The 72,089-nt window shown below is 33.9% G+C and overlaps 4 protein-coding genes across 4 annotated transcripts; 2 read left to right on the forward strand and 2 right to left on the reverse strand.

Annotated features, from left to right (window-relative positions):
* Positions 1 to 6,625: 6,625 nt before the first annotated feature.
* LOC127125798 (serine/threonine-protein kinase PCRK1) lies at positions 6,626 to 8,913 on the reverse strand. Its single transcript, XM_051054620.1, has 4 exons — positions 8,283 to 8,913; positions 7,894 to 8,154; positions 7,633 to 7,755; positions 6,626 to 7,473 (listed from the first exon to the last, which is right to left on the reverse strand). Exons 1-4 carry the CDS (start codon positions 8,664 to 8,666, stop codon positions 6,958 to 6,960), a joined length of 1,284 nt encoding a protein of 427 aa, XP_050910577.1. The 5' UTR covers positions 8,667 to 8,913; the 3' UTR covers positions 6,626 to 6,957.
* A 4,599-nt stretch (positions 8,914 to 13,512) lies between these two features.
* LOC127125799 (putative white-brown complex homolog protein 30) lies at positions 13,513 to 19,928 on the forward strand. The gene is made up of 14 exons (XM_051054621.1): positions 13,513 to 13,970; positions 14,067 to 14,140; positions 14,276 to 14,548; positions 14,789 to 14,852; positions 14,951 to 15,097; positions 15,180 to 15,214; positions 15,481 to 15,554; positions 15,758 to 16,629; positions 16,894 to 17,190; positions 17,271 to 17,759; positions 18,051 to 18,199; positions 18,361 to 18,650; positions 18,747 to 18,880; positions 19,050 to 19,928. Exons 1-14 carry the CDS (start codon positions 13,717 to 13,719, stop codon positions 19,204 to 19,206), a joined length of 3,309 nt encoding a protein of 1,102 aa, XP_050910578.1. The 5' UTR covers positions 13,513 to 13,716; the 3' UTR covers positions 19,207 to 19,928.
* A 4,941-nt stretch (positions 19,929 to 24,869) lies between these two features.
* On the reverse strand, positions 24,870 to 25,594 carry LOC127128992 (uncharacterized). The gene is made up of 2 exons (XM_051058331.1): positions 25,302 to 25,594; positions 24,870 to 25,214 (listed from the first exon to the last, which is right to left on the reverse strand). The coding sequence occupies exons 1-2, from the start codon at positions 25,578 to 25,580 to the stop codon at positions 24,885 to 24,887; spliced, it is 609 nt and encodes a 202-aa protein (XP_050914288.1). The 5' UTR covers positions 25,581 to 25,594; the 3' UTR covers positions 24,870 to 24,884.
* Positions 25,595 to 52,322: 26,728 nt separating this feature from the next.
* LOC127125800 (uncharacterized) lies at positions 52,323 to 55,062 on the forward strand. Its single transcript, XM_051054622.1, has 7 exons — positions 52,323 to 52,716; positions 52,808 to 52,904; positions 52,989 to 53,104; positions 53,993 to 54,040; positions 54,406 to 54,431; positions 54,599 to 54,734; positions 54,826 to 55,062. The coding sequence occupies exons 1-7, from the start codon at positions 52,386 to 52,388 to the stop codon at positions 54,936 to 54,938; spliced, it is 867 nt and encodes a 288-aa protein (XP_050910579.1). The 5' UTR covers positions 52,323 to 52,385; the 3' UTR covers positions 54,939 to 55,062.
* Positions 55,063 to 72,089: the final 17,027 nt, after the last annotated feature.

The raw sequence follows: 72,089 nt of genomic DNA on the forward strand, positions 1-72,089 counted from the left end.
ATGCAAGTCAATTCTGAGATGAGGTGTCTGTCATGCAATACAGTGTGAGTTGATGTGTCAAGCATGCTAGCTAGTCATAAGTTGATGTGTCTGTCATGCAAGACAGTGTGAGTTGATGTGTCAAGCATGCTAGCTAGTCAAGACAGAAGTGAGTCTTCAGCATGCAACATCTAACCCCTAACAACATTCTCAGCCCAATTACTCACAACCACCTATCCGTCAAACTTTTCGTTCCACAAATACACAAACATACAACCAAAACATGCCATTCACCCAACCCCAATACCAAGAACATCCCCCATACCACCACCAACAAATGGACCATCAACCTCAGACCGAACATCGCTTCACACCCACACCATCACCCTACCAAAGTCGCCTTAGCCAAAACACTAACCGCCCCTCCTCCTACCGTAGCCAAGAACCCCAAACATCACAATACCAAAACATCCCACAACCATATCTCTTCCAAACACCCCAACAACCTTTCCAACCGTTCCTAGACCCATCATTCACACCCATGTCTCCCTTCAACCGTCCCGGTCGCCCATCCATGAGTCAACCACACCCCAACTTCTCTGGCATGGGTCATGAGCTCAGCTACGCCGGTACACCATCATTGAATACTGAAGACTATGCTGAGTTGGCTGAATACCTCAACGGATCTTCTCATGTAGGAGGTAATGACGCTCCTGGACCATCAGATGAACAAACACCGGTGCAAAATCGTCAACATGGGTTAGGGCCAAGAGTTAGGGTAGCTAGGGGATGTGGGACCGGAGGTCGGTTAGGTGATCCCGGTCGTCACCATTAGGATTCTTTGTGTAAAATCCAAATTTTATTAATATCAATTCGTATTATATCAAATTTATCTTTGTGTAAACTCCAAACATTAGGTTTCTTTGTCTAAACTCCATTTTGGCAAAATTCACATACACATGTTTTGACTGAAACTCCATTGAGATGTCTACTTAAATTGTTATGTTGGACAAAATTTCATAATTCTAAAATAAACACATATGATAATACAAAACATTATAGGTCAGATAACAATTGAAATGTCAAAGAGTCCAAGTTCAGGTGCCCATACCTTTCTCATAAAAAATGCAAATGATGCAAAAATTTTGTCCAAATTCATTATCTTGAAAACATCTAAAACTTTTATGTTGAAGGTTTTGTCATTTGAGGCTTTTATCATTCAAACAGAAGGGCTTGAATTTGGTCCCTTTTGGCAAAATTCACATACACATGTTTTAACAGAAACCCTAATTTTGGGTCAAGTTCGCAAGGACCTAACTCACTCATTTTTAATTATTTTGAGATGGGACCAAGTGCATTGGAAAATTTAAGATGTCTACTTCACTTGTTATGTTGGACAAAAATTCATAACTCTAACACAAACACATGCAATAATACAAAACATTATAGGTCAGATAACAGTTAAAATGTCAAAGAGTTTAAGTTCAGGTGCCCATACCTTTCTCATAAAAATTGCAAATGATGCAAAACTTTAGTCCAAATTAATTATCTTGAAAAGATCTACAACTTTTATGTTGAAGGTTTTGTCATTTGAGGATTTTATCATTCAAACAGAAGGGCTTGAAGTTGGTCCCTTTTGGCAAAATTCACATACTCATGTTTTGACATAAACCCTAATTTTAGGTCAAGTTCGCAAAGACCTAACTCACTCATTTTTAATCATTTTGAAGTGGGACCAAGTGAATTGGAAAATTTAAGATGTCTACTTCAAATGTTATGTTGGACAAAAATTCATATTCCTAAAAGAAACACATGCAATACTACAAAACATTATAGGTCAGATAACAGTTGAAAAACTCAGAAGTCCAACTTCAACTGCCCATAACTTTCTCATAAAAAATCCAAATGATGCAAAATGTATATCCAAATTCATTGTCTTGAAAAGATCTACAACTTTCATGTTGGAGGTTGTTTCATTTGAGGCTTTTTTAAGGGAGGCGTCAATTGGATTGGCGCCCCCTCTTAAAAATTACACATAGGCGCCAATTGGATTGGCTAGGGCAGGTGCCCTAGCCAATCCAATTGGCGCCTCCTCCTAAAAGTGGGGTATTTTAGGAATTTTCCTGAAAAGTGAGGTATTTTGGGATTTTTTTTGAAAAAGTGGGTTATCTCGGTAAAATAACCGACAATGTTTGCATGATAAGTAAACATGTGATTTTATTATACAGAGACAATGTTTGAGTTTGAGAGAGAATAATATACTACTCCCTCCGTCTCATAAAAAATGACAAATTTGAACAATTCACGTTTCTTAAGAAAATAATTAGATGGGTTGGTTTTGATGATAAAACTAATATCATTTACTAGAATACCCCTATTAATTATAGTTAAAAGAGTGGTTTAATAAAGTGAAGGCTAATAAATAGGGGTATGATAATAAAAATAAATAATAAATGCTACATTGATATTCTAAAAGGATAATTATTTTGAGAAAGAGAAAAAATATAAATGAGACACTTTATTTGCCTCAAAATAATACACTAATTAAGGAATATGAAAAGCTAGAATTACAATAATTATGAGATTGATAATGAAAATTGTGCAACTTAAAGTAAAGAAAGTAAAGGTGTAACGGTCCAATAAAAATATGATTAGTAGATAAACAAAATTGAGAATCTTTTAATGGATCCCGTATACTTCTTACGTATTACGAAAAAATATATAAATGTCTCCGGAGTCTGGAGATTCATCTTCGGACGTATCAAAAGGTCAACAACTTTAAAATATTTCAGAGATGAATCTAGAATATTTTAAAGATTAAATCGCGTCAGACCATACTCCTTCCTCATTTCTCATTTTTCTTAAAACCATTCTTCAAACTCTCTCAAATTTTTCTATGCACCAAAATTATCTCTAACATCAGAAACAACATCTAAAACATCAATTTCTTGTAAGTTTTTTGAATTTTCGATATATTTTTGAATTTTTATATAAATGAGTATAAAATCAATGATTAGAGTTAGAAATGAGTAGAAATATTATTTAAGATAGTTTAGACATAGTGTATTAGATGTTTGTTGATTGAAAATAATGATCAAAAGAAAGTTTTTTTTAAGATTACATGGGATACATTAACACCATTGACACAACTTCTGAGTTGCAGGAAATTCTGGAGATGCATCTCCAAAAAATTTTAGCGTTTTAGTTTCCCAGATTTCGGAGATGCATCTCTAGAATTTCTTATAGTATTCTTTTTATTTTTATTTTCTTTCTCGTGTGTTGTTTGTCTGCACTAATGGTCTAGTTTACTTTAACTTACATGTATAATGGTTGATAGACTGGATAGATTGAGGCACAAGAGGGTTGCTCAACACATATAAGTGCAGCGGGAGAAGAGTTAGCAGGTTCTAGTGGCTCCTGGTTCCTATGTTCAGGCAGAACCATCTACTTATGAGGCATGTGTTTCTCCTCATGCCACTCCATCTTCTTCTTCCTATAGAAGACATGGTTCAGCATCTGGCGTATCACTCTCTACATCCTCCCGCAGGCGTCAGGTTTCACCAGAGCCACCTCCTACTATAGATGTTGCTGATCCATTCCCACTTCCTACTACTGATATGTTGATCCATGGCCACTAGACTTTGAAACATAACCCATACTTGTAGGTACCCACCCGAACACGCTCCGAAGTTAACGGGGAAAACCCGCTTTGACTGGGTTTGGGGTTTCCCCGATTAAAAAATATGGGGACATGTCGGGTAATGGGGACACTAATATCCACCCCGGACCCGCCCTATTTATTTCATTATGTACATTATTACTTAGTTTTTATAATTTGAAATATTAGATATGTGACCAATGTTTTGATATTTTGATTTGTATTAATTATTTAAAATATTTGAAATGTATGCATGAATTTTTTTTAGGTTGTTTTATTTTATTATTTATAATGTAATTTGATTTTAGAAAAAATAAATATTTTTATTAAAAAAATTGATTTTACTAAATGGATGGTGGCGGGGAGGGGATACCCGAACCCGTTTGGAATGAGTTTGAGTTTTAATTCTCCATCCTTATTTGTGTTTAGGGCAGGGAACGAAGATTTTTTGGGGATTTGGGTTTGGGTTTGGGGGAGGTAAAAACCGTCCCCGCCCCGCCCCATTGCCATGCCTAAGTGACACCTCTTAGGGCTGAGGCTGTTGTGGATGTTGAGCCAAAGGCATTTGGAGGAAGCCCAATTGATTTGTAATTTCTGCTTATATATTCCGACCATACTGGCAGACATATCTGGGATGGAGAGGTAACATTAGTTGGATTCATTATTTGTTTTTACGTTAATTTTAATTGACAAATTTCTAACATTGATTTTATTTTCAGGAGCATGATCCGCATAAGTTTATTAACCATGAGCGGAAGATTGTTGGCTTGCCTTAGCCGAATGAGGATTGGTTTCGGGCAGTTTTGTCCTTATATGGCAAGAAGAACTTATGTAAGACCGATTATACTATAGTCACCCATGTGATGCTTAATGCATTCGTGGAGAGATGGCACTCGAAGACCTCATCATTTCATCTCCTGCTTGGTGAGATGTCTATCACACTCGATAATGTCTCATGTTTGATATATCTTCCGATCAGGGGGAGACTCCTACATCATGAAAGGGTTACCAAAGACGAGGCACTCGAGATGATGGTAGACCATATAAGGGCTGACCTAGGGGAGACGAAGAACGAGTTGGATAGGACGAGGGGTGCTCATGCTAGGTATGAATACCCGAATTAGATATATACAATTGAGTTACATAGAGCACATCAGGCCACATGTGATAACGAGCAGGCGGGGTTCCACAAAGCGCATGTTATGAGAGCATACCTGCTATATTTGGTTGACACTTCCATTTTTGTGGCAAAAGTAACACTTATACAGATGTCGTCTACCTACGGTACTTCCTGGATTTCAAGCGGATCCATGAGTACAACTAGGGGGCCACTTATTTGGTCTACCTATACTCGAAGTTGAGAGAGTGTTGTATGTGGAAGATAAAGTAGGTCACATACCGCGTGACATTATTGACGGTAATAATTATTGGTCTTTTAATGTTTCTATTCCATTTTCGTCTTCATGCAAAGCCATTATTGATGATTTGTGTGATCCAAACTTTTCATTTCCGCATTGGATCCTCCAACACTTCCCGCGCATCTCCGATTGAGCGAGTGTTGAGACTTACACTGAGGATATGTCGCATGCTACTTCTTTTTCCTTACTCAGAGGGAACCAGGCGACTGAGCCTTTCAGAGTGTATCTTGACTGTTTGGTTGCTAAGGACATGCACTTTAATAATTATGTTGATCACCGTCAGACACGACCATTTGACGAGATAGTGTTATATTGTGGATGGTTGGCCTGCAAATTACGTCCCACTGATCCTCATCTGCCCCGACGCGTCATGCGGTACTTTGGTTACACTCAGACCATTCCCAGACACGCTGTTGTCCATGCCCATCCTACTTTGACATGTAGACATATATATGACATGTTTGTGATTTTGAGAGTCATCTGGTACCATAGGAGGCATGAAGTATCATAACCGTGAACGATCAGAACTACGTCGAAAGGCAAACAGACATTGACAGAGGTATCTTTCGAATACAACTCATCCTATAAAAGACTAATAAATGTTACATAAAGAGCTTAAAACATTTTTTTTAGAAGAAAATGGTACATAAAGTTACCTCATCCTACACTCAACAAAACAATGGACTAAGAAAGAAGAAACAAGACAATGCTTGTTATGGCTAGAAGCGTGTTAAAACAAAATCAGATGCCGAATAAGTACTTGTTATGGCTAGAAGCTTGTTAAAACAAAATCAGGTGCATAAGTTTTGGGGAGAGACTATAACCACAACATCCTATATCCTAAACAAATATTTCTTATGAAAATTCTAGGAACAAGATTGGTGTGGAAGAAAGCCTAATGTGAATCATTTAAGGAGAAAGTTAGAAGATAAAAGTGAGAACATGGTACTATAGATGTTGTACAATCTAAGAACTAATAAAGTGGTCATAAGCAGAGATGTGGTAATAAAAGAGTCAAAATTATAGAACTAGGAGAGTACACAAAAAGGTAGCAAAGAAAAAAAAATCAAGTTGTTGCAAATCGTGATCAAAACGAGTACTCAAATGATCTTATAGAAGAAGTAGAGACAACAAATATTGATATGGATAGTCAGAAATCAAAGATCAAGATAATTGCATGTCGACTTGTTGACTGTGAGTTACTTCCTTACAGTACACTCAATGACGAAAGTCTTCTCAATTGTAAATAGGTTGCAATGTTACCTTTTTTTAAATGAGAATACATACATTTCACCATTCTTACTACATCATAACTGATATCATTAACATTCTTATTCTTTTAATTTCTATGAAAAAACAATTTTTACACTAACAAAAAAAAAGGATCACAAAATACTCCAAAGATTGAAATGTTTGCCAACATGTTGACGTGCATGAAAGTATTTTAGCCGATTATCGACTAATGTTAATGTCTATTAACAATGATTTTCAGTACTTGATGTCAATCGCATCAAGGAATAAATTTTAATCTTAAATTATAAATTCCTTAACTACTAAGACTCGTGTTAAATGAGTTGAATGAGACACACTTTTACATACATGATTATTTGATAATAATACAACATAGTCACAAAAACACAAATCAAGGTATCAAAATTAAAATACAACAGCACAAGGATCATGCAAATTCTGGACAAGATTTGCTTCCTAGGGATTTAAACTTGAATTTCTATGCAAGAATCATCCATGCATTTTGTGTATTTGATACTAAACTCTGCAAAATTTCTAAGGACTTTCTATGTAACAGGTAAAATTACAAGATACATGTATATAGTAACAATTTATAACTATACCTAAACTAACAATCATTTCACTTCAGGCTCAATAATCATTTTGCCTTTTTCATGTTCTTAAAAGCTTTGGTCTCCATATCTTAAAAAACCAATTACTTTCTCTAGACTTCTGATCCATGCTCCGCTTCTTCGTGTTGTTCATTTCAATGTCTTGAGAAACCTCTACTCTCGAAACATTCTTCAAGGGTAGTTTTGAATTAGAGTCGGATGACGATGATTCTACTATTTCATTCACCATTCCCAAAACCTCGCTCATCTTCGGGCGATTCTTCGGGTTTTTAACTAAGCATCGGTTAGCTATCGTAGCAAGTCTTTGGGCTGATTTGATTACTTGTTTCTTATCAAGTCTTGGATCCAATATCAGTTGAAATTTCTTTGTATTTGATAGGTATGGCTTTATCCATTCCAACAACTTCTGTTCACCTTTGGGGCGATTTCGATCTAAAGGGCGTCTGCCAGTAATGAGCTCATAAAGGAAAACACCATAGCTCCATACGTCATTCTTCGATGTGAGACGTCCAGTTTGGATATATTCAGGAGCTGCGTACCCCATTGTTCCTACAACCTGACGAACATAAAACATCCATTTCAACATAAGTCGTGCATCCAAGTCACTACATTCCACATCGAAGAATGTTAGCAACACAATCTCTAACAAACTCTCTGCATATGTTAACGACATCTCAGTAGAAAAACTACACATTAATAAAAAAAAAAGCTATACCGCTGTTGAGACATGAGTTAGTCCATCCGATGGTCCCAGTCTCGCTAACCCAAAGTCTGATAGCTTTGCATTCCACTGATCATCCAAAAGGATATTTGAGGATTTGAAATCTCTGAAAATTATCTAAACAATGCGTACACAGTTAGCATGACATTCATCAACAACACATATATGAATATTGTATAAAGTCGGGTCAAAGTATCCAAGTTCCGCTCATCGGGTATCCTACTTTTTAGGAAAAGTTACTATAGACCTAAATACCTGAAAATCCATTTCTTCATGCAGGTATGTTAATCCACGAGCCGCGTCTTGTGCTATTTTTAATCTCCTACTCCATGGGAGAGGAGTCTCCGCTCGGTGAGACAAATGGTGTTCCACGCTTTTGTTTGGCATGTATTCATATATCAGAAGCCGTTGGATTCCTCTTTCGTCATCATCGGCACAGTATCCCACTAGCTTCACAAGATTTTGATGCTCAACAATGCCCAGAACATTCACTTCCGTCACCCATTCCCTATGCCCCTGAAAACCAAATCCAATTCCAAAGCAATAAGATAAACAAACACAAACACAAACACAAGGATTGATCACGGAATTAGGCCAATCGTGCCCACGTCCTAGCAACAGAAAAACATTATCAAACACCTTACCTGCACTCCTCTTTTACTAAGTTGTTTAACAGCAACCTCAATTCTTCGAGAAGGGTCATCTACACTTCTGATTACACCCTGATAGACACAACCGAACCCGCCCTCCCCAAGCATAACCGATCGACTGAAACTCTTTGTGGCCGATTTCAGTTCAGATACAGTAAAAACTCTAAGATCACTCGGCCTTTGCGACAAATTAGAAGGCGCGTTCCTCCTAAGCGATTCCACGCTGCCACTATCCGAAACATCAAGAGAATTCAATTCAGAACCACATCTTCTATCTTCAACATCAACATAGGCGGAACTGTCCGACCGGCCCGACACCGATTGTAAGCCTTTGGGTTCATCTTTCTTATTACCAGACTGGAATGAAAAACACTTCATAATAGCAGACCAAACTGCATAGATCGGTTCGGTGATCTTAATTGAAAGTTCCTAGAATGAAAGGAAGAAGAAAACGCAATGGAAAGGGTGTTTTTGGAATGGATTTGGGTTTAGGATTAAACCCGTGAAATACGGAAACATGACATGTATTAAGGTTAAGGTCAACAGAAATAGTGAATAAGTGTTGGTGTATTTTTCAACATTATAATTTAGTTTGAATGTGGAAAGGGTATTAGTGTCCAGGACTATTTTTTGTCTTGTTTGTTATAGTATATTGAAAAGTAACCAAAGAAAGAAAGAAACGTCGTTGGGAAATAAATAGAGGGCCATTCTTTACGTTACGCTGCACCGACTGCTAACCACGTTAACCTCAGAGATTGCCATTTTGCTAAAAAGCTTGGGTCGTGAGAGAGAGTTGCCACCCCTACTTGTATCTATCACCTTATATGAACAATTTTATGGGTACACCAAGGCTATTTTTCCTAAGTATAGGGAGTGTATTATACAATAAAAGGTTTTCTAATCCATAAAGATCTTATGATCAATCAATAATATGGCTCTCATCGATCATCAACCTTTTATTATTCCTAAGTAAAATTACTTACGGAGCAATGTTTTCTTCCTTGAAAAATAATTAATTAAAAAGGAATCGTCGCTCTCGTGTATTCGGAATCGGACTTTATTCTCTAATTTATATCGTTCGTGCTCGCATGTTCAGTGCGTTTTGCGTTAAAGTAGTGAAAATCTTTTTTTAAAAAATAGATTCTATTACTTAGTTAAAAAGTAGTTTTGGTTGGGAAATTTAACTTTAAAGGGTTCCTGACTTTCGCTCGGATAACCAGATTCTAAACTTACAAACGCGTTCGAGAATAGTTTTAAAATCACTTTCTAAAAATATTAAATTCTCCTAATTAATTAACAAAGTGCTCTCGCGGTGTTTATTAATAAAAAATCTTAAGTCCAGACGTCTTTCGATTTTACCTGAAGTATTTATGGTTCTACTCTCGTAGTAACCGCTCAATTTCATTTCCAAAAAATTGAGATAAAAATCAAAACAACTCCGATAGTAATCCTAAAGAAATAACAGAGTGAGTATCGTCGAATCGACGGTCCTCACATTCCAGCACTATTAGATTAAATGGACATGGTCATAATAAACAATAAAGTGATGAATTAAAAGTTAGAATTAAACATATCAAGCGATTTAATTCAAATTTCGAACGTGCAATGAAATAAATTAAATTTCGAAATTGAAGTAAGGCAAGAAAATAACAATTAAGGTGAGACAAGAAAATTGCAAGCATGCAAGGTAAATAAACAAAAGAAATAAATAATACTGATAATAATAAGAACATGCTCCATACATGGTCTTGAATTTGGTACAAGAATAAATTCAAGGAAAACTTGAACAAGAAAGTAATATCGGCAAGATTAATGCTATAAAATGAAGTACTCCAAACTCAATAACAACAACAATGCTATAATCCTCCAATGCGAAGGATTAAAGCTCTTAAAAATATAAATATATGGCTTAAGTTCTCCTAAGCTTGGATGATTTCAAAAGTGAGTTTCAACAACTATTTATAGTTCTACAAAGCCCTGGAAAACCAAGTCAAAGCTGTTAAATTCATGTGAGAGAAAAAAGGGTAATGGTGAGGAATGCTTCAACTGGTTTGACCGTTTCGCTTTTATAGGGGATGGCGACCGCCATACCCCCTGGCGAACACCACCTTCACAAAACGCAGAGACTTAGTATTTGTGATCGTTGGGTCATGGGACACGTCAACCGCATCATGGCTACCTCCATGGTGAACGCCATGTTGGACACTGTGAGTTCAAAACACGCATTTTTCTTCGTTTTTCATCTGATTTGCCTCGTTTCTTCGTGTATGGCTCTCACATGGTTAAGTACCTGAAATCCAGACAAAATACCAACTTGATACTAGAAATGAAAGCAAAACGACAATAAAATATGTGCTAATAGAGCCAAATATGCGGTGTATTTCAGTGTTATCAAACTCTCCCACATTTGAACCATCGCTTGTCCTCAAGAAAAATAGCTAGGATATTCCAATGAAATGCATTGGCTCAATAACAAAGACATAAAGGGTAGCAAGGGGTAGAAACTACTCATATGTGGTTGATGATGATCAGTTCGGCTGGGAACGACTTGATAGGTACTACTTCAACACCAAGGGGTTTGCAACAACACAAACCATCTCATGGACACAAGCCTCTCTCCTATGCAAACTAGTCCCAATCATACTATTGAATAAAAGTTTAATTGCCTACTTGTTTCTAATCCTCTTTCATTCATGACAGTCACATTAAGACTATTTATCTCTCACACAACATGGTAGGTGGTCTGTTAGTGATTATGATCTCAAACATCTTCATATTTTCCTTTTTTCTTTTCTTTTGCAAAGATGTATATATTTTCTCTTCTATCTTTTTTTTGTTGAAGAAATCAACCACATTTCTTTGGATTAAGTGATCGGATGAGGGTCACCTTACTTAGTAAAGTGTGGTTTTTTCCTTTTTATTCAATTTTTATGCCTAAGGGATCATTAACTTATTATTCATCGACCTACCTACTTAGTGACTACAGATGGTGCATGACTGGATAAAGAAACTACTATGAGGATTTTTAACAAGTATGGACTTAAGACTAGAATTCAATGGGGATTTAAACTAATATGCATAATTTGGATGCTTGACGTGTTGGGGCAATACCGATTTTGTCGGATTTTCCCAAGTCTCCTCATCCTAATCTCTTCTTCCCTCACAACCTATATACTTTCAAATCTACTCGAGTCTCCCAAACCTTTTCTAAATTTTTGGTATGACTCAAGAAATGGAAGAATTAATAAACAACGGAAAACCACACATAAAGACTCGATAACACATGCAATGACACAACAAACAAACTAAACTAGTGAATGAAATCCTAAGCAATCATACTAAAACAGTCAATTTAGCTAAAAAACGATTAAAAAATGAAAAACAGTAAAGTTCCTCTCCCATACTTAAACCGAACATTATCCCCAATGTTTTGATAAAAGGTGAAAAAGAAACGGTAGAACTTGGACGATCTTCTACTGATGACCTCCATTGTCCTCTCATGTCTGGTCCTGATGTCGTGGATGACGACTCCTGCTTCGGTGGCGTGAACTCTGGGATATTAGGAGCTGTTGAACTCGTGCCGACAGCGAGGCGTTGGGATTTTGTTGTGAATTGTTTGACTTCTGGGGGTGTTCGGGTGCATTTTGGGGGGTGTTGGCAATTTCTTGAAGGTTTGATATGCTAGATTATCAAAATTGAAAGATTAAACTTGCATAAGGGTTAGAAATGATAATTATATCAAACAGGTAAGTGGAAAATTCAAAATTTAACTGGAAAATTAACTAAAAATAACAATGAATAGAGATGAAAATAATCCTGAAAAATTAATGTTAATAACGGAAATATGAAATGAATCTAATGGACGGTGAAGTAATTCAAATGATGACAAATTAAATCTAATTGCGACAAAAAATGAATCTAAAGACGGTGACATATAAATCCTCCCCCCTACATAAGTTAAGCAGTGGCCCCAATGTTTTCAATGTATCAGGTGTGAAGGAGACTGGTGGAGAGTCTATTAAATAGACCTACGCGAGCGATCCTGAGTCTGATGTGAATAGGACATCTGAGCTTCTGCGACCTGGCGTCGAAGTCTATGAATCTTTTGGTATAGGTAATCTGTTTCTTCGGCGTGAGTGGCATTAGCCACTTCCATCTACAAAGTAAGGCCAATAAATTCTTCGCGAAGATCAAATGACACATCATGTCATTGTTATTTAAGTTATGATATCATTTACTCTCCTTCGTCTCACAAAACTTATGACATTTACGTACAAAAGTTATCCCAAAATAATTGAAAACTGTAATTAATTAATTAATCTATAATCTATTAATGTCGTGCACAACTTTCAAATATTTACTCTCATTACAATTATAATAATAAAACTGTAATTAATTAATCTATAATCTTTTAATGTCGTGCATAACTTTCAAATATTTACTCTCCATTATAATTATAATAAAATAAGGTTACTTTTGTTTTAGTTTTAAAAAACCAATTTTTTATATTTTCAAAAATAATTTTTATTAAAATGTTTTTTAAAATATTATAAATTTTTTAAATTCATTTTCTCGAAATCGAAAAAATTAATTTTGACATTTTATAACGTTAATATATATTATTGAATATCAAAATATAATTGAAATGACAACTTTTTAAAAAAGTTGTATTTTAAAAATGATTTTTATAAAAAACTATTTAAAATAGTTTCAAAATTAAATGATTTTTTTTTTAAATTTTAACATCTAAAAAAAATCAATAAAATATCAAAATTAATATTTTAAGAATAACTGTTCAAACTAAATTTATATTTATAAAAAAAAATTGTAATTTTTTTTTAACAAAAATATTAATACTATTAAAAAATCATTTAAAGAAAATGAAACAAACAAGACCTAAATATACTACTAATTAATATAAATAATTGAATAAATCATTTTTTCTTCCTTTGTTTATCATATTTTCTTAATACGTGAAATGGTCAAATGCGACAAGATATATGTGATAAACATAAGATTTTTTTAAAAAAAGTTAATTGCTGAAATTTATTTTTTAAAAATAAATACAGAAATGTTGCGGGTTGAGTTTGTGTTCCTACATTTAATGTCCCTGTGTGTATATCTAAATATCTAAATGAAGTTTATCGTTAGTAATTTATATTTAAATGCATGAAAAAAAAGTTGGTATTTTACTTTTTTATTTATTTATACCAAAAATGCATAAACTTCACATTATGTTGAAATGAAAACATTGGTTTATATGATGTAGATATCAGGTGAAGCAATAATCCTTCAATCAAGCCTTCCATTTCTCTCCTCCATTTCTTCACACCCTTTTCACTTTGACCAAAACACACCAATCAAACTTCAATTCCTGCATTCCTACAATCCCTTGTTTCTAATCTCTTCATCACCATGTTCACAATTCATGCCACATTATGCATTGCTTCATGAACAAGCAACATCTTCACGAAATGTTGTAATGGAAATTAATCACATTTTATTCTTGTCCACTTTTATCTTCACAAATTTGCTGCTACTACCACAGGTTCTATCTCTAGATAACGGTAATTCTCTTGCACCTTCGTTTTTCACAAAGGAAATCTACAAACAGCTTGAAGGTCTCACTATCACTTTAACCAGAGATATCAAACAAGATTTAGGTTTCTGCATAAAGGATGTGTATGTATTATTATTATTATATCTTCATAATTTAACTAATTATTTTTGTCAGATTAATTTGTCTTAGTTGTTGTTAATTAATTCACCATCTTTCAGGAATAAAGATTGGGAAGAAGCCTTTAATTTTAAGGGGAAATTGGATTTTGTGGAGGCTTGTGCTAAGCAAAAAGGTTTGTATAATGTAATACATTAACTGTTCGGTCAATTGTGTCTACGTCTCTGAGACTTCGACAGACTTAGGGTTACAATCGTGAAACCGCTTCTCACGGATTGTGCGACCTGATTTAATTTGATTTAATTGACAGGTGATTTTACTGATAGAATTTGTACCACTGCTGAAATAAGGAACTACTTTCAGAGTTTTTTCATAGAAGGAGGCACGTCTGCGAGTTACGTAAAACCGAACATAAATTGCAACTTGACTTCATGGGTTTCTGGTTGTGAGCCTGGTTGGAGTTGTAGTGCTGATCAGAGAATTGATCTCAAAAATGATACAAACGATGTTCCTTCTAGAACCAATGACTGTCAACCATGTTGTGAAGGGTTTTTCTGTCCTCAAGGATTAACTTGCATGATAAGTAAGTATATATCTTATCATCAGAGCCGTCTCAAGTTCTTGGTGGCCTGGTGTAGGTTAGTCGTAGTTTAACCATGGCAAAACAAATAAAGGCTCTATTTAATCACAACTTAACCGTGACAATATTTTATAAGGTCAGATTTAACCACGATTATGGACTCTGTGCGAAAGATAGCCCCGCTTATTGTTTTATCTTAGTATAAAGTTTTTAACTTTTTTTTATTTTCTTCTCTCAATGAAGCATGTCCACTTGGTTCTTATTGTCCACTTGCAAAACTGAATGAAACAACTGGAGTATGCGATCCGTAAGTTCTAATGTTGTTCTAGATTTTTTTTCTCGATCATTGTTTATGCTTATTTGGGTAATAACTACTTTGATGTATGGAAATTTGGATATTTGCAGATATAGTTATCAAATTCCTGCTGGAGAAACAAACCATACTTGCGGTAGTGCTGATATTTGGTCTGGTGTTGTGAACAATAGTAACATCTTTTGTTCTCCGGGATCATATTGTCCGTCTCCCACACACAAAGTTTCTTGCGATGAAGGGTATTTCTTGCAACTTACAAGAATCTATAATTGACTTATGAGAATCCATGTTACTGATATATATCATGTTCTCCCGTTTCAGATATTACTGCAGGATGGGTTCAACTCATCAAAATCGTAAGTTTTAATCAAAGATTAATTTTGATACGTTTTACACTTTCAACAAATCAGAAACCATTAATTTGTATGACTCCTAAAGTATACATGATTAAAATCAAATATTTTTAATGATAAACGGTTATGATTGATTGACAGTGTAAAAACTCTTTACACTATATGTGCAGATCGATTAAATCCAACCAGTATCATACTATATTGATTTATGATCCCGTGTGCTTAAATTTATTTGTGAAGACCTTATTTTGTATTGTTCATTTGTGAAGGATGCTCCAAGTTGAGTAGCTGCAATCCAAATACATCAACCCAAAACATGCACGCTTACGGTGCTTTGATTATTGTAAGTAGATTCCAATCTAGAATTCGATGAAAGCATCTTTGATTTGAGTCTCTTCTTAAATTATTTTTTTGCTGCATTGGTTAAGCAACATTCAAAAATATTCAAAACTTCACTTCACTTTTTATGCTCTATTGAGGTTTTTATTCATAAAATGAAGTGTCATAGCATTCCTTCATCATATTCGGTATTATTCCCCCCTGTAGGTTGGTATGAGTACTACTCTGATCTTCATTTATAACTGTTCTGATCAAGTTCTAGCTACTAGAGAAAGAAGGAAGGCCAAATCAAGAGAAGCTGCGGCAAAACACGTAAGAGAAACGGTACAAGCTCGCGAGAGATGGAAACAAGCAAGAGAGTTCGCTAAGAAAAGTTCGGCGGGACTTCAAAAGCAGTTGTCTCGAACCTTTTCGCGCAAGAAATCCAGTAAGCAAGGAGATGTATTTCAACCAACGCCTCCAGATTCATCAAGCAAACCAGGACAAGCATCGAAAGCCAAAAACAAGGAACCTGGCGATCTTACTAAAATGATGCATTCCATTGAGGATGATGGACCTGAAGGATTTGATTTTCAAATTGGTGATAAGAACATTAAAAAGCAAATGCGGAAGGGAAAAAATTTACACACTCATAGCCAAATTTTAAGGTATGCTTATGGTCAGATTGAGAAGGAGAAAGCTCAGCAAGAACAAAACAAGAACATGACATTCTCGGGACTAATTTCAATGGCCTCTGAAGGTGAGGAAGTAAAATCAAGACCTTCAATTGAGGTAGCTTTCAATGATCTAACCCTCACTTTGAAAGGTAAAAACAAGCACATACTCAGGTGTGTGAGTGGTAAATTCATGCCTGGTCGAGTTTCAGCTGTTATGGGACCCTCGGGAGCTGGAAAAACAACATTTCTTTCAGCTTTGGCTGGAAAAGCAAGAGGGTGCAATCAGTCGGGATCAATTCTAGTTAATGGAAAAAATGAATCCATTCACTCTTATAAGAGAATTACTGGTTTTGTGCCACAAGATGATATTGTGCATGGAAACTTGACAGTAGAGGAAAATCTTCGTTTCAGCGCAAGATGCAGGTATTTGATTTTCCTCGCAAAAGCTACTCTTTCAACTGTCCGCGCAGATCCATTAAATGCAATAAATTTATGACATACTATGTGTCTTTTGATCATTTTTATGATCATACTATTTTTACTTATGATCCCATGTCCTTAAAATTTAGTAATTATCCATTATCAATCATATATAATGCGTTTCATTGTGTTTTCATATGTTATTTTAAGTTTCTATCCTCATCTAACTGTTTACCATATTTAAACTTCGGTTTCTTAACACTGTAGGCTCCCTGCAGAAATGGCGAAACCAGATAAGGTTCTGATAGTTGAAAGAGTGATCGAGTCTTTAGGGCTACAGCCAGTAAGAGATTCTCTAGTTGGGACAATAGAGAAGAGAGGCATATCCGGAGGACAAAGAAAACGTGTAAATGTTGGACTAGAGATGGTGATGGAGCCTTCATTATTAATCTTAGACGAGCCTACAACTGGTTTGGACAGCGCATCTTCGAGTTTACTTCTTAAAGCGCTTCGCCGTGAAGCTCTTGAAGGTGTAAATATTTGTATGGTACTTCACCAACCAAGGTAACATGCTTTTTCCTAAGTTTTTCACCAAACATTTGCATGATATTTATATATTATAGTTTGATTTTATTATGTTGCAGCTATACTTTGTTCAGAATGTTTGATGATATAGTATTTCTAGCCAAAGGTGGTCTTACAGCATATCATGGTCCTGTGAAACAAGTGGAAGAATACTTTGCTGGCATTGGAATCCCGGTACCGGATCGTGTCAATCCTCCAGACCATTTCATTGATATTCTTGAAGGTTTAGAGAAACCAACTTCAGGTGTAACTGTTGAAACACTTCCTGTGAGATGGATGCTTCATAATGGATATCCAGTACCACCTGATATGCTTCATTTGGCTGATCAAATTGCCGCTCCTTCATCTGCTGCCTCAGATGCAACTAGCACGTCGAAGGGTGCCGAGGAACCTTCTGATCAGTCCTTTTTTGTAGAGTTTTGGGAGGATTTGAATAGCAATATTAGGAACCAACGAGATCGAATAGAAGCAATCTTCTCAAGAACAAAGGATTTGTCAGGCCGAGAAACTCCTAGTGTAGCCCAACAATATAGATACTTCGTTGGCCGGTACAAATTCACTATTCGAGCATATGAAAATATCTTATAGTATAGAGTTATCATGTTAGAGCTAAGTGATCTTTGTTTGTATAGTAGTACTAGTTTCTTATCATAGATTATCTTTTAAGACCAGTTTCACATTGATAGAAAGGAAGTTCATTTGCTTTGCAGTCGGACACGTAGACACAATTGACAGAACTTCGTTACCAAACATCATGTGTTCACCGAGTGTTCGTTGTTTTGTTGCAAATTACTTAATTTGAATTAGTTGTTTATCCTTGATTAAGTTTAACTTTTCAGGATTGGCAAGCAGCAGTTGAGAGAAGCAAAATTACAAGCAATCGACTATCTCCTTTTATTGGTCGCCGGCGCTATCTTAGGAACTCTTACCAAAGTAAATGACGAAACATTCGGGTCCCTTGGTTATACATATACAGTCATTTCTGTTTGTAAGTTTCATACCTCACTATTTCATTTGAATATCATCACTACGCCGATTCTAGAAATGAAACCTCACTTATAGCTTATAAGAAAACAATTTGACTTTATTTTATCTTTTGTTATATAAATGGATTATGCATAAGTACTTATGTATTGCATATATGTGCAGCTCTACTTTGCAAGATTGCAGCTCTTAGATCATTTACTATGGATAAGTTACAATACTGGAGGGAAAGTGCAGCTGGGATCAGTAGTCTAGCCCATTTTCTCGCAAAAGATATGATCGATCTTTTCAGTACAATCACAAAACCTGTAGTTTATCTCTCCATGTTCTTTTTTTTAAGTAATCCAAGGTCAACTTTTGGAAGTAATTACATAGTTTTGGTTTGTTTGGTGTACTGTGTCACCGGCATGGCTTATGCATTAGCCATCTTCTTTCAACCCAGTCCTGCTCAGCTGGTAATTATCATATCAACAAACTCGCTGCTACATCGTACATACACATTTTCTTACAAGCTGTTGCTGATAATTACTGCATCGGTTTTTCCTTTGTAGTGGTCAGTGCTTGTTCCCGTTGTTATGACTCTCATTGCAAACCAAACTAGAGATACTGCATTTATGAAGATCCTAGTACAGTTCTGCTATCCAAAATGGGCTTTGGAGGCTTTTATCGTTGCAAATGCTGAAAGGTCTGCTTACATCTAAAATCATATCTGCAAACGCGCGCACACACTCACGCAGACATACAATTACGTAATCAGTTTAACATGAGTAAAACTATACATTGCTCATGTTTGGAAACTAATTGAAGTTTCAATGTTTCCCACATAAAATTTTGAATCTGCTGTTTTTTCTTAGGTACACGGGGGTATGGCTGATAACTCGTTGTAGTTCACTGATGAGCAGTAGTTATAATGTCAACTCGTGGAACGTTTGTCTACTTGTCCTCATTTTGTATGGAATAATTGCGCGAGTTGTAGCCTTCATTTGTTTGGTAATTTCCCAAAAGAGGTGATTTGGGATGTGATATTTCGCATTTCGCATTTCAGAGCCTCTACAACCAAAGGTCTGTCGCGTTTGGTTGTACAAGACAGGCATCTAATAGGACATAGGTTCGATGTTTCGAAGGTGATATCAGTGTATAAATCATAGTTTTCAAAATGTGAATGAGATGCTAGATTTAGTCCATTAAGTAGGAATAGCCTTACCATTTTAGGTTCTTATGTAAAGTTGTTGTACTTTATCTTACTTTGGTGTATGAAAATTTTACTTAGTAAAAGATAGTGTGTAGAGCATTCTAAGCACATTAAACATTTGCTTCCTGTTATTAGATTTTGTAGAAATTCTTACACGAACTTGTATAGGATGTTCAGGCTTTGAAATAGGACAAGTTTTCATTTTCTACACTTTAGTTATATCATTATGAAGAATCGCTATGGAGATGATAAACTCAACAAAGTGTGCCTACAAAGAACCTTAAGAAGGTAGCAACCCAATTTTAATTACATTACTGAAGCAATTGAAGAATCGAAAGATTTGAGATTCATGAATATTGAAGAGCTTCAGAGTTCTTTAAAGACACATGAACAAAGACTAACAAAAAGGAGCACTGGAAGAACCGCATAACAAAGGCAAAGAAGTCAAGAATAAACAAACAGTCAACAAATGAAAAGACCATTACAACAATGATCATGATCTACTAGAAAACCAAAATTCGTGACAGTAAGAAGAAATACAACATGAAGAATACACAGTGTTGAGTGAACAAAAACTCCATGGAAGAAGCTAGAAGTTTAGAGAGAAAGAAGATACAGTGTATTATTGTGCAACTTAATCATTGCAAACTGATTACAAGATTATATATGTTTACCATGATGCTACACCATATATAACATACACAAGCATGCAGTAGAATATTCATAACAGAATTTTAAAATTCTGTTATGACAGTTACAACTAATTTCAACTATTAACTTCAGTGACTTGTGTAATAAGTAGCCTCGTGATCCTCATCCATATCATATGCAATGCATGCTCTTAGCTTTTGAAGACTTCAATCACTTGTTATTTTGTCATTTAACACCCTCTCACAAGCTTGGCCATGATAAATGTCTATCATTTCAAGCTTGAATACAAATTTCTTGAATTTTGGTGGAGCCAAGACTTTGATAAAAAACCAGCAAGTTGTTATTGAGTAGAAATTGGTAGTAGTTTAAGAACATTCTTTTGGACCTTTTCTCTCACAAAGTGGCAATCTATCTCTAAGTATTTTGTCCTCTCACGGAAAATCGGATTTGAAGCAATGCCGATTGCACTTAGTGAATCACAATACAAGACACGTTGTTTGCTACATGTGATGCTTAAATATTTCAAAATATACAAAAGCCATTGTAATTCACATGTTGCGGTTGACAAAACTCGATACTCAGCATCTGAGGATGACCTTGAGATAGTATGATGTTTATTTGCTCTCTATGACACAAGTGAATTGCCTAGGAAGAAGAGAAAGTCAATGGTTGATCTTCTTGAATCACAACAACCTGCCTAGTCTGCATCCACATAACCTAGAATTTGTGTCTCAGAACTTCTAGGAAACATGAGGCCTTTACCAGGATTTTATTTCAAATATCAGATTACTCTACAAGCAGCCTTGAAATGAGTGATGGTTGGTGAATTTAAGAACTAACTCAATTGCTGTGTGGCTAGGGGAATATCGGGTCTAATGGTGTTGAGGTATAGCAACTTGCCAATTGACTTTCTATAAGCTGAAACATCTTCAAATGGCTGACTGCTATCTTGATGAAGTTTTGTGGAAAGATCAAGGGGAGTGTTAACTGGTTTTGATCCAAGGAGCTCATATGATTCAAGAAGATCCAAGCAATATTTCCTTTGAGAAATACATATGTCTGCTTTAGAGTGAACCACTTCTAATCCTAGACAGTGCTTGAGGGTGACAAGGTCATTGATCTTGAAATTTTTGTCTAAGATGCCTTTGATTCTAGTAAATTCTTTAAGTGAAGTTCCAGCTATATATTATCAACATACACTAAGAGAGCACTGAAATTACCACTTTGTTTGAGAGTGAACAAAGAGTAATTGGATATGGATTGATGATATCTTTCTTGGATGAGAAGCTGAGTCAATTTTGCATACCATTTTCTACTTCTTTGTTTCAAACCATACAAACTCTTTTTGCAATTTGCAAACCTGGTTGGGTTTGGCTAAGACTCCATCAGGAAAGGACATGTAAACATCTTCTTGTAGATCTCCATGCAAAAAACATTGTTGACATCCATTTGATGGATGTTCCAATTCTCTATAGAAGCAAGAGCAATTAGAATTATAATTGTTGTCAATTTTGCCACAAGTGAGAAATAAAAAAAAATCCAGGTCTTCTATTTGATTGTAACCCTTTGCCATCAATCCAACTTTGTATCTCTCAATTGAACCATCAACTTTGTGTTTCACCTTATACACCCACTTTCTACCAATAGGTTTCACATATGATGGTTTCACTACAACAAACAAGACCTTAGACAGCGTTTTTTTAGCCTTAGACAGCGCTTTAAGGCGCTGTCTAAACCTCCGCTGTTAAAGGTTTAGACAGCGCTTTTTTAAATCTTAAAAGCGCTGTCTAAGCCCCCCCCCCCCCCCCCCCCCCCCCCTTAGACAGCGCTTTGGCCAAAAGCGCTTTATAAGACCCTCTTATTTTAAATTTTTTAGGTATACCTTAGACAGCACTTTGGCCAAAAGCGCTTTCTAAGACCCTCCTATTTTAATTTTTTTAGGTATACCTTAGACAGCGCTTTTCAAAAAGCGCTATCTAAGCCCCCCCCCCCCCCCCCCCCCTAGACAGCGCTTTTGCCTAAAGCGCTTTCTAATCCCCCCCTTAGACAGCGCTTTTTACAAAAGCGCTGTCTAAGGTATACGAAAATTTTTGAAATTTTTGTTTTAAACCACATTTTTTCCAGGTTTATAAACCAGAATTTCTACCTGTTTTCAACCAGATTTTGACAGACAATTATCACATTTTATATATGCCATTTTGGCCTTTTTTCTACCAATTTTTGGCTAACAAATATATATATATACCAATTCAAACCAATTTTGCCTTAAATGTATCAAAATATATACAAATTTATGTACACATTTACAAGTCATAACATATACTACAAATGTACACATTAATTACACAAATTTATGAACAAACATTGAGCTCTATCATGAGTTGACACCACTCCTCTTTGATTTCGTCCACTTGATCCTTTGTATAAAATGCACACTTGAATTCATCAAAGTACTACATAATAATATAACATATTTTGAATTAATTCCAACTATTTAATTATATGAGATATGTGTAAATATAAAAATAACTCATAAGTTAGAAATACATACATCGGTGGAAATCTTTAATCGGCCCAAAGCAAGAGTATCTCGCATAAACCTCAACATGAAATACCCGCAATTTATTTGATTACGTTGTTGAGGACACTACATATGAAAAAAAAATATGGATTATAAATCCTAAGTTTTATCAAGTGTCATCACTAATATAATAAAAAATGTGGTAATTAAAAATATACCGCCACTTTAATCCATGTAATGGAGTTGGCGCCCCTCCTTGAGGTTTGGATATCTCGTTGGGCCCGAAAAGCTTGTAGGACGCTAATAAAATAAAAATGAAGCAATTAGAACAATTCACATAAACTAAGAAAAATTTTGAACATTCTCACTTACGTGTCAATTAGGACCTTCATATCCGGGTATGTTGTCCAATCATTTCCTAACGAGTCAAGATAATACACAATTTCTCGGATAGGATTGATTGCGAGCAACAACCAATGTCCACTGTAATGATTAGGCAAATATTAGATAGTAACTTGGAAAATAATTATAATAGATGAATTTAGAATGAAATGCTAACCCGGTATTAAACGGTATAAAAAACAACTTCTCCGCATCTTTATTGTCCATGAGGATCCGAAGAACGTACTCCGTCACGGTATCCGGTCTACTTAAGATTAAACCTAAGTTGACGGTCGCGGGTGCTAAGAATCCGAATGACACGTCCAAACCATTGAGGCGCATCAATTTGTCATACAAAAACCTAATATAAAAACATCATTAACACCTCTTTTGAAACATAAAGTAAACCGGATTAACATAAAGTAAACATCATTAACATAAGTTGTTTAATTAATAAAACAAAGTAGACCGGATTTACCTAATATATGTATTGACAACGGTGACGCCGATTTCTTCATGACTAAAAACTTGCATGAAGTCTTCATTACCAATCATTTGGTCGTAATCAAAGCCGAAAATCCCTACCTCCATATGTACAGTCCGAACACCTCCGGTCGGTATATCGGTCATCTCTAGAAATGTCCTGAGGCACGACCTATACTTGGTGGTAGGTTTTTTCCTAGCTACGGTCTTCTTAGCACCAGAACTTTTTACCCATGCGGAGGCGTTGCTAACCTCCTTTTTTTTTTGTGCGGAGGCATTGCTAACCTCATTTTCTTGAAGCTACATGTCATATAAATAGTTAGATCAAATTAAGAATGTAACAACTTCCATGAATATATGTCATATAATTGTATATTACCTCTTTTCTTGAAACCGTGGACTCGGTATGCCGTGGAATCGCATTATCTTTTGATTTGGATTTTGTGGGAGTCTATTTAACATAACCAAGGAAAATATGTAAGTAAAATTTTAAGCATAAATTTTAAACTTTGAATATACACATTAAAGTTAACATAAGTTTTAAGCATACCTCATATCCTACGCATATGAGGTTTGTCGGCCATGCAACAAACGAACCTACTGCTTCGTGCACCGTTGTTGCATCCGAATCATCGCTAGGATATGGTAATGCTGCATTCGGCTCAACTGCAATATCAACTGATACCTTCAAACATCCAGCAGGGAGCTCTCTAGTGTGGAGTAATACTCCGCTAACGTTATGCACTTTTCCCTTGCCAACCATCCGATAGTATGGTGACGACAAATACAGCTGACAATGGGAAATGCCCTAAAACCAATAATAACAAGAAATCGTTAATGTGTATATATGTCAAATACATAATTTAAGCAAATAGTTCAATTTAAGACAATTATATGTAATTACCTCTGGAATGTTCGGCTGAAAGGTACAGTTGATACTGTCTTTGTCCGAAGCATCTCTGTATACTGTTGAGGCGCTAGCCTCTCTTTCTCTCCTCAATGCATCAAGCTCAGCTTGCATGGCTTCCAATCTTGCATGAAGCTCCCGATTACTAGGAGCCTTTCCTTTTTTAATACTCAGGGAGGTCGGAGTGACTCCAAATCCCTTACCCCTCACCCGACCAGAATACTCAGGGACATCTAATGCCCGACTAAGTATGCCCTTAGTATCATCGGGAGATAAAGACTGAGATAGCTCCTTCTGAAAAATCAGATGAATACCGTATACTTGTCAAATATTTGTGTATAAAAATGTTATTCAATTAATGAAAAAATGTTATACTTACACATTTCTGGTATACGTGTAAAACTTCTTCTTGAGGAACTCCAGATTTGCCCACACGGGCTTCCTTCCACAAAACATGTGCAGGAAGAGATGTTTCTGAACTTTCCTCCTTCTGCAGCTACACATTAAGTCATACAATTTGATCAGATAAAACTAATATATGATGAACAAATTTGTTATCGCAATTTATAAATACTTACCATGGATTGTTCTAAGCATCCATATCCGACACGTCCTTTTCGGTACGGATATGCGGGACTTGATGCTCTTTCCCGATTTGTAGCACTTATTCTTTGAAAAACCGGGTCTTGTCTTTTGGATTTGAAAGCTTCCCATTCTTCAGCCGATATCAAACTTTCATATTTTTTAGGAAGCTCCGCATCCACAAAATTACCATCCGCATCCTTAAGGAACTTGGATGATAAAAATGTCTGAAACCCTCTTAGAAGCTTTCCGGCCAATTTCATACAAAAACCTCTTCTTTCTTCTTCGATGTTAAAACATCGCTAAGAAAAACATACAGATTGATAGTTAGTATCGGTAATTGAAAAAACATAATTGATACTGTATAATTAAGGGCCAAATGATTGTACCTTTATCTCACTCCAAATTTTTTCTTTGGACTCATTCAGCTCTTTGTTTCTCCAATCATCACATGTAATGGGAATTTCATTCCTTACTAGTGCACCGATAAAACTAGTTAAGGTATGCCCATTAGGTTCTATAAGCTGTCCCTGGTTGCTCCAATAGACATCTAGTATGATGCCTCGAGATCTTCCTTGGACCACCCTTCTCATTACTGTGATGCCTCTTCGAATTTCTTCTTCCGCGGATACTTTTTTACTAACTTCCTCATGTTGGTCATCAGCCATGTCTAACCTGTAATAAACCAAGGAAACCATCAAATATCAAATATAACTTATAATCAAAGCAATTGAAAACAAAAAAATAAAGAAATCATGCATTATCAGATATAACTTATAATCAAAGCAATTGAAAACAAAAATATAACGAAATCATGCATTATCAGATATAACTTATAATCAAAGCAATTGGAAACAAAAAAATAAAGAAATCATGCATTATCAGATATTTCAAACATTTCAGGACAATCATGAAGATCTTCTTCCAATGCTTCTACAATCTCTTCAACTCGATCACAATCGTATGTTTCCGTGTCTTTGTCGTATGAAGCATAGGTCGTATTACTTTTTCCACTCGATTCAACATTCTCGTTAATTTTCTCACCATGAAATATCCAACACTGATAACTTTGATCAATTCCATGCCTCAGCAAATGCGATTTCAATCCATGTGCGTCAACCTTACCAATATAACAACAACGCAAGCAAGGACAATGCATTCGTCTGGGGTTTTCAGCGTGTTGAACAGCATACTTAACGAATTCCAAAACCCCACTCTCGTACTCTTTGGTCATTCGATCGGCACAGATCCATGTTTTATCCATGGTTTTCCTACTTATTAAAGTAAACAATTAATCCAGACGAAAATACATAACTAAGGTAGTATCTTTGAATATCCTAACAATTATAAAGTTCAATTCATTTTAAACTTCAAAAACCTATACATAACCAATGTTAATATAAACTTCAATAACGTATCTGATACGCCAATATACCAACTTTAATTACCTCATCACTTTCATTTTTTATATTACAAGAATCAAACTTTTTCTATTACAATATACCTATAACTATACCTATAACACGTTAATTTTTCTATAACTAACTTTAATTTTCTATTACAACATTATTACTTATCAAACATAACAACTTTAATTACCTCATCACTTTCATTTTTTCTATTACAAGAATCAAACTTTTTCTTCCATTACTTTTCTCTTATCAACATTATTCTATTATCAACATTTTTCTATTATCAACATTATTACTTATCAAACATAACAACAACAATGTACCTTATGAACTCAGTTTTTACAAACTCAGTTTTCTAATCAAACATAACAACAACAATGTACCTTATTGTTTTCCTTACAAACATCAACATTTTTCTATTGTCAACTTCTAAACTCAGTTTTTATGAATCAAAACAACTTCAACAAGAATAATACACTAAACTCAGTCAACAAGATTATGCACATTCTCAACATTAGTAAACTACCGCAAGATTATAAACATTCTCAACATTCTCAACAAGATTATACAGTAGAAACGAAGAAATGAAGAAATATTGAAGAACATACCGCAAGAAATGAAGAACAGTAGAAACGAAAAACGAAGTCAACACCCAAATGTCGAGACACGTACGATTCTTCAAACACGTTCAATGATTGAAACCGAAAAATGGAAGTGTATTCGTGTTCGCTGTTATGGTTTTCGCTGATAGGGTTTCAACGTTCGCAGGAGGGAAAACAAAAGAACAGAGAACGAAAATTGAAATGGAGTCTGAAATTTTATTTTAATTAGACCTTAGACAGCGCTTTTGTGGAAAGCGCTTTTTAAGGTATGCCTTAGACAGCGCTTTCCAAAAGCGCTTTCTAAACCCCCCCTTAGACAGCGCTTTTGGTTTTAATTTTTTTTTAATTTAAAGACTTTAGACAGCGCTTTATCAAAAGCGCTGACTAAGGTCTATATTTAAAAGCGCTTTCATTATTTTTTTGGAACATTTTCCGTGTTTTATTTTAATTTTAACCTTAGACAGCGCTTTCTTTTAAAAGCGCTGTCTAAGATGCGCTGTTAAAAGTCATTTTTGGCGTAGTGTTTGTCAACCAACAGTCAAGTATTATTAGAAGTTAATGCATCTAACTCAGTTTTCATTATCTTCGATCAATAATCATGCAACATGCTTCTTTATAGGTCATAGGCTTAGTATAATAAGTGATATACATGGAGAATGAATTTTGAGAAATAGATAAATGATCAAAGGAATGGAATGAAACAATAGGGTAAAGACTTGAAGTTGATGACTATTTGTTACTTAAGGAAGAGTTACATGCATAGTCATTCAAATAGGATGAAACATGTTTTTGCCTAACAGGCCTGAGATGTATCTTTTGTGTGTTGTCAAAGATATTATGATATTCAACATACGAGGTTTCCTCATGTGTGGGATCGGAGTTGGTTGAAACTTCAACACGTGAGACATCATGTTTAGTATTTTGGGATTGACATTGGTTTGATTTTGGGTTTTGCAGATATTTGTAGTTGATTGGTCAATGTAATATGTGGCATCAATGTCAATGTTTTGAGGTTGAGTATGAATTAGGGTTTTGTCTGTGGAATCAGAAGTTTGGTTTGTGTGATCAAAATTGGTATGATAAGTCCTAGTTGAAGGTGAGGATGAAGATTGGTAAGGTAGTATATGTTCATGATGTATTAGATTTCTTGAGACAAATATTTATTTGTTATTAATGTCTAAGAGGACTATACCTTTCATACCAGTTTTGTAACCAAGGAAAATACACTTTCTTGCTCTAGGGGCAAGCTTGGTTATATATGTTTGTAAGATGGATGCAAAGGATAAAAAACCAAAAACCTTGAGGCCATTCATGTTAGCATCTTGTTGGTACATAACGAAGTCATGGGATTTGTTGTTCAGGATAAGGGTATGAATTATGTTCATAATGAATGAGGCATGTATGACAATATATGACCAATGAGATTTTGGTGAATTTTATTGGAAAAGGAGAGCTCTAACAATATTCATAATTTGTTAATGTCTTCTCTTAACACGTCCATTTTGTTGGAGAGATTCCACACAACTTGTTTGATGAACAATGTCATGTAAGACATAAAAGGAAGGGATTTCGAACTATGGTTCATTATCAATTTTGATAGTTTTGATTTTGTGAATATGTTGGGTTACACAATGTTTTATGAAATCTATAACATGTTGCCTAGAGTCACCTTTATGTTTCATAAGAGTCAGCCAGGTAAATCTACTGGAGATATCTATGTCAATTAGAAAATATGCTTGGTCGTGTATAGATGAAATTGTTGGTCACTACGCCAAATAAGGGAAAAGAGGGCGCTTATTTTGGCCTATAACAGCGCTTTTAAGCGCCCTCTAATCTGGCGCTGGCATAGGTAAAGACATCGCTTTGTTCTCCTGGAGAAAGCGCTGTCTAAAGTGGCCACATTATAGTGCGCTTTAAGAAAAAAGCGCCCTCTGGAGTGGTCCATACAGGGACACCTTAGAGGGCGCTTTCTGGAAAAAGCGCCCTCTAAAGTTGTCAGTGTAAAGTGTTTAGAGGGCGCTTTCAGGAAAAAGCGCCCTCTAAAGTTGTCAATGTAAAGTGTTTAGAGGGCGCTTTCAGGAAAAAGCGCCCTCTAAAGTTGTCAAAGTAAAGTGTTTAGAGGGCGCTTTCAGGAAAAAGCGCCCTCTAAAGTTGTCAATGTAAAGTGTTTAGAGGGCGCTTTCAGGAAAAAGCGCCCTCTAAAGTTGTCAATGTAAAGTGTTTAGAGGGCGCTTTCTGGACAAAGCGCCCTCTAAAGTGTTAGTTATTTTAAAAAAATTTGTTTGAAAAACAGTGGATATATATTTAATTGGTAACCTGTTCGCATGCTGCAAAAGTGTAAAATTCATATTGATTTCATCCTTTAATCCAATGTTATACACCATTAATCCATTGATATATACAACATGAATCCATTTATATACAACATTAATCCTCCATATATACAACATTAATATATGATTCTTTGATCAACAATATACAACAACATATTCTCAAAGTACTACAATTAAGAGAATAAAACATAGCAACCAACACCCAGTGACCACTGTATCCAAAAGCTGTCTAGTAGTTCTAACCAACACTAAACAAAAACGCCCATCCACCCATGGTGGCAAACATGTTCTGTATATCCAAAAGCTGTCTAGTAGTTCTATCGCACATCCATACAAAATAAGGCTCAACCAAAACAACAGATGGCAGCATAAGTAGTCCCCTGCAAAAAGAACACGTCCAAATGCAAATAACACAGAACTGTCAAAAGGCGATTGAGCAACAAATAGTAAACAATGGCATAAAGTTAAATGACATAGCTAATATTACCTGAATTCCTGCATGGCTGTTAAGGTAAAAATCAAATTCCCTAGGGTGACAAATGCCGGTGTCTACCACGGTTCCTTTGACAATTTAGAACAACAAAATCAGCAAAAAGTGATAAATTCAAATGATAATATATACCAGTTGCGTTGAGAAATATATTGAAAAAACCTGGCATAATATTTCCACTTCTATCGGTCTCTTTGGGGTTGACAGGAAAGAGACGGGTGTGATGTCTCTTTTGGACCACTACAAAAGTAACTTTAGGTAGATACCCATCCTCTATTGAGACACAAGCCTGATGAAAAAAAATTAAAAATTAAACGCAGAGAATTTAGTGGTGTATTTTATGAACGACAAAGTAACAAGAAATCAACTTTGAGAAGTCCTAAATTCTGCCTACAATACAGGGCTGCAAAGTTGATGCAACAAAAAACATATAACAATATATGGTAAGTACCTGTATCTCCGACCATATTTTTTCTTTGCCAACCTTCAAGTCCGGACTTCTCCAATTATCACATGTAATCGGAATATGTTGTCGAACAAGGAAACCAATGTAACTTGCCAACATTGAACCCTTATCTTTTGAAGATAGAATTGATATATGTTTAGATGGACATGTTCCATTGTCGTAGAGGGATACTTTCAAATATCCAGCATCATCATCTACGCGAATGAGGCTTGACGATAATAGAGCATCTCCATCTAAACAAATATCAATTGATACTTTCGAGCATCCCTTGCCCCTTGCACGAATGATTGACTTCATAATAGCCATTTTACCTGTAAAAAAGAAAACAATTAAAATCAGATGACAAATGTAAAAACAATTAAAATCATAAAAGTCATTTTACCTGTAATAAAGAAAACAATTAAAATCATTTGACCTGTACCTTTTTCACTAAGTTCTCTTTCTTTTCTTGGTTGGAATATGTTCTACATGTCTCTTAACAACACGGACGGTTGGATTGATCCAAATACCCTCATTATGATCATTTCTAATATATGAATCATTTGATATATTATTCTCATCTTGATCATTTCTGGTAAACGATTCAATCTCAACATCAATATCACCTTGATCTCTAGTGTTTTCATCAATTACTTTGTTGGAAAAAAGAACTATAGACCATTTCGTACTTTTCGGATCATTGACATAGAACACTTGTCTAGCTTGAGAGGCTAGAATAAAAGACTCATCTTTGTATCCCACCCTATTAAGATCCACTTGCAAAAATCCTGACTTATCCATTCGAATGTCGTTATTATTTTCAACCCACTTGCAACCAAATATAGGAATCTGAAACTTCTCATAATCAAACACCCAAATGCGCTCGATAACACCAAAATACGACAGATTTGCAAATTTGGGGTTTAAGTCCTTCACACTTGATATGTGCATTGCTTCAGCTACCACGGTGACATCACTATTCTGCATAGTACTTTTATCATCTTGTTCTTTGGTATAAAATGTGTATCCATTAATCGCGTATGCGCTATAAGAAAAAACATGGAAACTTGGAGCATATGCTAAGCATCTCAACCTTTCTGTTATTGAAGCGGGATCTGAATAATACTTTGAATAAATATGATCCTTAAACCAAGGTATAAAACATCGATTGTGCTCTCGTACTATCCAATTTTCATTTCTATTGGAATTTAAACCTCGGAGAACATCCTTGTGAATTTCAACATACGGCTCAACCTCATTCTCATTGTGCAGAACATACAAATGCACTTGATCCCGTTCGACCCTTGATACTGCCACGATTTTATTTCCAATTAGATTTTTTCCTTCTTTCTTTTCGACAAGCTGAGACTTGGGGAGTCCGATTGACTGAACATTAGACAAATATTCAGTACAAAACTCAATCGCTTCTTCAACAATGTATCTTTCAACCATACAACCTTCTGGTCGACTTCGGTTCTTCACGTACCCTTTTAATATTTTCATATAACGTTCAACAGGGTACATCCATCTCATATAAGCTGGTCCACACAATTGTGTCTCTTTCACAAGATGAACAACTAGATGTACCATTATGTCAAAAAATGATGGAGGAAAAAACATTTCAAGCTCACACAAAGTAATAACGATTTCTTTTTGCAACATTGGTAAGATCGCAGGATTGATCACCTTACTGCAAATTGACTTGAAGAAAGAACACAACTTAGTTATAGAGCTTCTTACTTTTTCTGGAAGAATAGAACGTATACCTATTGGGAGAAAATGTTCCATTATAACATGGCAATCATGGGTCTTTAAACTCTTTAACTTGAGGTCTTTCATAGACACAAGTCTTCTAATATCTGAAGAGTACCCTTCTGGAACTTTAACTTCACTTAGAAACTTACACAATGTTTTTTTCTCCTTTCTAGATAGAGTATAAGCAGCAGGCGGTAGATATGTTCGTTTTCCTTTCTTCAAGGGTCCTAATTCAGTTCTTATTCCCATCGCTATCAAGTCCTTTCTTGCCTTAAGGCCATCCTTAGACTTTCCTTGTATATTGAGTAACGTGCCAATAACACTTTCAAATACATTTTTTCAATATGCATAACATCAAGAAAATGTCTCACATACAAGGACTTCCAATACGGCAATTCAAAAAAAACTGACCTCTTCTTCCACCCACTTTTGACAAGTGTGTGGGCAAAAGGCTTGCCAAACTGAGTATCCAAATCTTTCACCTTTTCAAAAATTTGATCACCCGTCAATATAGGTGGAGCTCTGCCTTGTTCTGTCTCTCCATTGAACGCCTTTCTCCATCCACGATAGTGATGATTTGAATTTAAGAATCTCCGATGACCGAGAAAGACATTCTTCTGACCAAACTCCAAGCGCTTCCAATCTATTTTATCTTCACAAATAGGACACGCACATTGACCTTTTATGCTATACCCTGATAGATTTCCGTATGCTGGAAAATCATTAATTGTGCCAAACAACATCGCCCTCAAGTTGAAACTTTCTTTCCTATATCCATCATAAACCTCCACACCGGTCTCCCACAAAATCTTTAAATCTTCGATTAAGGGCTTCAAGTACACGTCTATGTCATTCCCTGGTTGTTTAGGTCCAGAAATCAACATAGACAACATCATGTACTTACGCTTCATACATAGCCATGGAGGTAGGTTATAAATCATAATAATCACAGGCCATGTACTGTGTGAGATACTCTGGATACCGTGTGGGTTCATTCCATCAGTAGATAATGCCAAGCGAAGGTTTCTTGATTCTTCTCCAAATTCAGGATAATCATTATCAATTTTCAACCACTGTGGTGAATCTGCCGGATGTCGATACTTTCCATCTATAATTCTTTCATCTGCATGCCAGGTCAAGTGTCTTGAATCGGTTTCACTACGAAACATGCGTCTAAATCTCGGAATAACAGGAAAATACCACAAGACCTTTGCTGGAGACAACTTGTTCTTATATCGCGAGACACCGCATTTAGGACACTCATTTAACGATGCATACTCATTTCGAAACAAAACGCAATCGTTTGGACATGCATGTATCTTATCATAGCTCATGCCAATAGAGCACAACATCTTTTTGGTCTCATATGTTCGATTGGGAAGAACATTATCCTCAGGAAGCATATCTTTCAAAAGGGCTAATAACTCTGTGAAACTTTTATCCGACCACCCATTGCCCGCCTTTAAGTTGTACAACTTTAATACCGCAGACAATATTGTGAATTTAGTGCAACCATCATACAAAGGTTTCTCTGCATCACTTACCAACCTCTCAAACATTTCGGGACAATCCTTAAGATCTCCTTCAAGTGCTTCTGCAATCTCTTCAACTCGATCACAATCGTATGTATCTGCGCCACTATAGTTTGAGGCATAGGTCGTACTATCCCCCGGTCCAACATTCTCGTTACTTTTCTCACCATGCAAATTCCAACATGTATAACTTCGATCAATTCCATGCCTCATTAGATGCGATGTCAACTGAACTGCGTCAACCCGTTTCCCATAACAATAACCCAAGCAAGGACATATCATTCTACTGGGGTCTTCGGCGTGCGCAACGGTAAACTTAACGAATTCTAATACCCCATTCTCGTACTCTCTCGACAATCGATTGGAAGACATCCATGTATTATCCATTACTAATTAGAATAAACAAAAAACAATTTCAGAAGAGTTCAAACACATTCAGACCTAGGTTTCCAATGATACTGGTGTTGACACAAAATCAGATATTCATAGGTCGTATAACCCTAACTACTGGGTAATGTAGTCCCATTGCATGCGCTATCATGGTCACTAAAAACCAACCGTCAATTGCCTAATAAACCCAAACAAACGTAGGGCTTGAAATTTAACGCATGCGCTATCAAATTTAAAATGACTATGAATATTGAAACTTTACAGGTTGAAACAAACGTAGCATAGACAACAATAACATAAAACTGAAATGGGGCAAAGCTAAAACAAAGCAAGAAATAGGGCAAAGCTAAAACGAAACAAACGTACCTTTGGTGCCAGAAGGAGGAAACGTCGTAGATCTAACAGAGGTGGAAGGAGAACGCCTTAGAACCCTAACGTGAAAAAGAACGAAAATAACAGAGAGTGAAATAACAAAACGCGCAGTATGTTATAATTTTAATGTTTACTAAAGGGGACCTTAGAGGGCGCTTGTGGAAAAAAAGCGCCCTCTAAGGTGCGCTGTCTATTGCTCCTTATTTTTTCGCTTCACTTTAGACAACGCTTTTGTAATAAAGCGCCCTCTAAAGTGCGCTGTTGTACATGGACTTAGAGAGCGCTTTCTTAGAAGCGCCCTCTAAGGGTATCCTTAGAGGGCGCTTTCATAAACGCGCCCTCTATTGTTGTCCCTCCATTTCCTCATTATTTTTTTGCTTCACTTTAGAGGGCGCTTTGTTACAAAAGCGCTCTCTAAAGTGCGCTGTTGTACATGGACTTAGAGAGCGCTTTCTTAGAAGCGCCCTCTAAGGGTATCCTTAGAGGGCGCTTTCATAAACGCGCCCTCTATTAGTGTCCCTCCATTTCCTCATTATTTTTTTGCTTCACTTTAGAGGGCGCTTTGTTACAAAAGCGCCCTCTAAAGTTCGTTGTCTATTCCTCCTTATTTTTCTCTTCACTTTAGAGTGCGCTTCTTTAAGAAAGCGCCCTCTAAGGTGCGCTGTCTATTCCAGTTTTTGGCGTAGTGGGTGTAAGCCCTAAAGGCCAATACTTTTGGTACTTGTATCGAATTATTTATTAATAATAAAAGGCTTTTTCTTTATTATGTTTGTTTGATAAAGTCCCTAGAATAGCTAGTCCGTTTAATGTATCAAGTATGACTTAATCATGAGATCTCATTAAACATAATGACACTATTCTTAAAGTATCTGTAGTCGAACTTTGTTGTGAAGTGGGATAACATTAAAGCATTAAGACTATTATGTATATAGAATGATGATCACATCTCATGGATCATGGATAAGGAGTTATCAAGTCTTAAACATAGGTATGAATATTAAGAGTAATATTTATACTGGATTGACCCGCTATGAGAATACCATATAGAATGTTATGCAAAGTGTCATAAGTTATTCTCATGGTGATAGTGGTGTATACCACCCTTCGACCTGAAACCACTATGGACCCTAGATGTAGAGTCGAGTGTCTTATTGCTGATCAAACGTTGTCCGTAACTGGATGACCATAAAGACAGTAGATGGGTACTCCACGAAGCATGTTGAGGGACATGGGTGACCTAGATGGAATTTGCTCATCCTGCGTAACATGATAAATGTCTAAGGGCCAAATATTGAACTGGACAAGGATGACACGGTCTATGCCTCGTGTTCAATATAGACATAAGGGAAAAAAGGTAATTGTACACATAAGTATTATCACAAAAGGATTTGTCAAATCACATGATATTTTCGTGTCTTGGGTAGCAGTGATGTGTTTCTAGATACCGCTCACTGTTTATTATGTTAAATACGTGATTTAATATAATTACCAATGTCGTGAGAACCTACATGGTCACATACAAAAGGACAGATTAATGAGAGATAAAGTAAATAAGGAACACCGTAAGGTACGGTGCACTTAAGTGAATTGGAGAACATTGTAAGGTACGGTGCACTTAAGTAGAATACGAAATATGGTAAGGTACCACGCGCTTAAGTGATTTTGGTATGTCATAAGATATGGGTCACATAGACTTAAGTGGGCTTTTTAGCTTGCAGCGCATACAAGTGGTTCTATAAATAGAACCCTTGTGCAGAAGCATTAGAAAGATGAAATTTTGTTTCTCTCTCTCTCTCTCTCTCTCTCTCTCTCTCTCTCTCTCTCTCTCTCTCACTCACTCACTCAAAGCCTTCATTCGTAGTAGTTAGTACTGAGATTGAAGGAATCTGTTCGCGTGGACTGAGTAGAGACGTTGTCACCATTCAACGTTCGTGGTCACTCCTTAGATCTGCACCAAAGGTTTCAATCGCCACAAGAGTTAACAATTCTATCACTGATCATGCCCATTCGTAAGGATCACTAAAGGAGAAAATTTTAATTTACATTGCGTTTTGGATCGCCAATCTCCTTCAGAAATATCAATGGGCCCCAAAATATCAAAGTGCATAAGATCAAAAGGATATAAAGATTTATTTGAACTATTTGAAAAAAAGGTAATTTTCTTTCTTTTGCAAAATGGAAAACATCACAAACAAAATTGCTATCAACATTGATATAAGGAAATTGGGAATGTAAGGTATTCCTTTTATTTACATATATGTGACATAGTCTAAAAGGCCAAATGGCTTGTCAGGTAGAGTGACAAACTTTAATCTAGGGTTACACATTATCTTATTTGACATGACTAGATAATACAAGTATTGGACTTTGTCACTAGAATCAATCATCTTCTTGGTGTTCTATTCCTGAATCAAGCAAGTGAAACCATTAAAAGCAATTGTGCAACCAAGTCTTTGACACAACTTTGACACATAAATTATATTCAGAGAAAAGGAAGTTACATAAAGCACGTTGATTAAAATAAAATTAAAATAGAATTTAATGGTTATAGCATGGCTAGATATTGCATATTGGTCAGTAAGCCTCTTAACATGAATATGGGTGATTTCATTGTATGAATGAAACCACTGAATTGTATCACACATGTGATCACTTGCTTCTGAATTTATGATCCAAGAACCTAGAGTAAAGTTTGGACACAAAATTAAATGAGAGAAAATTTTACCTTACTTACCAATTGATGAATGACCAACTGGTGTAGAGAGTACACCTAATTAAATGAACTAGACGATTGTTAATTGATGGTAGACTGGTGAAGTAAATACATGAGTTGATCATATTATTCAGGAGTGATTAAGTATAAACTTGGTTTCAAATAATTAACCCTTGAGGATACTTCCATATATTGATCATTAACACTCGAGGATGTATGATTAGCAAATTTCTTCTACATGTGAGGGGGATCTATGTTTGGCATATCAAATGTCAATTGTGTGGGAGGTCTTTCCATAATGCGTACACAAATGATTACCACCTTTTCCAAAAAAAACACATTCATAGGGTTTACCTTAAAAAAATTGTGAATTAGTTGCATTTAAAAGAACTTTAGAATCTTAAGAAGGTGCAAAGTTCCCTTGTCTCTCATGTTGCAACACCATATAAAAGATTTTGTTCATGGGAGTAAGAGAATCCATGAGAAAAATTTGAGATTTCAAAACAGAAAATTTTGCATTCAAACCAGTTAAGAATCAAAATGCATAAAAAATGGTGTGATGTTGTTCTAGCATTACACATAGTTTCACATGCCCAATTGATGCGACAAGTACATGTAGGAATGAAAATGTAGATCTCAAGTTCTCCCCCCAAAATATTTAAATCCAAATAAGATCCAGTCACTGACATAAAATCTTGTTGCATTCCATAATTATATTGCATTAATTTAGAGATGCGCACCAAATCACCTTGATAGAAGCGCTCCTTGATAGAAGCGCTCATTGAGATCAGTCAAAACATCAATTGTGTTTTCCATGAGCACGACATATTGAGTGATTGTTTCAGATACAAAGTTGAGAATCCATGAATGCACAAGCATATTGGACCAGTTCCATGCACGATATAAAGGATTAAAACTATCATTGATTGGAGCAATGGTGCCATAAAAAAATTAGTTTATGCTTACCTTCAAGTGTTCGACGCATAGAACAAGCCCATAAGTGATAATTTGCACCATTACACTTGGGAAAAATGCTATCTGAGGATGGTCCATCAATTGTATGAACCAAAAAATAACTTGATTGATCCAACTAAGGGTATATACTTTGAGAAGAACCACCTTGGTTGGATTACAAGGAGCCATATGGCACTCTAAAATCGAGAAGCTCATGATATTGTGTCGGGTGAGCAAAACACTCCATGGAAATTCCATGAAAGGAGCTAAAAGTTTATAGGTAAAGAAGATGCGACGTATTATTGTGCGACTTAATCATTGCAAACTGATTACAATATTATATATGTTTATCATGATGCTACACCATATCTAACATACATAAACATGTACTATAATAATCATAACATAATTTTAAAATCATGTTATGACAATTACAACTAATTTCTACTATTCTCTTTAGTAACGTGTGCATTAAGCAACTTCACGATCCTCATCCATATCATGTGCAATGCATACTTTTAGCTTTTGAATTCTACAATCACTTTTATTTTTTCATTTAACATACAATGTTATGATTATCATAAATTTAGTCATTTTGCTGATAAATGCAAGCATAAGAAAATAGTAAAAGGATTTGATGATGATGAAGAAGAAAATATAGTAGAGGATATTGAGTCTGGTTATGGTCATGTTCTTTTCATAATCAAAATATGACAGCTCAAAACTTTGGAACCTTGATATATGGTGCTCAAATCACATGACTGACCATAAATATTGATTGTTCGACTTCGACTTAATCAAAAAGATGAAGGTATTTTTTTTGCAAGATAATAAAACATTAGATGTTGAAGGAATCGACTAGGTTATGATAAAAGGATGTAACATTTGTCCTAAAAGGAAAGAATGGTGATCTATGTTTATCTTTTATATAAAAAATTAAAGGTAGTAAGAACATTAAAGTCATTGATTCCTAATAAAATGGTGTTCAAATTTAATGTTTCATTGCCATAGTTACGCACCATGAAAGATGACTTTGATACCATAGATTTTGCCACTTAAATTTTAAAAGTCTACTCCAATTAGGAAGCAGTGAGATAGTGTTTGACTTTTCATTGATCAATAAATCAATGTTGATTACACAAATTCTCAAATTTGAATTTTAATATTCACAAACCAAAACTTAGGAATAAAAATTAGTTACTATTACATAAAAAAATTAATTAATTCTTACGCATAATCACTACTACGAAAAAGTGATTTTATCTCAGTTGAAAAATGAGTTTTATATCGGTTTGGTGGGCGAGCTAAAGAAAAGTGTCATGGAAAATGCATCACTTTTTCCTCGGTTAAACTGTCAGTCGAGGAGAAATTTTTTATTGATCATGAGTTTGATTTCCAACAATTTTTTTTTTGTATTTTCAAAACTGAAAAGCTTACGCCATTTCCCCCTCGGTTGCTTTTAGTAACCGAGAGGAAATGTGAGTTTTTACCTCAACTGAGAAAAAAACATTATTTTTTTAAAATATAATTTTTTTAAATATTACACAATTTTTCATTTTGATATACATACATATATATATATATATATATATATATATATATATATATATATATATATATATATATATATATATATATATATATATATATATATATATATATAATATATATATATATATTTTTTTAATTTTTTTGTTTTTTTTGTTGACAACTTATATATACATGTTTTTAACATGGCAACAAACTATGAACATTTTATACATACAAAAATATATTTTTTTTTACAGCAAATCCATAATGACACACATACTTTTACATCATATTAATTTACGTTACAAGGCAAAAAAAAAGTGTAAATCATAATAAAATAGGAAGCAATTGACCCAACATAAACGAATGTCATTTATATCTTCTTGTGTGAATGATCTCTCATAGTTAAACAACTTTAATTTGAGAAAAATTTAAATTAAGTTAACACAACAACAATAAAATTTAACTTTCAATCTCCACAACAACAACATTTAACTTCCAATCTCCACAACAACAATATAAATATTTTACTAGCTAACAACAATAACAATAATTTAACAACTAACACTAATAAATTACAATCATATGGATAAAATGATTGCCTTAATCCATGAATTCCTAATATCTTCAGAGACGAAATCCAACATATATTTCATAACATAATATCCACATGCATATTCGTTTTGTTGTTTTCACGTCTACAAATAATTTTTATATATTGGTTAATACACAGAAAACACAAGTAATACATTAGCGAAAATTTAAAGAATGGCACAAATAATAACACTTACTTTTGGAAAAAATGAATTTTATCTTTTTATTTCTTAGACTATGACATATAAGATTATATCCCTCCATAACTCTATATGTTGAAAAAAATTAAATATAAATAAAAATTATTTAAAAGTAAAGATAACACTTTAGTATTACAAATAATATCACTTACCTGCTAGTAATTTATTTCAATCTTGAATTAAGATTATAGTGTAACGAACATATCATAATTATACTTTTTTGCTTGAGACAAATATTTATTAGTTGTCAATGACCACTCCATAAACATCCAAAATAACTAATAATAGGTAAAAACTGAATATTAAATAAGAGAAAATACAAATTAAAATATACTTACGAGTTAATAAAAGGTTATAGGTAACAATCTTTTTTCCTCTAGAGTTAAGTTATTTTTTATGTACGTTTGTATATCATTTGATGAACACTGAGAAAATTGAATATTGAATGAGTCCAATAAACTATACTTTTGTAAATTTCTATATACAAAATTGATGCATGTACCTAAATGATGTTAAAAATAATTTTACAACAAAAGTATTTGAGGATAATGAATATAAATTAAAACCATCATAAAAGTTATAGTTACATGCACCATAATTGAAGTAAGGATATGTTAAGTCAATTAGTACCCTTCACAAGATTCACAATATTACTCTTTTAAAAAATAATTGATCTGGTCCATGTTGTAATTGTATCTTGAAGAAGTCTTTCATCTCCTCTACCACATTTGTCAATCTTTGCAATGGATTTGATTGAGGTATTGGAGTCTCAATCTTATGTTAGGGGGTTGAATGTAACACTCTAAAAACCCGCGCGTAATTATCAAAGAATTTAATTAACAAAATGCAATCACTTAAGGTGTTATTCACAATAATTATAGCATGCTCCGTAACACGGATTACAATAAAATATTTTACCGCATACATTTGCATTTAGAATGTTTTGAGGATATCCAACTCATCTGAATATATTCGCAGCGGAATCATAACAAAAAAATCATAACAATTTAAAATCTCATAATAATTTTCATAACTAAATTAAAATCATTGAACTCGTGAGTCTTATCCAAGTTCTATCACACCAAAACATAAAACAAATACGAGAGCATGCATTGTCTCTTAGGAAATTTCAACACAAAGTAAATAATTCGCTCCCCAATGTTATATATCAGAGCATAACCAAAGCTAACACGAATAAACTAAAAGAAATAGCTTTGGGAGCTAACTTTCACTCACAACAACGTCTCTACTCTTGAGTATCTACATGATACCCATGTAAAGGCAACATTCAAATATAAAGGGTGAGAATTCATTTCAATAATAACAACATAGAATGTAAAATGGAGTACAACATCTACATAATCATGCATAATAACATATCACTTTCTCACGCCCAAATTATCATCAGCATCACATACAACAACATCATCATCATACATAGTCATATTTCACGCATATAATTCATTCATGTTATGCGACTTACGACAATGACAACAACTCATATGCATGTGGTACCAATTCAACATTTGGTTCTTCTTACAAACCTGATCCCTCCTTCGGAATCCCGAACTCCCCCTTATGAGTTCCAGATAAGTCTTTCATCCCCTTTCGGAATCCTGAACTCCCCCTTCCGAGTACCAGATAAGTCTTTCGTCCCCCTTCAGACCTATGACTTATCTTCTTCAACATATCAACAATGGATGTATGGCATGATAATAATGCAATTAGCACGACAATTATAATAATATTTAGTGATCCACAATCGATCACACAATTGCAACAATACGTAACGTAATCCAACATTTTGGACTACCACCAACATAATCAAATACACCATCCCAATCATTTACAACACATCAAATAATTTGTCAATACAGACCTCGTCCATATTTGTCACATCATACACTTCTTTCTCACCTACTATCAACCTCTGATAAAATCGTTAAAACTATTTTATCCCTAAAACAAAGTTATATCCCTCACTTTCATCTACCCAACACTTCAAACCCCGTCCCAAAATGATTTACGAGTTGAAAGTTATTATCAAAACTATGCACAAAGGTGTTACCAAAACATTACTATTTTTCTGAAATTTCCAACACAATATTCATCTTCTCCAACCCCAAAAACATCCAAGAAATCATCACCAAAAATATTTTACCCATAAAACAAAGTTATAGACCTCTATTCCAGCTATCCAACTCTTCAAACCCCATCCTAAAATGATTTTCAAGTAGAAAGTTATGATCAAAACCGTGCACGGAGGCGTTACCAAAAAATTATTGTTTTTCTGAAATTTCCAGCATAATTTTCATCTTCTCCAACCCCATAAACGTCCATGAAATCATCACCAAAAATATTTTATGGTTTTAAATTCAGTCATAAACATACATATATCAATCACTATTTATATTCATATAATCACATATCTATATACTATATCAATCACTAAAACCTTCAAACATCATCAATGGTGGATATACATGGACACTTCAAAACATAAATTTTATTCAACAAATATCAACACTCATCATCAATTCAAAGAGAATTAAACATTCCTTTCCCCTTCCGTTCATATCCCTATTATTTGACCAAATTTCCACCCTTACCTTATAATTCCAGAAAAATCCAAGCTCTTCTCTTCTCTTACCTCTTTTTCTTCGATTCCAAAACTTCCACATATTGTATACTCTTTCCTTCACTTCTCTCCTCCTAAATTAAAAACCTAATTTCTATCTTTCTAATATTCCACTAAGGCCTAACTTATTACTAACTTACATTATTTATTTTAATTTTTCACAATTCGCACTTTCCACCCCAAACTCATTATTTCCTTTTATTTTATTATTTTATTTAAATAATAACACTAAAATATTATTTTAATCAATTAAATAATTGTAAATAATTCTACCAACCTCTCATTACTCTTCACACTCTCTACCCCAGGGTCACCAACCTTTGTTGCCCTAACACATCTAAATTATCATACAAATGATAATTAGATGCGCACATAAAATTATAATTAATATAAATAACTTCTAGAAAAATAGGGTGTTATACTGAACAAAATCTTTCGTACTTGCACCATCCAAAACAACTTTCTCATATAGGTCTAATTGATTTAAATTTGGATTGACGGGTACAATTTCAATTGTTGCGTCATAAAAACAACAACAACACAATACATAATTTTAATAACACAAACAAAACAACACATAACACATATTTTTAATTAGAAAAATAAAAAAGAAAGTTCCTAAACTAAACTTATATTTACCTCAATCACATCCCGACTCACATTCTCCCGCACCTTCTGGGAAACTCTCTCCCACACCTTTTGGGTCACACTCGGCCGCATAGTCGCCTGCTTCTTTTTTAATGTTGTCGTTATCTTCCCATGCATCCTCTCCTCCAACCTCTAATCTACTAGCTCTTCAATATGTTTTTTTTGCGCATTTCATCACTTTTTGACGATGATCCAAAAAATAACCTCAGGCTGGCGCCTCGTCTAACACCACACACTAGCCTACCATGTTCATTAGTTCAAATCGCTTATAATAATATGCCATGACGTTGTTGTGGAATAAAGGCACCAACATTGGTTTTTTCAACTAGTGAATCCTACAACACAAATAAAAGTTCATTACCAAATTGAATTAACTACAATTAGTAATGTTAAAAAAGAATCTACTTACAATCTTATCAACAACTAGGTGTGTAGCCTCTAATGTGAACTTGCCTCTTAGTCTTCGACGCGCTCTCTTCTATTTCTCATGGTCTGATGATGAAAATGGACTATGATCAAGGCTTATAGAGGAATCTCCCAACTCTTGTTATCTTTGTTTTCATTTTTCTTTAATTATTGTCTCGTCCAGTTTATCATATCCTCCACGACACAAACTATGAGGATAAATATTTTTTCCCTTATCCTCCTTTCCTCTTTGACTCTTATCCAGGAACTCAAGAGTGTGATTTTTTTTTACCAAAATAACCCAATTTTTCAAGAAAATTCTCAAAATAATCCTGTTTTCAAAAAAAATCCCAAAGTACCCCACTTTTAAGAGGAGACGCCAATCCAGTTGGTGGCTCCTCTTAAAAATAGAGTGGAGGCGCCAATTAGATTGACTAGGGCACATGGTACAGCCAATTCAATTGGCGCCCATGTGTATTTTTACAAAGGAGGTGCCAATTGGATTGGCACCTCAGTGTAAAATGCAATTTTTTTGTTATAAATAAAGGTGTTGTGTGAATCATTTTTCCACATCTCATTTCATCATTTGGCAATCATGTTAAGTGTTCGTCGCCGCTGCGGAAAGGTGATTTATGCGAGAGATAAACCTCAGATGTTGATGCTCTTCTGGAACATCACTACTTTCGATCAACTAAAGAGGGAGTTGGTTCGTTTGTTAGATGGGAAAATACCAGAAGGAAAAAAAATAAGAAGTATTGAGAGACTCAATAGTATCTTTGGTTGGGTGCGAATGAAAAATGATAAGGATGCTAGGGAAATGATGTTCGGTCGAGATGACATCACCTTGATTGTTGTAATCAGTTAGAAATATTTTGTTTTCAGTTAGCTTATTTTGTACTGATGTTATTGTGAACCTCGTTGTAACAAAAACTTTATGATATATAATAATTGAAGGTTACAACAATACAATGTTACAAAAAGATTATGACCCAGATAATGCTCCTCGATTGGGATAATTGTTCTTGTTGTGTCCTGGTTGATGATAGATACTACATAATCTTATCATTTTATCTGTCGAATCCATTTTTGTCCTGATACGTGTGTTATTTGGCCTTCCTTTTTTCTTTCTACGCATCTCGTCGTTGTGCCAAACTATGTCACCTTCGTATGGAGACCAGTATTCCTCCATTGGTAGCACCGAGAAGCTTTTATTATATACATTCATGACGGTGACGGCCTTGTACACATCAGATAAATGGCTGTAAGCGTCTTGACGAGTATATGTGCATGCTGCAATGACATGAGAGCAAGGAATGCGAAAGTCCTAGAATTTTCCACAGTCGCACAAACTTCTGTTTAGTCTAACAACATAGGCTAAATTTAGTCTCCCCTCGTTGTGGTACATTATTTCCTAGACGCTGAAATTTTGCCTATGATGGTCAAAGACTGTTACAATATGCGTGCTAGATTTGATGCTCTCCTCTTTCATGACTTTCATGCAACACTCACTGAATACTCGCCTAGACATTAACACCGCACTCTATCTTTCACCTATGGTTGCGAATGTAGAAGCCAACCTATAATAGGTCGATCTGACCAAGGCGGTTATTGGAAGATTTCTAATTCCTTTGAATACCCCGTTCATGCATTCCACAAGTTTTGTTGTCATGTGGCCTCATCGACAACCTCCTTCAAATGCCCTTGTCCACTGCTCTACTGGTATGTTATTCAGCCATCTTTCTGCGTCTTTATTAGACAGTCTAATTTCATCATGATAATATTGAAATGACGGCTGAGTTAGAGCATACCCAACATTCACCACCTTCTTGCGAAGATTCTTATCTTTTATTGCATGCATGAAGTTTTGTGCAATATGTCTAATGCAATAGACATGGGTAGAAGGAGGATCATGTCATCTGTTGTCATGGTTGTTGTAGGCACTCTCAATGGCAGCATGTCTATCAGAAATCAAACAGAGATTGATTTGTGGAGCCACATGCGTTCTAAGATGTCGAAGAAAGAAACCCCATCCACTAGCCGTTTCACTTTCAACCAGAGCAAAGGCAATGGGAAATACATTGTTGTTACCGTCTTGTGCAACCGCCATAAGCAAAGTACCCTTGTATTTGTCGTATAACCAAGTGCCATCAATTTGAATAATAGGTTTGCAGAATGCAAAACCTTTGATGCATGGGTCAAATGCCCAAAAGAGACGGTGAGAGATTCTATTACCTGTAACACAAGTTCCGTCTGGCATCATTGCTGGCAATGTCTCCATAATTGCCACAGTTCCTGGGACATATGTTTTTAGTGCCCATAAAAATCGTGACAATTCTTTCTATGAATCCTCCTAGTTACCGAATACCTGTTCAACAACCTTGGTCCTCGCAATCCAGGATTTCTTGTAAGATGGAGTATAAATATATCTTACTCTGATATGGGATATAATTATACTCACCTTCATTGATGGATCTTTGTTAACCAGCGGCAAAATGTCTTGACATATCAATGTAGCTCTTAATTTACGATCTTGTTCAACGTTAGTTGCAATGCAACTGTGAGGTGGGTCTATTGAAGCTATCTCCCAAGAGTCATTTTTCTTTTTGTAAGACGCAGCCAACCGAAACTTACAAAGGATGTTATAACATTCGATGATATACCTTCTCGAACCAGTGCGTTTCACTGTAAAATCAGCAGAGTTGTTCATGTGGAATTTTTTGATAGCTCGCACACATTCTTCTTTGGTGTGGAACATGTATCCCACCTTTAAATCACCTTCTGATCATGGATACGGGTTATAGAAAACATTGTTGGATGTTTCATCGTCATGCAGATCCGTGTTTGTCATATATTGAGGCGAATTATAGACATGACTAAGAGGTATTTGCGCTGGTTGATCATCATCTTCAATGTCGTTGTTCAACATATGATTGACCTGTATTTCGGTCTCCTCTTCTTCTTCATCAACAACGTTGACTTCTGCTTCTGCTTCTGGGTTGACGTCATCTGAGCATTGTGAATCAAATTCACCAGATTCATCCTAACTGGTTATTTAAGACTGCTGATATGGTATACATGGTTGAAGAGTAATATACAACTCAATACAATTGCAACCTGAATGTTCATGACTAACAAACATGTATTCAACATCTTCATCATCTTGTACCTTAAGCGGGAAAAACTTGCATTGACTGTTCTAAAAAATATTGGATTTTGATACGTGATCTTTGACACAATACCCAATCCTATGCAGAATTGTATTCTTTTTTTTCAAATACAAGAATGTTGCGTTTCTCTTGATCGTAAGTCGAATGGTATCGGTGTTTCGAAAACAAAATCCATATAACTCAGAATCGTATGTTTCACCATTGCAGTGAACATTGACACTATATTTCGGTGAAGATGACATTGTAATATTTCTGGTGCATATGAAAATTAATTTCTTGCTGCAAATGAATGTGTGTTGAATGTTGGATGTTGATAGTAAGACACTTAAATAGGTAAGTGATTTGTCTCACATGCAAGCTAGTCCGAAGTGATGTGTCGCACATGCAAGCTAGTCCGAAATGATGTGTCAAACATGCAATCTAGTTTGAAGTGACATGTCCAGCATGCAAGAGAGAGGAAAGTCACGTGTCACATATACAAGCACTAGCTCCAAATGAATTGGCGCCTCCTTACAATCCTTGCACATGAGCGCCAATCATTTTGGCTACACCATGTCTTGCATGCATGCAGACCTCATAACCAAGCATTCAGACCTAGGTGTGTCATGCATGTACCTATGGAGGCGCCAATTTGAATGGCGATACCATGTGCAAAATGCACATGGCGCCAATTCATTTGGCTACCACATGCAAACACATTTTTCTATGCTCCACACTTTTGCCTATAAATTCATCCACATCATCACTCACTACTTCTTCTACAACATCAAATCTTTCATCTGCAACCAACCTCTTTCATCTTCACCAACCACTTTCATCTCCGACAAGATGTCTATCCTCACAATGGGTGAATTGAATAGAGGAACAGTTGCAAACATATCAACTTATGTAAGTGTTTTATTGTTTTGTTATTTGTCTAGAGTACCTTTTAATAACATATCAACTTAGTAAAGTATTATGTTGTTTCTTTTATAAGATGTTTCAAGGTTCCATACTCGAGTCCACGAATATGTCCATATGGACCCAATGATTCAATCTTATGTTGAACTCGCCAGTTTTGGACATATAAGAAAAATTATGTCTTGGTCGGTGGATAATAAATTCATTCTTGCTTCATGCGAAAGATGGTGTCCCGAGACACACACATTCTGGTTCCCAACCGGTGAGTGTACCGTGACGTTAGAAGACGTCTACATGCTTTTGGGACTGCCTATTGAAGGTAAAGTTGTAAATGGTAAAACCAACTATGAGAATTCAATTTGCATGGACCTATTGGATACTGATTTGTTAGATGATAACTCAATAGGTCAAGGTGTGCTCCTTTCACGCCTTAAGTCATATTATAACAGTTTAAATTTAGATGAGCATTCTACCGAAGATGCTCGAATAATAAAAACTAGGTGTTATATCATGCTTTTAATTGGTTCTTTTTTATTTCCCAAAGGTAGTGATTCTAGTATGCATATTATGTATTTACCTTTACTAAGACATGTATATAAAATAAGAAGTTACAGTTGGGGATCCGCTTGTCTGACCTATCTTTATAGATCTTTGTGTAAAAACTCACATAAAGACACATCTACCTTTTCTGGATGTGTTGTTTTGCTCCAAGCATGGGGTTGGTCAAGACTACCGTCCCTAGCACCCCTCAACAACAACCCTTTCACATTCCCGTATGCACAAAAGTAAGTTGTTTAAATTGCTATATATTTACTTAATTCTGTAACGATTATTATCTCTAACTAACATTTTTACATTTTTGGTGCAGATGGTCGGCACGTGGTATGAGTTATAACAGATATCCTAGACACTGTATTACCCAGTATCACAATCTGTTGGATCACCTTCGACCGACAGACGTAAGGATAATAACCTCATTATTTCGTTATAATTTGTTAACTTCTTCTACCAAGTTTATAATCCAAGTTACTTTCATATTTCAGTTTATTTGGCGTCCATATCTAAATTTGGATCATGACCATGAAGTCAATGTAGAAGACGCAACCGTATGGACTGCATGCACACCGATAATAAGATTCACAACTGTGGAGAGGCACAACAGTGATCGTGTGAAGTTGCAGTTCGGTATGCTTCAAAACATCCCAGATCCCCCAGCAAGCCTAGGAGAGTGACATCTGCGCAAAGTTAACGACCAATGGAACTTCAATCCATGGCAAAGCTTCGTAAGATCTGAGTGTCGCAATAGAAGCACCGCCATTACCATGTCTTAACTGATGCAGTGATGCCAAATGAAGAAAAACCAAGTTGTACTTATATGGCTTGGTACAAATCGGTTGGTTTTTAGTTCATCGCCGAGGATATGTACCTGTACGACCCACGCCAACAAACTTGCACACCAGACACCTCAATATCTAACCCCCAACAACATTGTCAGACCGGATACACACAACCCCCTATCCGTCAAACTCTTCGTTCCACAGACACACAAACATACAACCCAAACATGCCATACACCCAACCCCAATACCAAGAGCATACTCCATACCACCACTAACAAATTGATCATCAACCAGAGACCCCACATCGCTTTGCACCCAACACATCACCCTACCAAAGTCGCCTTAGCCAGAACACTCAACGATCATTCAACACCAACCGTCCCTCCTCCTACCATAGCCAAGAAGCCCAAACCTCACAAAACCAAAATCTCCAACAACCTTATCTCTACCAAACACCCCAACAATATTTCCAACCTTTCCTCAACGCATCATTCACACCCATGTATCCCTTCAATCGTCCCGATCGCTCACCAATGAGTCAAACACAACCCAACTACTCTGGCATGGGTCATGAACTCAGATATGGCGGTACACCTTCGATGCATATTGAAGACTATGTCGATTTGTCTGACTATCTCAACATGCCATCTCCTGTAGTTGGTAGTGATGCTCCTGGGCCCTCAGATGCTCAAACACCATTGGTGAATCATCAACGCGGGTTAGGGTCACGGGTTCGGGTAGCCAGGGGATGTGGGACCGGAGGTCGGTTAGGTGATCCCGGTCATTACCAATAGGCTTTTTTGTGTAAACGGGAATTTATATTAATATCAATTGGTCCTATTTCAAAATTATGTATCACGTAGACCGTTTAACAAAAAAAATTGCATTTTACACTAAGGTGCCAATCCAATTGGCGCCTCCTTTCAACTGATACACATGAGCGCCAATTGAATTGGTTGCACCATGTGCCATAGCCAATCCAATTGGTGCCTCCACTCTATTTTTAAGAGGAGTCGCCAATTGGATTGGCGCCTCCTCCTAAAAGTGGGGTACTTTGAGATTTTTTTTTGAAAACAGGGTTATTTTGGGAATTTTCTTGAAAAACTGGGTTATTTTCGTAAACATTTCCAAGAGTGTTGCAAGACTTGACGAGCCTCTCATAATTGTCCTGATCAATAAAACTATACGTCTCATGTGGAGGCTTTAAGTTAGTACTCTTTAGATTTGTAATATAATTTATCGTGAGTTGTATCTTAAAGCCTCTCCAACACTCACCAACATATGATATCAATTTTTTTGCCAACTTATCATCTTTTGGATCGGTAAAAACATCCTATATATAAATAATAAAGTTGATATTAGTATTAAATAAAAAATAAAATGGTAGTATATATTTGTAAAACAAATCATGAAAGTTAAAATAACTACCCCAATATCGGTCCATATACTTTTTTCAAGTCACTATCAATTTGGCTCCAATCATCTAACAAAATGCTCGCTTTTTTTCTATCAAGTAATCTCACGTAATTCTTAAAAGTAGTAGCATTTTCACCATAACACTTCCCACTTTTTAAATCAAAATTGATCGGCATCCTAACACTAGTATTGCAGGATTTTGTCAACTTGACCATCATCGTGGCGCCTATAGAATTTCTTGTACGTATAGTCTTAGTAGAGGTGGTAGTAGTAAAGGTGGTGGTTGAATCTCCCATCTCTGTTTAAACAACAACAACGACATTAAACTTTTTACTTAACATAACATCAACACTAGAGAACTTCATACCTATAGTCTCATAATCATTTTACTTAACACAATATTAACATAGAAACCTAAGAGCACTTCTTAAGAATAGTTTCAACAAAGGCACCCAGTTTGAATATTTGAGTTAACACTTTTCTAACAACACTTCATAAGAATAACATCATAAAGATTTTAGTTAACACAACATTAACACTAAAAAGGAAAAACCTATTTTACTTAACTTATGGTACATATGGACTTTTGTCAACTTCAACATTAAAAAGGAAAAACATATTTCCATTTTTATCAATATAATCATAACAAGAAAATCTATAACAGAAAAAATAACTTCACTTATCATTATCTATAAGCAATTAGCAATCCACACTACAAAAATTAACATTTCAAAATTACATGCATTCTTAAAGCGAGTTACGCACCAAATACGTGATGAAGAAGATACGACAATGGTGGAGGAAAATTTATTGATGCTTGATTGTCTCTCCTTCATTTCAAGCTATGTTGGTGCTTCAAGGTCGTTATGTCGTTCGAAGGGAGGAAACATACATGTATTGGATGAGTTGATGTTTGAAAACTTATGTGCGTTGGAAGAGATGAAGTTTTGAAAATGATTATGGAATATGAATTTAGATATTATTACATTTAGATGAAGAAGGTGAAGATGAAAATCACCTTGGTTATATTTGTGAAGAAAATGACATCTGTGAGTTTCTTGATTGACATTCACGACGAAAGATTGACACTTAGGCCAACAGATGTTATGGTACACAGTTGGATAGAAGAGAAAGATGCTCGTGTGAACTTGAGTGAGATTTTTCCCTTGTGAAACTAAGAGCCGAAGATCTTATAGTCGGACAAACAATTCTCAAAGTCTCTTTAAATAAAGTGGTCAAACTTAAGACATCATGTTCACAAAATCAAATACTTTCACACCATTTGTAGTAATAAAAAATACTAATATAAATTAGAAAAACTAAGATATATTATAAAATATGTTCATATATAAAAGTATAGAAATCTTTATATTAGAAAAACTAAGATATAGTATAAAATATGTGCATATATAAAAGTATAGAAATCTACTAAAAAGAATCAACTATAGATAAAGATTCTAAAACATAGCAACTTTACAAAGTGTTGGAATATACTAGTAAACTAACCAAAAACAAAAATTGAGTATCACACGATCGGTTTGAAGACACAAGTAACCGAACACTTGTTGTACATACATAGTACATGTCATTAACATGTTAGTAGAACTAAATCACTAAAAAGAATAAGAAAAACAAAAATGCAATTTATGAAACCGGCGTTTCGTAACGGTAGCTATTGCTACGCCTACACCGTGTCCCGCTCCTTATTATTAACCTTAAACCCTAACCCTTTCTTCTTCTCTTCACCAATTCGCCCTCTCTCCATCTTCTCTTCCTCAATGGCTTCCACTCACTTCTCTTCAACCTCCGCTCTCTCTCTCGAGAAACAATTCGGCGAGTTCAGAACTCACCTCGAAGAATCCGGAACCTTGCGCGACCGAATTCGAACCGTCGTTTCGGAAATTGAGTCCACCACAAGACTCATGTATGCTAACATTCTTCTTGTTCATCACTCCCGTCCTACTCCAGGTACAAACTCCTCTCATGCTTTTTTGGAAATTGTTTTTCTCCTTATTGTTTGTTGATTTGTGTGTGTTTTTTTATGTTGCCATTTGGATAGAGCTTTTGGAGAAGGCTAAGTCTCAGATTGATGTTTTGAAGGACAAGTACAAGCAACTTGCTGATATTCTTGGAGGATGTCCTGGTCAATACTATAGGTGATTGAGGTTTCTGATGAACTTTTGTATGCTCTATAATCTTTAGATTTTGTGGGAAGCTAACTTTGGTTCAATATAATGTAGGTATCATGGTGATTGGAAGAGTGAGACACAGTCGGTTGTTTCTATGCTTACTTTTATGCACTGGCTTGAAACGGGAACACTTCTCCAACACAAAGAAGCCGAGGAAAAACTCGGGTGTATGTTTTTTGATATTCTCTTCACTTATTTGCGTTGATTTATGTTTCATTATTTTCTATTGTTTGGGTGTTTGTGCATGCATATGTTGATGTTGTTGCTACTTGCTAATTGAATACATTATGAAGCTATGTAACAATGACACCTCTAATAAAAGGCATGTCCGTGTCCTTGTCGGACACCGACACTTGTGATTAAGTTTAATTTATTTATTTTTTCAAATTATTACCGGTGTCGTTTTCGTGTCTGCATCCATGCTTCATAGTTAAGAAGTCTTAAGATTCTAACCAGTAGGGGAGTGTGAACTCAATCTGCTGTTTCTGGTCAAATAAGTTTATGCATGCCATGATGGTAGAGGTTCATTGTTAGACAAAGTGTTCAAGCATCTAACATGCAGAGATTGTAATATAAAACTTACTTTCAAGGTAAGAGGGAAAATAAAAGGAATCTCTAGCTGAAGGGCTGAACATGAAAGCAAATATAAGCTGTACAGATTTTACATGGTTGTTGTACTAGTATGTTTACAACGGATATACGACACAAGATTCACCAGGGGTGGGCGGACAGTACCCATTGCCCGAAGCAGGGTCGCTAGTTGCCCACCTATTGCTCTGAGGGCCCGTTCATCACAACGTGCGCCCATTTCATACTCAGCTCATGGCCTGGATTACTTTCCCATTTATGGAAACATGGTGTACTGAGCATAAACCATGAATGTCTTCTCTGATAGTGAATAAGTTGCCGCTAAATTTAAACTCTTTTTTTTTCTTTTCTTTTCTTTTTCTGTTTGTTGGCCATAATGTTAGCTTCTAACTTATGCTCATTCTGAGTATTATGAGATTTATAATGCTAGTTATTTATGTTTACGTATATTGTTACCCATTTTGCAGTGAATGGTCCGGAGGAGTTTAGTCTAGATGTTGAAGACTACCTAGTTGGTGAGTGTTCTACATATGTATTTTATTTCCTTGAATGGAATGCATTAGTTGTTTGTTGCTGAGGAGTAATTAACATTACCTTAGAACTTGAGAAGAATGAATAAAAATCATCTTTTTGCACTTTAATTTTTTTAGACTAGCTTCTGAGTGAATAGGGACCAATTTAAATATGGTTATCATCAAGAAATGAGTGTAGCAGTTAAGAGTCCATAGGTCTTTCAGGGTAAAGTAGCAAGAAAGTAAAATGACATGGTTGGCATATTTAGAGAGTTTCAGGAATCTTGATTTTTAATCTCTTTTTACTCGGTGACATCTCCACCATTTTTACAGTTATGCAACATGTACTGATTCTTTTTTTCGTGCAGGTGTTTGTTTCATGTCTAATGAATTGGTAAGAACTATTTTTCTTCTAAAGTTTAAATATCAACCAGTCAAAAATGTAGGAGATATTTAGCACAATGTTTATAATTGCATATGAATGGCCACAACAGATTATAAAATTCTGTTATCTTTAAAGAAAACACATCTTAATAGTTGCATCTATGTTGTAACTTGCAGCCAAGGTATGTGGTTAATCAAGTAACAGCTGGTGACTATGATTGTCCAAGGAAGGTCTTAAAGTTTTTAACAGATCTTCATGCTGCATTCCGAATGCTCAATCTACGAAATGATTTTCTGCGTAAGAAGTTTGATGGTAGGTTATTACTGCTTTAACCTTGTCCAATGCATCATCTCCACCATTTTTTTCTGTCTGTTTGGTTGACATGTTTCTGCTGTTGTGACAGGAATGAAGTATGACCTAAGAAAAGTAGAGGAAGTTTACTATGATGTTAAGATTAGGGGTTTGACACCGAATGGTGAGTCTATTGGAGATCAAGGAATCAAAGAACAATCTTAGTATTATGTTAGAATGTATGGTATAAGCCTATGTATCTATTTATCTACAATTATTTATAATTGTTTTTTTAAGCAGACAATTTTATTTATAATCGTTGGTGAAATATAGTACATGATTCTGGCAATATCTATCTTCAAAGCCTGTGAGAATTAGAACCTTTGTTGTATTTTTATCAGATCAAGCTACTACCTTATAGTCCTCTAATCCTAATCATGTGTCTAGCAGCATGGTTTTTATACATATAAAGTAGTGAGGTGTCTGAGGGGCCTAATAGAAAAGTATTAGGAATAATAGCAACATGTTGGACTTTTGAGACAACAAGTTAGACTTATGGAGCTTGTGAGGTAGCATCAGGGGATGCATGCCTTCTAGAAGATGATATTGGAGACACATGAAATTGGGAAAATGATTCTTTTGTATCAAACGAAATCATGTTGGGTCACTCTACAATGTCTTAATCTTTCTTAGTTGTAAGGCGGTTTACCTTCAATTAAACTAGTAAAATAATATCATAAACAAATAAGTCAAACCCGTGGGACAAAACAAGCGAAATCAAACAAGCTATGTATATTAGGAAAATACAAAAGTTAACTTTGGTATTAGGCGAAACCAGAAAAATACAGAAACACAGAAACAAAGCATGCCCTAAGCTCTAAACTTTAAACTTAAAAAAATCTAAATGCATGTCTCACTAAATATACGTTTACATACAACATAATGTATCATAAACAATCTATTATGCACTTAACTACAAGCTAATGCATCACAAAACAAAAGAAAGAAAAGGAGAAACTTCTCAAGCGTGAGAAGTGGATAATTTTCGATAGAATGGAGTGGAATAGAGATTGAGCAATGTCCTAACACTGAGTGTAATGGAGTAAAATACGTGACAAAGCTTGCAAATATTTTGGATCTTAGTAAGTTTCTGAGATGAAGAAGGAAGAAAGTTTGCTTATGAGTCTCAGGAAGTTTCTGGAAAGAAGATGGAAGGTCAGATGGGTTTATATAAATCATACTGATTCAGACATTAACCTTTGTAAAAATATGGAGATTACCCTTAGTAAAAAATACAAAGATTAACCTCTAAATTTTTTCAACTCTATTTTAAATTGAGTCTGAGACTTTACTATAGTTGAATTTTTAGTGAATCCGAAGTTTAAATTCTAAAAATATTATTGATATTTTACCGTGGTGGGTGAACACCTAGTACGACTAACCTTGTATAAAATTATTTGTTCAAAAATAAGTGTATAACACTTGTTTTTGTAATAAAGGGTCTATATTTTTTCTTAATTTCTGTTATAAACAAAATATTAGATGACACTTCTTTTAAAATAGAGTGAATAACTTCTATATGAGTGTTTTAAAAACTAGTTTGATATATTCAAATTAGAAACTGGAAGGGTAGTCGGTCCAAACTAGTTATTAAATTGTTATGTAATTAAATATTGAAGGACTAAAATAACTTTATAAAAAAAATTTAAAAATGGAGTGAATAAAATGTGAGCAAGATATAATAGTTGAATTTAAATTACATTTTTGAAATTAAATTTAATGATGGTGGGCTTGTCAAAGGAAGGTGGGTTTTCATACAATTTCACTATGATTTTATTTATCAACATGCAATGACAATAAAGAGACAAATCTTCTTTAGAACACAAGATAATGGTATAATACTACTACTACCTTTAGTAAGTGGAATTATTTTTCAAATTGAGCTTTTCCTACTGTGGTTAAATTAGATAATGGAAATCTTTTGACACCTCATGACTTAACCTTTATGGTTCTAGAAACACATTTAAAATAGACCCTTTTGTTTTGTGTAGTTACATTAAAATGGTCATATGTTTATATCACACTTTTAACAAAAAGGACTACATTTATACAATTTTAAAAACAAAAATAATTTTAAACCACAAAATAAAACAGAAAACAAATAAAACCTAAAGTAGAAACGGGAACCAAATATATAATTTAGCGTTTTTATCATTTTAACACAGCCTTATTGGATATTAGAATTTTATGATTAAAGGTAGGTGATGCAAAATCTAACTTTTTTATGGGCTGTTGATGAATTGAAGAGGCAAATTTTGATTTCTAGCTTTTTGATTGATGGAATCAGGCTGGATAGAGTCGAAGGGATTTAGAGCGTAGTGTTTAACTATTTTAGAGAATAGAATTAAAAGATTGATCTTTGTTAATGCAGTTTGAATAATGATACTTACATAGGTAATTATAGAACATTTATAGTTTCTTTTTTATTTATGTGAGTAATTACTGTTACAATATTACAAATAATATATATAATATTACGCACAATTTATAATAATATTTTGAATCGTATTACGAAGGTTACCACCAGGGCCGGTCCAATAAATCCGGGCCCCTCGATCTAATTTAAAAAATTGGTCTAAAAGAATATAAATTTATATCGATTTTTTGAAAAAAAACGGTACAAAATCATAAAATTTGAAAAATATATATATTTTTACACCTATTTTTAACAAACAGATATAAAATAGATTTTGAAAACATTATGATTTAACACCTATTTTTAAAATAATAGGTGTAAAATATATATTTGTAGTAATTAAAAAAAAAATGTGGGCCCCTCAAAATTTGGGGCACAGTGCTATAGCACTTCTTGCTCATGCTAAAGGTCGGGCCTGGTTACCACCGTACACCTCAATCACTTATCCACAACAAACAATTAGGCCTAAGAAATGTTTAGAGTTTCCATCTATTATATTCCTCTTTATCTTAATATGAGCCATATATATTCACAATCTCCACCTTACCAAATATCAAATTCCCTATTAAGACTTCCTGCATGGCGACCATATCCTGACAACTGAGGAGGTACACTTCATGCTTAACACTAAGAAACATGTAACAAGTCTAAGCAATTCTTGAACTTCTCACTAATGGTTGACTTGATCAATATATCAGTTGCATTCTCTGAAGTATAAACCTCTTCAAGTAATATATATCTAAATGCAAGTAACTAACTAATCTTGTGAAACCTGACACCAATCTGCTTGGTCCTGGAATGATACACCTGATTATTTTCCAAATAAGTGACACTCTGACTATCACAATACAAGTGAACTCCACCTTGCTCAACACCCAATTATGTCACAAATCTTGTAAGTCATAAGATTTTTTTTTGACAGTTTCACCTGCCGCATGTACTCTGTTTCAGTTGTTGGCATGATCACTATATATTGAACCGTTGACTCCCAACAAATAGTTCTTATTGCTAAAGTTATACCTTATTGTAGACCTTTTGTCATTCATATCACCAACATATCATGAATGTACATATCCTACACTTAAAGGATAATAATGTTCACGTCTAAGTATGATACCATGACCCGTTGTACCCTTCAAGTATTTAAAAATTCACTTTTCTGTTCCCAATAATGCTTGTCCAACTTGAACATAAACTTGCAAACCTGACTTACAGTTTGTGCCAAATCTAGTATAGTGCAAACCATGACATAAATTAAACAACCAATAACACTGGCATAAGGAACCTTTGACATATGTACTCAATTTTTACATCTGTCTTTGGACACTGATCTAATGAGATCTTAAAGTGATTCACAATGAAGTACTCACAACCTTCAAATTACTCATGTGAGTCATGTCAAACTTATTTAACACCTTTTCAATATAGATTTTGTGAAACAACCATAACTTTCTAGCACTCGTATCTTTGTGAATTTCCATACCAAGAATCTTCTTAGAACCACCTAAATATTTCATGTAAAACTCCTTTCCTTCAATTTATTTATGCCATGTAAATGATTAACAACATATCATCAACAAACAATAAGCTCATGACATAAACACATCAATCATACTTACACCTTATATAGCCAATATGAAGTATCTATGAATCAAAGCGCTTGTACCATTGCCTTGGAAACTACTTTAAATCATACAAACAATATATATAATATTAGAAATTAGTTTACGATACCCTGAACCGTACTGTGAAAACTACCACCCTCGCAAACCCCAACCATCTACCCATAACAAAGAATTGGGCCTAAGATACATTTAGAATTTCCACATATTATGTTAGTTTTTGTATTAATATGAGCCATACTTAACACATATCGAGTAGACTTACCAGTAAAAACTCATTTGAAAAATTTGGATTTCAAATCATCAAGTCAAGCTGGTGCGATCAATGTCTTTAGAAAAACAATTTAGTGAGGCTGAAGTGTATCAAACAATTTCAGATTCTAATAACTTTAAAAGTTAAGTTCATATGAAGTTAATTAAGGTTTTCTCAAGATTAATGTTAATTCATTATGGTGTAGAAGATTTTGGTGTAAACCTTAAAGGATAATAATTTTATGATTGAACTTAAAACTTATATTATGTTAATTATTTAAAATAAAAGAAATTTCTTTATTATGTTTTGTTTTCAATGTAATAAGTCTTTAGAATATTTAATTCTTTTAATGAAATATTAAGTTATGAGAATCATCATTAAATATTAAAATGTCATTCTAAAATCATATGTAGTCCATTTTTACTTTCAAATAGGATAACAATAATGTGTAGAGACTATTACATGAGTATACCAGGTAATATATCTCACCGATCATTGATATGAGATATCAAATTTTCATATTGATATAAATATTAAGAGTACATTTATACTAAATTGATTAACTATAAGAATACTACATAATATTATATAAGTGTCACAAGTTATTCTCATAGTGATAATGGCAGGGACGAAGCTATATGCCGGAAAGAGTGGGCCTATGCCCCCACTAAGATCATTATAATATTAAATTCTAGTATTATAAATAATATAATTATATAATAAATGTACTATAAATTAAAAAGAAAGTTCTATAATGACCCACACTAAATAAATAAACTCTAATTAATATAATCTTTTAGACACATCCTTCTACTAAATTAAAAGTCTATCTTACTTTTGTTTGTTTATTTATTTATTTATTTGAAAAATAATTTATTCCATGTAAGAAATGAAAATATATATTTTTAATAAAATAAAAGGTAATCAATTTTCTTTCATTTTTCTATTTTTTTTCCAAATAAATCGAACATGTATTATTTTTTCTCTCACAACAAAGTGTTTCTTAATTTCTACTATTCTATTTTTTTATTGTTGATCTTTTAAAAGATAATTGATAAGTTTTAATATATATATATATATATAATATATATATATATATATATATATATATATATATATATATATATATATATATATATATATATATATGACCCCACTACTCTTAATTTTTGACTTCGTCCCTCGATAATGGTGTATGCCCCCCTTTGACTTGAACCACCATTACTACGAAAAAAATACTCTTTACTCGATTGTGAAAGGAATTTTACCTTGGTTGGATGTTCGAGGTAAAGTAAGGTAACATGGAGAGCTCACTATTTCCCCCTCGGGCAACTGACCGAGGTGAAAAACTAAAAAGCGCACAACTTTTTCCCTCGGTTGGACTGAGAACGGAGGGAAAGTCCCTCATTTTTCCTCTCTGTTGGAATGAGAATCGAGGTAAAAAATCATAAAGCGCACATTTTTTTATATCGGTTGTGACTTTTTAACCAAGGGGATAAGTGTTAGGGGATCATTTTTTCTATTGGTTGGGAGGTCCAACCGAGAGGAAATTCATTAGTTTTTTAATTTTACATATTTTTCAATATAACCTGTATTTTTATGAAAAAAATACCTAAATGACAATTTTTGTACCACATTTTTAATACATTTTGTGAAACAGAACCTAAATGGCACATTTATGAAACAAAACTATATATTATGTAATAAAATGGTACTCATTTAGTACTAAAACTATACATTATTTGCATCAAATATGACACACATTATGTACCAAAACAAAAACTATACATATTTACAAAAATTATACATATTCATATTTTAAAACATAACTAAAACATATCAAATGGTTAACAAACAATAAAACAACCAACAAACCAAATCAACGTGCACGTGAACCCTAAAAACTCAAGAAAGCAAGTTGTCCAACGTGAACAAACGTCTTGTAAGTCTTATTTTGTGAATGATGTTGGTTCGTTAAATACCTATAAGTTGAAAGAAATGTAAAAACGCTAAAAAATAATAATAAACTATTATGTGGTAAAAATTACTAATATCAATTTGTTGGAACAATTAGGGTGAAACTTAGGGTACCTATCAGGGTAAAAATTCTCTCTGAATTGCAACCAGACTCGTTGATACTAATTTATTGGAATAATTAGGATTTCAAGAAGAAGAAAGAAAGAGAAAGAGAAAAATTGTACTGTGAAAAGGAAAAATTCTATTATGACTCTGTTTGGTAAAAATAGTGGTTGACTGATAAGCTAGCTTATAGCTGATGGTTGATGGTTGATGACTGATAGCTTATAGTTTATAGCCGATGATTGATGACTGATAGTTGATAAGCTAATTGAAGTGTTTGGTAAAATTAATGGTTAACTAACTTATAAATGTAAAATGACATAAACGATATTTAATACATATACTTATTTTATTTTAAATTAAATTAAATTATAAAGGATAAAATAGGGTTTTTAAAAATAAATTAAAAAAGAATAAAAATGGAAGAAACGATGATAAGCTATAAGCTAAAATGCTATTTAAAATAGCATCTGAAAAATAAGTTATAAGCTAAAATGTTATTTAAAATAGTTTCTGAAAAATAAGCTATAAGCTAATAAAATAAACTATAAATTTATTATGAAAAGACCGGTACCACAAGTCTAAATTATCATATGAGTTTATAAACTATAAACTATAAACTTGAAAATGTGACTTAAGAGTTTATATGCAAAACTATACTTTGAATTTACATCATGTCTATTTATAAGTAATCAAGATCCAAATCCAAAACATACAAAATTATATTTCGACTTCAACATAACATATATGTTGTATTCGACTCAATCAAATATATTTAACTCCTACTTCGACAAAGTCGAACACAATTTTTCACAAAACACTGAACTACATTTTTAACGATCAAAACTATTGAATTAGTCTTAAAAATATAAAATTAATAAAACCTATTTTAAAATAAATATTATTTTGATAATAATTAAATCAATTGACTTTATCATCAACTTAAAATATATATCAAATTAAATTGATTACATTAGTTTAAATAATAGTTCTGTATTAAAACACTTACCCAAATGCGTAATGAGAATAAAAAAGTATCAAATCTAGTAATCTACCTAGATGATAACAACATACTATAACTTTTCTATTAACAAATGTAGATAATGATGGCTAAAGCACATCACATAATCACTTTTTAGGTGCTTGTACGGTGAAGAACCATTATATATGTACACACTACACATTTAGGATAGAAAATGACCAACAAGGGAAATTTTAAAGTAACTTGGTAAGTTGCTATTAATTGGAAATGCTTACCTCTGCAATTTTGTTTGTCACAAATTAAAGGTGGGATCTATGAAATAAATCTGTCTCTAGAGTATCTTTGACTGTTGTTTATTTCTCTCTAAGATTTTTTCTCATCCTTTTTCATTTAATCATTTTTTTTATAGTTTTTGTTGTGTTAAAAAATGTGGTTGGACCTAACTCAACTCTATAAAACCGGTTGGTAGAATGAGGGTTGCCTCCACTTATAAACACATGTTCAGGTCATATATTGTCCGATGTTGGACTCTTAACACACCCCCTCATGCACAAGACTGGACATTTGGAGCGTGGAAATAAATGGTGGGTAACCCGATAGCGGAAACCATAGTAGGTGGCCCACCGGATCTTAAACCAGGCTCTGATACCATGTTAAGAATGTGTGGTTTGGGCCTAACTCAACTCTACAAAACCGGTTGGTAGAATGAGGGCTGCCCCCACTTATAAACACATGTTCAGGCCATATATTGTCCGATGTGAGACTCTTAATATGTTGTCTTGACTTTTCTTTTCTTTAATCTAGACTTCTTATAATGGATGAAATAAATCCGCCTTTACAACAAAAATCTGTCTATAGTAAAGGATTTTTTTTCGTGGGATTAAACACTTCACTGATAAAAATGTTCTGAAATAGATAATCCCTCACAAAAGAAAAAAAATTAAACAAGGGGTTGAAAAAATAAAAAAAATAAAAATAATAACATGTGCATGAGGGATCACCCCTTGCAACACTTTTTAGGAGGGAAAAAGTTATTCAAATTTTTGGAGCGATCAAAAGCTAAAAGCTGTTGGTGGTCAGAACACGTTTTGTAATTTGTGAAGGGATATACTCAACAAAACTTGACACCTACATTCCGATTCCTTCGTGCCTTCTCCTTTATATCCTTGATCTTCAACATATGATTATTTTTTAATGAAATTTGAATCATCTTACTCAACCACTTTGTTGTCATCATCTTGGCATTATACTCTTTACTACAACTATGATTGACAATCATTTTTCTTAGTTGACAACATTCTTCCTTTAGAAACTTGTCACAATACGCTTCCCACTCACATCATTCCTTACAACTAACCCTAACCCTTTTGTTGTCATTTTTAGTAAACTTAAAGGTTCCTACCAGATTGAACATCATATGTTGTTATTTCTTTCTTAAAATCACATTTGTTGCTAAAAAAGGTTCTTATCTCCCACTTGAAATTTGTCATGTCTTTTTGCAAGTTGAACATCATATGTTGTTATTGCTTTCTTAAAATCACATTTGCTGCTAAAAAAGGTTCTTATCTCCCACTTGAAATTTGTCATGTCTTTTTGCAAGTTGAACATTGGGTACTTCTTCTTGGTTGATCCACTGATAACTTCACTCTCACATTCACTATCCAACTCTTTACTCTCATTTCCACCCCTTTTAGATGCTCCTTTGTATTCTTCCCACTTCTGTTTCTGCTTTTTACTTGTTCCATCTTGATCATGGTCATAGTCTATGAGATTTCCAACTAATTCATCTTTCAGAAAACCATCATTCTCATCAGAATCATCAAATGCTACTTTTAAAGCACTACCATAATTGAAGCTCTCCTCCTTACTATCATCATCATTATGCATCTAACCAACATTAACATTCATATTTTGACCCTCACTAACATTAACATTCACATGTTGACCCTCACCTGCATTGACATCACCTTCATTTACATTCACATGTTGACCCTCACCAACATTAACACTCATTTCACCATCCTTCAACTTTGAATCCTCCATAATTATTTCATCATACCATTTAGCAATAGATTCTTCTTCCTCAAGATCAACATTCTCTTCATCATTAACATTTACTTCATCATCAATGAGACCCTCATAATACTCACTCTAAGAAAGGGGTGTCAGATGTAAATATCAACACTTAGGTTCACCCTACAAAGATTAGCAATATATAATGCACATTTGTCATCAACCAAACATTCATCCCACCTGTAGGATCCTTGTAATATATTATATCTATTTCAGTATAACCTAATTTCTTGAGTACACCTATTAGCTCAAAAAACTTCACTTGTCAACATCAATTTTTAAATCCCGAGTTTATCCTCCTCCGTACTAAGTTAAATCGTTATCAATGGTTTCACCAGCATGATGAATTTCCAGATGCAAATATCCATCCATTTCTACCTATTTCTAGCAAATACAAAATTATAATGGGGTCTTATTTCAGTACTTCATGTTAACTAATAAAACATCAAACAATAAACCTAAAAACTTAGTTAAACCATAACGTTTGAATACCTAAACATTTGCATGCATATAAATCTAGCATCTAATACAAATAACAATACAAACCCTAAAAACTCAACTGACATTAAATAAACATAATATTAAGCCTAATCACTAACTGTTGTCAACAATGGTGTAAGCTTCTTTCATTTGATTTCGCTTCTCTGCTTCGTAAATCTACTTCATCTTCTATCTCCTCCGAGTTCACCTCACTGCTAGGGTTCACGTCTTACAATTGAAATGAGACAAAACATTTGCATTTCACTATTTTGTTGTAATGTTTAATCCACCTCAGCGTCAGGTGTATGCCATGTGTTCTTTTTTTTACTTTGACTAACGGACTTAACAGAAGGGATTAACGTGATGCGGTTTGGAGAGTTAAGGGATAAAACCAGTCTTTTTAAAGTTGAGAAAGCAAAATAGACACCGAAGTAGAGATAATGAACCAAACAATATATTTAGACTTTAAAGAATCTTATAAATAATAATGTAATGAATATATGTAATGCAAGTAGAGGACCGTTTAAATTCTCTATTTTACTATTTTCTCCTTCCTTTTTCTAGTTATTTATCTGTCTCATAATCCTAAACTCTCCTTATTAAAAGAGAGTTAGACTTAAAGAAAATGAAGGAGAGAATAAAGAAATAGAGGATCTAAAATCGAACAAGAGACGCTCTTTTAAGAATTTGAATTCTATCTCACAAAGTTTCTCTTTACTTCGTCAACAATTTATTTCAAATCAAAAGTAAAAGAAATAAAAAGACTAATTGAATTAAATGAGTATAACTTGTTGATATAAAATTTAATCATTACCAACAATATATATTTATATTTATTTATTAATATAAACAAAATATTAATATTTATAAACCAATAATTTTAAGAAAGAAAAAATAAAAGAAAAAACAAATTAATCCCTTATACATACATATAATAAATCAAACACTACCCTTGTTATTGTCTTTTTATTATATATTTAACATTTTTTATTTTTTATTTTTTGAGAAAGAGATGGTGCATTGAGAGTGTAAATTATTTTTATACTGTGAATCACAATTATATATTCCGTCAAATCAGTTTGTAATATTACTTATATAATTTACGACTTTAAAATATTTTGATTGGATGTATGTATAATACTTTTTTATATTGACAATGCATTATTATTAATATCTTTTTATATATAATATTAGATAAAATATTTTATAAAAGAGAATTTTTTCTCCTATTATAGAGTTTTTCAATTTTGAAAATATGTAATTGATACCAAAAATAGAGTTTGCTGATTAGAACATCTCCGCCCAAAGAATCCATTTTGATTCTTTAAATGGATTATACTAAAATTATATTATTTTATATATTTTTATTATTTTATATATTTTTATTATTTAAACAATTCACTTACATTTTTTTAATATTTATATAATCCATAAAAAAATTATTAGACTCCATAATATATCTCACAAATTAATTATATCAATTTTTTTAATCCAATAAAAACGAAAAGTAACTGTCATAAACATAGAAACACTTTCAAATACCCATAATTCACTGACGTAGTGTTCTTGGTTATTGTGTAGACATCCTATACGACGATATTGATACTCTTGGAATACATTACACAATTTTTTTTTAATAATAATGACATCCTATCAGAGAGTATCGAAACTTAAACACAAAGGTCATATTTTGATTTTTTTTAAATAATCAATTTTTCTAAATTATACATTAAAATAATTATATTTTTAATTTATTTATTAAATTAATTATATTTATAGAAACATGCGCCACATTAATTGACGCATGCATGTAAAAAAATACTCTTACATTTTATATACATGCACCAATTACAATAACGTCTAAATATAAATTGATCAATGCGTGCGCATGATTGTTGTTATTTTTGTATTATTCTTAAAAAAATATTTATTTAAAATCAAAATCCCGGATACCTTCTCTTGTTTGAGAAGGTTCTCTCTCAATTAATTGAATGCAAAAATTTATAAATTCATTTATATATTGATTTATCAATATAAATAGAGTATATTGGAAGTTTGGTGGAATCTATTTTAAACTTTTTGTTAAATTGTATGAATATTTTAAAAAACACAGTTGAATTGTTTAAATAATTAAAAAGTATGATATAATGTGAAAAATTTAAAAGTATAACAGTATAGTTTTGGTATAGTAGAATTCATTCATTTCAGTCCAATGTTTCGACTTACACAATACAATCGACAGTGAAATATATTTTGGATCTGAAACACTATTCTGACCAATCCAAGTTCCTCAGAAGAATTGGAGGGGCATTGGTTCCTGAAAGGAAGCATGGAGAGGAATTAATGGAGGTATGTGTATGGGGACAGTCATGAAATTATGATAATGGGGCCTCAAACACGAGCTCATGTGAACACTGAAATGCATGTGAAAGGACATCAAAGCAACTCAAATGAAATAACTTCAATACATAAATGGATTATCTCCTTAAAAAAATTATCTTGTGAAGCTAAACTCATAGTTAATCCCCTTACTTTTCTCTTTTACTTTTTTTTCTTTTTAATATATAATATATAAGGTTTATAAAAAAACCTATCGATCTTCAAATTTAGTTTTCTTGAACAAATTCATTCGAATTTTTTTATCATTTATTCAAACACTCTTAAAATTCATAAAAACGAATATAACTTTAAGTGTCAATGCACTTGGGAGAGAAGAGAGAACGAAAAATAATTGTACTGAATTACATATTATATATATATATATATATATATATATATATATATATATATATATATATATATATATATATATATATATATATATAGTAATGCTAATTTGTGTCCCAAGGATATAAGTTAAGAGATTTATATAGTAATTTTTTTTTGGAAATTATATGGTAAATTTAATACATGTGTATAATTAATTATTTTATTGAGTATTTCAATACGAATATTCTATTTATGAGTTTTTTAATTTGTGTCTCAATGACACAAATTAGCATTCCCTATATATATATATATATATATATATATATATATATATATATATATATATATATATATATATATATATATATATATATATATATATATATATATATATATATATATATATATATATATATATATATATATATATATATATATATATATTACTTGTAACGTAAGTGATTAATCATAACAAACTAACTAAGTTGGATTATACACAACATACTCACGTATAATCCAAATTTCTAAAAACAAGTTAATCGATCTGAATCATTCCTAATTTTTTTCTCAAAGTTAAAAATCTATCCATCTTCAATCCTTTGGTGGAAATGTCTGTCAACTATGCTTCACTCGAGCAATGTCTCACTTCAAGTTCGCCTTGATTTACCTTGTCCCTTAGGAAGAAAAATCTAGATTCATTGTGCTTACTCCTTCCATGAAGAACTGAATTCTTTACTTCGACCTTGATCTCATCCAACACAACTCTGACCCAAATTTCTTGACAAGCAGCATATGATCCTGCTATATACCCAGCCTCACACAATGATAATACCATCACATGTTGCTTTCTAAAGCACAATGAGATTGAGACACCAAATACTTGAAAAAAACCGGTTGTGCTTCTTCGATCTTCCTTATCTCCACACAAATCAACATCTGAATAATAATTAATCAAAACTTCTTTGCTTTCAAAATCTCATGAAAACAAGATTCCATAATTTATTGATCCTTTTAGGTATCTCAGGATTCTTCTTGTAGCCTTCATGTGTGGCACCTTGGGTTCATCCATGTATCTTCTTATCAATCCGACTAAAAAACATATATCAGGCCTGCTACTACATAGATACCTCAGAGATCCTACAATTTATTTGAACAAAGTGACATTGACCTTGTCCTCCTCTCTATGCTTATCTAATTTTATATTAGGTTCGACAAGTGAGGATGCAGGATTCAAATCATCCATCACGAATCTCTTGAGTAGTTATTTTACATACTTCCTTGGATGCAGGATTCCATGCCTAGGAAATATGACAAGTTTCCCAGATATGACATTTCAAATTCCCTCTTCATTAGCTCATTAAACTTCGACAAGTTTTTCATGATATTTCCAGTTTCTAGCAAATCATTGACATATATAAAGATGATGGTTATATCTTGTGCCATGACGTGTACATAGACACCATACTCATACCTGCATTTAATGAATCCCAATTCGACTAAGTATGAGTCAGTTTTCTTGTTCATGCTCTAGGTGTCGGTTTGAGACCATAAAGGGCTTTGTGTAACTTGTACACTTTCCTTGCTTCCTCATGTATCACAAACCTATGAGGCTGTGTGACAAATACAAATTCATCTAAGGGACCATTCAAAAATTCTTATTTCACATCTAAGTGAAATATCAACAAACCTTGCTTGCATGCCAAAGCTACCACTAATATGACAGTCTTCAATCTTGCTACTAGTGCAAATACTTCAAAGTAGTCGAGTCCTGCTCTCTAAATAAATCCTCGAGCTACTGGTCTTTCCTTATATCCTGCAATTGACCCATCAGGATTTTGCTCTAGCTTGAACACCCACTTCACTTCGATAACTTTTGCGTGTGTTGGAAATTCAACTAGATCCCATGTATTGTTTCTTTCGATCGCTTGCAACTCTTCGACCATAATCGCCTTCTAGTGTTTATTCTTTAAGGCCTCACTATAGTTGATCGGTTTAACACATACAAGTAAAGCGAGATGAACCAAATCTCCATCTGGTGTGACTTCATCACCACCAACAACTTCACAGTCTTGAAAACCAAACAATGTTTGCATTTGTTTTCTCCATCATATCCAATTTTTACCATATAGAATTAGAAGAGAATTGGAAATACCATTGCTATCGTTCATCTTTGCAGCAAACACGATCCACGATCCCCGAAAATACGACCACCGACGTGCAATTCTTGAATTTACGATCAAGAAAACGAACCACAAGCTCTAGATATCAATTTGTTAGTGTCAATGCACTTGGACGGGGGAGGAATGAGAGAGAAGAGAGAATGAAAAATAATTGTGTTGAAATTGTTAAAACTAAATTACACTATACATGTATATATACAAATAAGTTACTTGTAACTCAAGTAACTAATCATAACAAACTAACTAACTAACTTTGATTATATCACAACAATAACCTATGAGTGAGACCGATAAGAAACAAATTACTTTCTTTATCAATTAGATTTCCAACCAAAGATATTCTTTTTATTTTAATAATTAATGACACAACAATTAAATAAATTTATTATTGACAAGGACTTTTCAATAAATTTACCCTATCAAAATGGTCAATCCCATACAACAATCTATTAAGAAACAAAGTTCAACACATATTTATAAATTTAACAATAATTAACTACATCCATTTATAATGGTTAACCAAAAGAGTTAATCAAACAATACTTACATATTATATAATTGGTTAACTAATAGAGTATATAAATGATGGAGTATTGCAAGTACAAATGAGTGTCCTGACTCATTTGTACAGTCAAAAAATGGTCTCACATCCATCGACATAGGGGTCAAAAAATGAGGGTAAATACCTGTGACTCCCATTCTCCTCTCTGCAACTATAGATAGATCTATCATCTATGTTTCCATTCATCTCTCTTATAGTACAATACAAAGAATGGTACAGCCCACTTCCTGAATGCATGAGGATAACGCAGATATTGTAAAATTTTAAACATAAAAAATTCCATTTGATTTTTGGGTCTCAAGATATACAACTAGCAATTGTACGAGTTGCATAGGATTCCAATACAAAATGTTAGGCTTTGGCATTCAGCTTATAGTTGAGAGGTTATGAGAGTTTAGAGGGAGTTTACAAATTTTTTATTCAAATATTATAGTTGAGAAAATGTACTATTTATCCATATAAAAATTATAGTTAAAAAGATTAACTTTGAAAGAGTTAGCAATTTTTCCTTACAAAAGTTATAGTTGAGAGGTTATGATTTTTCTGTTAAAAAATTATAGTTTGGAGGGTTTGCAATTTTCTTCATGAAAAATTACAATTGTATAAAGATTTTATAATTTCATTCTTGTAAAAAATTAGGAGTTGAATAATGAATTTGTGAGTTTCATTTTTAAATTTTTGCTTCATTTTCTTCTTTTATGGGTGAGCTTTTGTGTGCGTAAATGTTTGTTTCTTTAATGTTTTTCTAACAACTAATATCAAAGTTAAAGTTCTGATAAAGCAGAGAAGAAAAAAATCAAAGATTTTGACCAAGGTAGAAAGGAAGAGTAATAAAAGTTGTGATCAAGGAAGGAAGAATAGAAAACAAAAAGATTGAAGAGTAATGATCTTACAAATGTGGTTAATAATTATATTTGAAGATAAAGTTGACGACGAAGTGAAGAAATATGAGACTTTGGATGAAAAGAGAATATGTTCGGGCAATGAATGTATTTATCCAAGTCCTACATCGGATAGTGGAAAGAAATAAAAATTAGAATAGTAATATAAATAGAAATAATTAGTTTGAGTTTTCTTCACCACAATTGTTTTAGACTTGCGAGTGTAATGAAGTTTATTTAGTTGCGTCTCATGTGATAATTTACAATTTTTTCGTCCAGTTTTTTTTGAATTTGAGAGAGTTTTTGAATTTTTCATGAAAAAATTGTAGTCGAGAGTTTGCAATTTTTTCTTCCAAAAATTGTAGTCGAGAGAGTTAGCATTTTCTTAAAAAAAAATTATAGTTGAGAGCTTTTGCAATTTTTCTATTCAAAAGTTGTAGTTTGGAGGGTTTGCAAATTTCTCCTTGAAATTTGCAATTGTATTGTAATTTTGTTCTTGTGAAAAATATTAGAAGTTGAATAATGAATTTTTGAGTTTTATTTTTGAATTTTTCCTTCTTTTTGGGTGTGCTTCTGTATGCGCAAAGATTTGTTTCTTTGATGTTTTTCCAACATAAACAATGATTTTAGAAGACAAATATTAAGTACCGAACATAAGATTTTAGGACCTCGAGAGCAGACGTAGATCACCCTTAAAATATACTGGATCCAAGCAGGAAATCAAGGTAGAACTGTCATATGATAGAACAACCTATATATTGTCATTTGTCAATATGTGTGGTTCTAATGTGAGTTAAAGAAGAAGGGCCAACATAAACCCTAGATGAGTCTTTATAAAAAAGACCACAAACGTCAAATCAAGGTACACACTCATGAAAACCTAAAACCATTTCACCATTTGTCTTGATCATTCACTCACTTGGGCTTCATTTTTTCTGCAAATACCAAAACATCCCATGTTTAAAAAAGGAGGTGTGGCAATGAGGGGATGACTCTTTATCCTCACCAAAAATATCCTTCATTTCTAGACTACTTGTCGCTCCGAAAATAGCATGGGTGTCGATTGATCACTTCCAATG

Source organism: Lathyrus oleraceus, chromosome 3 (assembly GCF_024323335.1).
Source record: "Lathyrus oleraceus cultivar Zhongwan6 chromosome 3, CAAS_Psat_ZW6_1.0, whole genome shotgun sequence".
Taxonomy (NCBI): domain Eukaryota; kingdom Viridiplantae; phylum Streptophyta; class Magnoliopsida; order Fabales; family Fabaceae; genus Lathyrus; species Lathyrus oleraceus.

What these genes read in the sequence shown, in the direction of transcription:
- LOC127125798 (XM_051054620.1), bottom strand. Translation starts at nt 8,666, where the DNA reads ATGAAGTGTTTTTCATTCCAGTCTGGTAATAAGAAAGATGAACCCAAA. An exon ending in TTAGTAAAAGAGGAGTGCAG is followed by an intron (nt 8,155 to 8,282) that starts GTAAGGTGTTTG and finishes TTTGGTTTTCAG; the next exon opens with GGGCATAGGGAATGGGTGAC. An exon ending in ATGAAGAAATGGATTTTCAG is followed by an intron (nt 7,756 to 7,893) that starts GTATTTAGGTCT and finishes CGCATTGTTTAG; the next exon opens with ATAATTTTCAGAGATTTCAA.
- LOC127125799 (XM_051054621.1), top strand. Translation starts at nt 13,717, where the DNA reads ATGCCACATTATGCATTGCTTCATGAACAAGCAACATCTTCACGAAAT. An exon ending in AGGATTAACTTGCATGATAA is followed by an intron (nt 14,549 to 14,788) that starts GTAAGTATATAT and finishes CTCTCAATGAAG; the next exon opens with CATGTCCACTTGGTTCTTAT. An exon ending in AAAGTTTCTTGCGATGAAGG is followed by an intron (nt 15,098 to 15,179) that starts GTATTTCTTGCA and finishes CTCCCGTTTCAG; the next exon opens with ATATTACTGCAGGATGGGTT.
- LOC127128992 (XM_051058331.1), bottom strand. Translation starts at nt 25,580, where the DNA reads ATGGCTGATGACCAACATGAGGAAGTTAGTAAAAAAGTATCCGCGGAA. An exon ending in AAATTTGGAGTGAGATAAAG is followed by an intron (nt 25,215 to 25,301) that starts GTACAATCATTT and finishes TGTTTTTCTTAG; the next exon opens with CGATGTTTTAACATCGAAGA.
- LOC127125800 (XM_051054622.1), top strand. Translation starts at nt 52,386, where the DNA reads ATGCAATTTATGAAACCGGCGTTTCGTAACGGTAGCTATTGCTACGCC. An exon ending in TGTCCTGGTCAATACTATAG is followed by an intron (nt 52,905 to 52,988) that starts GTGATTGAGGTT and finishes AATATAATGTAG; the next exon opens with GTATCATGGTGATTGGAAGA. An exon ending in TCTGCGTAAGAAGTTTGATG is followed by an intron (nt 54,735 to 54,825) that starts GTAGGTTATTAC and finishes CTGTTGTGACAG; the next exon opens with GAATGAAGTATGACCTAAGA.